This window comes from Maylandia zebra, unplaced genomic scaffold (assembly GCF_041146795.1).
Source record: "Maylandia zebra isolate NMK-2024a unplaced genomic scaffold, Mzebra_GT3a scaffold11, whole genome shotgun sequence".
Lineage (NCBI taxonomy): Eukaryota > Metazoa > Chordata > Actinopteri > Cichliformes > Cichlidae > Maylandia > Maylandia zebra.
This window is the reverse complement of record NW_027490041.1, coordinates 3,265,306-3,316,465: the sequence shown is the minus strand read 5'-3', so window position 1 is coordinate 3,316,465 and position 51,160 is coordinate 3,265,306. Positions and strand designations below refer to the sequence as shown.

The window sequence follows — 51,160 nt, the reverse complement described above, 5'->3', positions numbered from 1 at the left end:
TCAGCAGCTGGACTCATCTGAGGAAGGAACATTGGAAAGGTGCTCAGTGCACAACTGCATCACTAATTTTATGTAAGACCCTGTGTTTTATTGTATTTATATATTTGTAACATTTGACTCAAACACTTTTGGGAAGGATGAAAATGTTTTCAGGAGGAAGTTTTTCCTTCTGTCCGACTGCAGTACACACAACACTGCGTCTCCCCCCATTATCACACTTCCTCAGGCTGGTGATGAGCGCCCCCTGGTGTCAGTGTTGATGACGTCATGCACAGTGAAACATAAACAGTGTCTGTTAATAAAAAATCATGTGTCCATTTTCATGTTTGCATCATGTTTCTGTAAAATCATCAGCTGTTTCTGAACCTTCTTCATTGTTTGACTCATTCCAACAGCTGTGAGCTGTGATGGAGTCAGAGCAGCTTCATCACTGATGTTCAGGTGAAGCTGAACTTAATAAACTGTAGAAATGATCAGGATTCAGGTTGGATGTGTAAAACACTTCTGTGTGAGGTCGCAGTGCTTCATATGTGTGTGTGGGCTGAAGCACACACGTGTGAGTCCTCAGAGGTTTCACACACATCACTGCACACACTTATAATCCTAGTTTAAGCTTGTGGATCATATCGGACACATCAGCAGCTCTTTGGAGACAAAGATTTGAGATTTAAGATGAGTCATAGTCTTTCTATCCATGGTAGCTTCCACTGCTGAGGCTCGGGAAACATGAAGAGGATAATTAAGAGCAAGCATCAGCTCTGTCTCATCTAACTACACAGTATTATGATCATGCACTTATGTCTCAAACTAAGACACAATGAGACAAAACGACTTCTGTGAGTCTTTAGATTATCAGTAAATTCTGGTGACAGTTTGACGCTCAGTGGAGCCACTTTTGGTTTGTGATGAGTGTTTTGTGAGCTTCTGTTTTGTAAACCGCTCTTTGTAATTTAGAAGATGGTGCAGAAATGTGCGCGCCCTTATCTGAGAGGACACGGAGAGAGTGTCGCAGACTCGAGGTGAGGAGATAAACCTCGGAGCTGGATGGCCTGCACGTTACCCATGTGCATCTTTTCAGTGACATCAAGTGAACCCATAATAAGCATTTCTATGTCTTAGACATCATGTCCATTTCTAATGAGAGATTATTTTTAAATGAGGGAAACCTGGTCTAACAACACGCTTACAACAGAGCTAAAGGTTCACCACAGTGAGACGGTGGGACTCTGATAAGAACTGAAACACTGTGTATGAACAGCTCAGACAAAACTATATATAAACACTCATTTATTCCAGTTTAGTTTACAATGATTTTAAAGTAATGTGGAACGATTCATGTTCATGAGCTGTTACAAACACAACTATTGATTTGTCTATATATGGTCGGACTACAAGGCTTGTGTTGAGGCTCTTGGAATAATGTGTGAATTACAGCAAGAAATGATGGTTTTCCATTTTACCAAAGTGGAATAAAATCACCACAGCAAAGAAATCATGTTATTGTCTGCAGCTAAAATATATGGTGAACATGGTTTTATAATAATGTGCAAACACAACCTCACTCTGCTCTATACGAGGAGCCAACCACAGCTGTCCGGGTCTTCATCCACCACCTCCACCATCTTTGCTCATCATCATTCACTTAATTGCTGATTGGTTTAAATCAAACTCCATTACAGGTTCAACTCCATTATATAACAGCATGTTGACTTTGGATCTGGTGTGCAGTTCCACCTTAAAAGATGAGGAAACTAAGAGATTACAAAAAAAGAAGTGGAGGAGTTAAAGAGCTGCAGCAGATTAACAGTTTCTGACAGTCATGTGTTAGAAAGAGGACGATTAGATGAGCTGAGGGATCCATCTACTGCTCAGTGAAGCCTCATCAGAAACAGTCTCAGTGGAAGGATGGCTCTATTGTTAAGGAAGGACACAGGCAGAAAGACTGGCGTCTGTCACACAGGAACTGGACTGAAAATCAGCTGCACATATTCATCAGGATGTGCAAACATATTATAGGTGTGGAATTCAGGACAGTACCATCAGAAGTTGATCCACTGTGCAAATCTCTGATTGGCAGTGGCTTCATTTTTCACTATGAACAAACTGCTAATGCAGCATCACAGGACGTCAGCCATGGATTGGCCTCCCCAGACCTCAACATTACTGAAACATCTTAACAGAGGATGGAAACAAAGGGAACCAACATCCAAGAAAAGAGCTGCTGCTGAAAACTTCCTCACAGAAAACACAAACAAGCTTGACTAAGAGACTCCAGGCTGTGCTGAATTATAAAGGTGGACTGACCTCCAGGGTCCTTAGTATCATATAAGCTCAGTTTGTGTCTTATATACTTTCCATTTATATAACAAAATATATAGAAACGAGGGTGGTTTAAGATGTGTGTAGAGTTTTATTCATTATCTTTAGACAAACAAAGAAAGCACCATCCATTCGTCTCCAGTCTGTATGAAAAACAGGGGAAAGGTCAAATTAAAACTTTGAAATTCCTTTCACAATAAATCCATAAATAAACAAAATAAAACATAGAAAAGTGTTTAAACCCACTTTTCCATAAAGCTGTCAATAGGAAATGTTCCAGTAAACATGTCTGTGTTTCTGCTGTTTTCCTTTCATGCGTCCACAGCTGACAGGTAACCCTATTGGAGTCGCCATAGTGACGGGTGGCGTCTCAGCTTCAGCGTGTTGATGGGCACAGCCATGGTTACCACAGCTGGAGTTGGTGTACGGCGAGCTGTGAGAGGACAGAGATGGAGAACGCACATTTAACTCTTTAACAGGAGATACGTTACGACTAACAGACGACTGCTGTCTACATGATGTCTTTGCAGCCCTTATGCTACATGTTACACAACTTTTCTTCATGCCAACAAGACTGAGGTGCCACATAGTCGACACATACAGCTGATTATGATGCATGTTTTACTATTGCTATGTTCACATCATCTGCTTGGCTTTATCACTGAGAGCCTGGAGATCCTCTGACGTGTGCATGGCTGATGTGAAGTATGATTAGTCCTACATGACATCAACAGCAGAGGCAATGAAAGCTTTGTTGTTAACAGGTTGTAGGTAAAGTCAAATGTCTACTTCTACACTTGTGTTGGGTAAAGTTCTTCTCACTGCAGCAGATTTATATCTGTGCTTTCACAGGGCGTGATGTGGAGCTCAGCGCTGAGGTGCAGGTCTCCTTGGAGACGGCATCCTGGCTGAAAATATTATCATGCTTCCAAAACATTTCAGCTTTTATTTTGAAAGAAACAAGACTTGAAAACGAATCCCCTTCTTCCTCTTTGTCTTTGTTCTTCAGAGGAGTGTCACCTGGACAAACTCAGGGCTGTTCTAGAGCCTTTCTTATTATTTGACTCCATAGAAATAAAACTGAATGGAATCAAACAAAAACTCCCAAACAGCTAAAACACTTTGCTTTATTCTCTTTTTTAACAAATACGTTGAAGTCCATCCATAACAACACAGCTGAGATCTCCTTTGTAATCAAGTGTTTCCATCCTTTGTACAGATCTGCATACAAAACAATCATTTACGTCCCACAGAAGTCTAGTTACACGTAACTATACAAGAACTGGTGAATGACAGAAACATAAGACACATGATCACAGGTGATAACAAAAAGAGAAAGAATTCATGTGTTAGTGATGTTTTTCAGCCCTGATGGCTCATGTTGGAGAAACAAGCTGAGGTACGTGGAAAGTTCACACACACAAGTGGGCGTGAGCGCACACACAGAGAGAAACACAACTGAAGCATCTGTTTGCTGTTTCTGCTTTCATCATCTCTGCTGCTGTGTCAGGCTGGGGTCTCTCAGTGACGTGGTTGAGGTGAAGTATGACGAGTATCCCTGATTCAGTCCATGGAGACAAAGGGCAAAGAAAGCTGTTGTTAACAAACTCTATGGTGATGTGGCATTTAGCTCTGACTCTACGCTCTGCTGAATCCTTTGAACCTGCTGATCAGTAAAGCTCTACGTGCTGCAGCAGATTGACCTCATCTGTGTTCACAGGTGTGGACCTCAGCGCTGAGGTGCAGGAGACTTTCATTCAGTTCTCCCTGCAAACAGCATCCAGCCTGGAAATACTGTCATCTTTCCCACAAATGGTGCTCTTATCTCAGAGAAGAAGTCTGATGTAAATACCTGCAATCAACAGTGATGTTCTGCACAGATCACTTTTCCATTTTGCTCTCTAGATGAGTCCCAGCTGCCTGACCTTGTGTCCAGGTGATCGTCTCACTGAGGAGCTTTTGTTCTGAAAATCTCACGTCCATCACCTGTTTCCTTTTTACTATCTCTGCTCTTTCTTTATTCACAATGCTCATAATATCACACAATTATATTCATCACCTGCATGTTTTTATCCAGCTGCTGTTAGAACCAAACAAATAAAAGGATGAAAAGCCTGAAATCCTTTGATTTATTACATTTGAAACAAATATGAGAGCATCCATAACAGCACAGCTGAGACCTTTGTTTTAATCAGGCCTTTGTATCGACACACTTGTAAAGATTCATATACAAAACATAATAGAATAAATCAATATAAAATACACATAATCACAAAAATGCAGCCATGTTGTGAGTTTGCATGTAAAACATGCATGTTTCCCTTTGTACAGGCAGATTTACAGCAGACAAAGCAACACGCTGATCGACTTTGACCGCTGCAAAAACAAAACACCCACCAAGTCTGAAGTCGATCAGAGGAACTGTTGACAGACTGACAGACAAACAGATGCTTGATTCATTAGTGCGATTAAATGTTCTTCTTTAGCAGCATCACTTCATGTGTTTGTGTTCCAGGAATAAAGGTCTGTTTAAACTGGACGTCTCCTCAGCATCACTCGTGCTGTCGTGGTTTCAAAGCTGTGCAGAAAGAATCTGAGGGATGATACAGAGGTGACCAAAGTTACAAACATCCAGCTGTGCTGCAAATGTTTGCAGAGCTCCAAACTCTTTGGCTTTCTGCAGAGCAAGTATGGAAGAAGCACCTGAGCTAACTTCAGTTTAGACGATATGAGGAAAAATGCTGCTTCCCAAAGTTTCCTACAAGTATCCAGTTTATATTTAGAGAAGCGAAGGCTCTTTATCCTGACAACTACTCCCTGGTGGATCCCTGTCCTGTGACAGCAGCAAAGATTGTGTATCAGTATCATCAAAGCCACTTCAATAACCAGTGTTTAAAGCTCTCTAGCAGATGGACTTCAGTGGCAGCAGCCTCTGTCTGCTGTGTACAGAAGGTTCTCTGATGAAGCACACAGCAGATGCTGCACTACAACAGCAGCAGCAGCTCAGCTTCAGTTTGCTTCGACGCCCTTTTTGACCTGTGAAACAGCAGAAAATGAAACATTTCAACACCCGTTTGTTAGCGTGAGCTATTCTGCTGTTTTTCATCATTTCACAGGTGAAATAAAATCACATTTACTTCCTGTAGGAGTGATCATGTCCAGCCTGACTGAGACCATGTGCTCCATCCTGCACAGGTAATAAACCTCTGACATGAAGGGCTGTCAAGTAGTTTTAGACAAATGGGGGTAAAAGAGACGTTAAAAGCTTAAAGAGAAACTACATTTTCTAAGAACTGTCTGACGTTCACCTCTCACTCAGTGGATACGATTCTGCCACTGCAGGAATAATCTTTGTGGTTATGAAACTGTCCATGTGTTTGCAGAAAATGTCACATGTTCAAAGCCATCCCAGCACCTGGGGTTTGTATAAGTGCAGCTGTTGGTGGGGAGATAGTCTCACTCTTCTATATAAAGAGTCAGCAGGCAGCAGATCTTCATCTGTGATCTCCTCCATCATCACGTCTTCACTCTTCAGCAGCTATGGCTTCACTTCGTGCCCTTCTGGGAGTGGTGCTGTGCTCCTCATGGTTTCTGCTTCTGCCTCAGGCGGACTTTGATTTACAGGGGTAAGAGTCATCCATAATACTTTTTATTTTTTATTTTACCGCCCATCTATTTTCATACAAATGTCACCGTCTTATGGAAAAGGGGTGGAGCTTATCCAACGAGGACAGGCAGGGCCCCCCAGACAGTTTAGCAGTCTATACAGGAGGCTGACCTTTGCAACATGTACTTCTATAATGACTTCACCATTTAGGTTATTTGGTTATGTTTCACCCTGGATTTTGTGTGATAATATTTATTTTGTCCATTGATTTAAAAACAACAAACTATGTGAATATAAGACAGAGTGAACAACAAAACATCAGCTTTGGAAACTTTGATGTAAAATTCTGCAATATTTTTCTCAGATATAGCATAAATCAAACTAACATACATCAGTGTGTTATTAATGTGCACACACACACACACACACACACACACACACACACACACACACACACACACACACACACACACACACACACACACACACACACGTGTTACAATAAACAGCTCTTATGCTTCTGTATGATTCTCAGTGCTTTCCACTTGCGTGTCCACAGGTTGCTGTAAGTGGTGCTTGACTGCAGTTTGCTCTAATTTCAAGTGGTTTGCTGTCACAAAGCCAACAGGAAGTCCGGCCATGGTTGAGCCAACTGAAGATGGTTTGAAGGTGGCGTCCTCGTTTCCTCTGTGAGTGCGAGAGGACAGACAAAGCAAACACCATTTGGACAGCATTAAAATATTTACACTGATGATTAATGTTGTGTCTTTGCACCTGTAGCGATACATGTTGGAAAATGGAGACTTTAGCCACCAAGACTGACGTGCCTGGAAACTTCCCTGTGAGTACGCCCACAAAGACAGGAAACAGTTTAGCCACCGCGGTTAATCCTCCATCATCATCATCCAGTATTTTTCACATCTTTTCTTCTGCTGTTTCCCTTGTTGTCAGTCACGGGGTTTGTGACTGAAATGCGTGTGGTCGATGGGAAGCCTGACGAGTACGGCCTGAATCATTCCATCAACACCGGACGGAGTGAAACCTTTGTTGAAAACAGATTATATGGTAACGTTGCATTTAGCTTCAGTAAACTGTGAAGTTACAGCAGCAGATTTACATCACGTGGCTTCACAGGAAGTAGTCTGGACCTCAGCGCTGAGGTTCAACCAGCTCTGCTTGCAGACGGCATCCTTCCTGAAAATATTCTTCATCTTCCTAAAACCAGAACTTTTACATTGGTGCTGAAGTTCTATATAAAAACACCTGAAATACAAAGTGATGTTGAGCACTGATTACCTCACACTTTCCATGTTTCCTTCTACAGAGGAGTGTCCGCTTGAGTGTTTTGTCTGATCTGTTGTTGATCGTCTCATTGACACTGCATGCAGATCTGACACCAGGGCTGGACTGGGACAAAAAATGGTCCCGGGCATTTTGACTGGAGACCGGCCCACCAGGTATTAAAGGAAAAACCATAAAGCCTTTGAATGAAAACACTGTTGTCACAGTGATGGACGCTGTCTTGTTGGTATACATGCATCAGTCTAATAAACTTAAACCTGCACCATCCTCCCTGTCCTGGTATTCTAAACAGCACCTGGAAGTAGACTGTTGGTCGAGTTAACCTCCTGAACATCTACAACACACGGTGGAAACCTGAAATTAAGACAGAGACTAGAGGTGAGACATGATCATTGCTGATTACTGATGACAGATTTAGATATATTTTCATAAACCTTTCATTTGCCACATCAATAAACAGCACGGCAGGGCAAAATATGTTTTCTAACATGGCAACCTTTAAAAAGTGAAAGGAGACAGAAAGACAGGTGAGAAAGAATCAAACTGACTTTTTGATGGCATTTTACACACAGTACTGGTGTAGTATCTAGAAAATGTGGGAAACACTGGCATCATATGCAGTACTTACTTCTGAAGAAATTATGATGGGACCCTAAAAAATGACTATGTACAATAATGGATTTCTATACATTTTACATCAGATGAAAACGTTTGTTGTAAGATTCAGATAATTATTTATTAAAAGCTCGACATTTTAAATGAGAATAAGAAAGAAAAGTATTTCTTTGTGCCTTCCTCTCCCTGTTAATGCCCTACCTGCCCCCCTGGCAACACTTTGCTAGACCCGCCCCTGCACAGTTACCAGCTGTCAGCTACACAAAAAAGGATCCTGGTGTAATTTGTCTCTCAGAAACAGTTCATAACTTCAACTCATTTTTGTTTTGTCATGTTTTGTTCTTTACATTGTCTTTCTTCTATATAATTGTTAAACATTTAATAAATATGTCTACAAAAAGATTTTAAAAAATCAGACATTTCACACAGACACCCAAATGATTTCTGACTGATGAAGGGGGCTGAAGGTGCCCTGCTCTTGCCCAGCTTCTGCTGCTCTCTCCCTGCTCACTGTCAGCAGCTGGCAGCCTCGGTCATCTATCAGTGCCAAAGAATATGGGAAATAGCAACGCACAACATGCACATTACAAAACAAGCACATGAATCAGCATTACATTCATTAGTGAAGTGCTGACGTTCGTTCCTAAACTTTGGGCCTTAATTAACATCACTGTGAACTAATGTTTGCTTTGCTTCTTAACCAGTGAAGCACCGAGGGGCTTTCTGAGGTTCCTGCTCGTAAATGCCCAAAATGAGTCGAGTATTTCTCTGCAACTACAAACTCTGTTTTCATCAGAGGTGTAAATATTACAGCACTGTGTCAGAGTCACTGAGGCTGCAACACAGAAAAAGGAAGTAGATGTATTTATTTTTAGGCTTTATTGCCTGGAACCACTTTAAAAATACACTTTGGGTCACAATTAACTGCAGAAAACCAGGAATCCACATATGAACATTATCTGTGCAGAGATTTACGCTTCTGAAGGTAAACAGTGAAAACTTGCACAGATAGCCAGGCGTTTCACATTTTGGGACCATCTGCCAGTTTTCATTTCTTAGGTATTGAAGAGCAGAAATGATTGAATTTTATTTACATGCTTCAAAATGTTTGCTTTTGAATATTATTTGAAGAATTACCCACACACTCAGGCACTTTGGGCCTGTTTCCCTTTGCATAACCGAGTGTTGGAAACGGGCCTTTTCTCTTTAAACTCTGAGGGGCTGTAACTTTGGCTTCTATTGGCAGATTTGCATGATTGACCCTCTTTTTAAAATAGTTTTAGCCCAGAGAATCAAGCTAACATCACTGTTTTTACGTCAGCTCACGTCACACGAGCTGTTTCAAGAAAAGTCCTCCTGTCACACAGCAATGCCTACATGAATCACACCACTCTGCTTAAATAATAATAATAATGTTTAGTGAAGCAGGTGAAGCAAAGGGCTGCTTTTAATAGGCTGGGAGACCCAGGTGTGCTGCTTTAGCTGGTGAGCCTCTTATGCTAGCCTCCATCTATAAGCTGGGATCACAGGAGCACTGCAGTCCTGACTAGATCAAGGATTGTTATTCATGCAGGTGACAAAAGTTTACATTCACAGAGTCATAGGATTGAGCCTGGTTTGAAAAGCAGCTGTTTAATGCAGCTGCTTAGAGTTCACACACAGTAGAAGAACCAGACTTGAGTCACATTTCAAACCACTGGAAAAATACTCAGCAAGTAACAATGAAAACACCACAGACTCAGTATATCCTGTTCAGTCCTGTGTTTGATATGAATGTGCTGTTCAGAGAGGATCTCATGTCCTCTTTCACAAAGCCTTTGTTTCATGATGTTTGTGTATAAATGAATGTAGGTGTGTTTCTAAGTGTGAAGGAGCCCTGGGAGAAAAGACTGAAGCTTGTGCCAAAGAACAAACAGGAAAGAAAGATCAGCATTAATGAAGACGAGCACAGAAGGAGCCCAAGCACGTGTTGCTTTTTCAGATTTCTCTACAAGTGTGTGTTCATTTGTTCCATCCTTCACAATAAACAACAGCTGACAGACACACATGCACTCTGTGTCACTTCACAGGGGCTGATGAAAGTGGACACAGTAAAGGCAGAGCTGGACCTGCTCTACACATCCTGCACTCTGTTAACAGACTTTATTCTGCAGCATCAACAGATAAAAATATATGAAGATATAGAAACGTTTAACATTGTGACTGTTCACATTAGTGAAGCTGTTACTTTGCTGCCAGGTGGGAAAAGAAGCCTAAAGCTGAGTCTTATTAAACATCTGCTGCACCAGAGAGTTTCATGGCCCTGCTTTATCCTGTGCTTGCTGACCACCTCGTCCTGAAACCTCTTCATCATCCTCACAGTTGTGTGAAGAAAGAGGGAAGCAGGTGGAAACCATCTGTGCTGCTGTGTTCACTTGTATGTGTGCGTCTATGGTCATATCTAATGTGTACCTACAGACAAACACAAACACAAACACCTGGCATTGCACAAGAGTCTCTATGGAGCAACCTGCAGATGTCAGAGATGTGATTAGAGGGTAAAGTGGACTAGTGAGAGCATCTATGTTGTTGTTGTCTGCTGGGGGACAGCATCAGCTCCAGAGATGCATCAGGATCAGCAAACTAATCTGCAAGGCTGCAAGTGTCACTGAAGGAGTTTGAGTCAGTGAGGGACTCAAACTCACACAGCTGGTCAAGAAGGCTCAGCAGCTGCTGTATTTCCTGAGGAGGCTGAGGAAATTTGGTATGTTGGCCAAGATCCTCAGCAGGTTCTACAGCTGCACTGTGGAGAGCAGCCTGACAGCTGCATCACTGCATGGTACGGCAGCACTACTGCAAACCGCAAACGCCTGCAGAGAGTGATAACAACTGTGGAGAAGATCATCAGGACCCTGCTGCCCTCTCTGCAGAGCAGCTACCATCACAGAGTCCAGAGGAGAGACACACCTCTGCCCTCGAGACGAAGGTTCAGAAGTGTGAAATGTAGAACATCCAGACTCAACAACTCCATCTTCCCCACTGCTATCAGACTCCTGAACAACTGACCGACCTCAAACTGCAGTTTGCACATCAGGTCACTTTGCACACTAAGTTCATTTTGCACATTAAACTCCATGTACATCCATGTACATCGATATCTGCAGACCACACGTGTCTTCAGTTACTTATTTGTACTTATTTGCAGTTATTTATCTTTTTATTTTATTTTTTAAGTTATTTTTTATCCTTATTTTATCTTTTTATTTATTCTTATCTTGTTCTTTTAACCCTTATCTAACTTGGCATTGTGCACGGTGTGTTTAGATTCAGTTTAGATTCAGGGACATGGAGCCCCTGTTGATCCTCTACCTAATCACATGAGCCAAGGTGTGAAAACTGGTGTGGGTCACAATCAGCCAAGGTTTTGGGTGAACCCATTGTGAGATCTAGCCCCACCCTATCATGTGATTTCCTGTGATCAAATGTCCCAGGATGTGAGTGGGCGTCAAGGCGTCCATGTCCCTCTTCAAGCAACTTAAAGAAGTCCAGACGCTTTTCTTTCCAAGCTCCTTCAACAACATCATTCATAGAACAACTTCCAGCTTCTTTTGCTCGGCTACAGTTTGGATGGATTTGCATTTAAAGATGCAACAAGACGAAAATGGTTAGGGTCAGGAGGTCAAAGGTCAGAGCTCCTGTGGGTCTGAGGGCGGCCTCACGCTGGAGAAGGATGAAGGAGTCTGACCTGAGCCAGTGTTTGACATGAACACATCAGCACTGCTGTCAGTGAGCCTAACGACAGCCGTTAGCATCATTTCAGTGTTTCAGTCATAAAAACACTTCCTGTCACTGTGGTGGTTACAGTGACATCATGCAGTTTGTGCTTTGACCTCCAGAGGGCGACAAATCAGCACAGACAGAGAGCTCCATTCAAACTTTGCTGCCATCAGGAATAATTCTTCAAATATAATCATCAGTGTTTGAGCAGTTATGATATCAGGGACAATCTAGACATGTGTGACAATACTGAACATGTCACATGACACACCTCAAACATCATGTGATCCACTCTCAGTCTGCACTTTCATTCATGACTTCAACAGGTTGAAATGAGCTTTGAAGAAACATTCAGTGAAATAAATCTTTCATGGATTCATGTGAGCAGCAGATGAACTTTGTACCAACAACATCTTCAATAACAGAGTCTGAATGAAGCTCAGGTGTTGATGCTGCTCACTGATTGGACGCTTGCTTTCAGCTCTGCTCTCAGTCTTTACTGCACAGGTGAAGGTAGAAAGTGTGACTGGATCTATAGACTGGAAACAGAGAAACATGCTGAACATTTGAAGCTTTGCAGCAGAAATGTTAATGTTACAAATACAGCAGAGCTGATCTGGGATCAGTGTGTTCACACCTGCAGCTACAACAAGGTTTCATGTCTCCACACGTCAGCATGTGAACTTTACTCTGACTCAGTCTGAGCAGTCAGACGGCATATTTTTAAAGTTAACACATCAGCACACACAGAGCTGAGCCCCTCCCACCTGTGCTGAGTTTCAGGTGGAGTCCCGCCTCCTTCCAGGAAGCAGCTCACCTGTGTGTCCGTGTTTAGTGTCCAGGTGTGGAGTGGAGCTTGTTGTTGGTGTGTGAAGAAACTGTAAGTTTGCTTTGTTTCCTCCTTTAACAGTTTGTCTTTAGGAACTATACTGTTTGTTCAGCTCGTGTTTGATTTCTTCACACAAGAAACTCTGTGTGTTTGTATTTCCGGTCTCTCCATTAAAGTCAGTGGTCGTGTCCAAATTCATGGGCTGCATCCTCCTGAGGACCCGGCCTTCGCAGTCTACGTGGGCTGGGTCCTCAGAAGGTCAGGTAGGCTGGAAGTAAACGGCCGTGAAATTGGACGGTCCTTCAGATTAGCGTCACCGCTGTCTCGGTGGAGTTTAATAAACTCGGCCGTCTGCTCCTTGCTATCTAAAGTATAACAGGACACTGGCGTAAATTCTCGACGGTCTCACACTTCTATTTAATCAGTTTTCTGTTTAATGTTTAGTCAGCTGTGTGAAAACCAAGGAGGAACCCACCCGGGGGATTAATAAAGTTTTATTTTATCTAATCTAATCTAATAACTTTAATCTCAGCCAAACCGATTTACTCACGAACAAACAAAACACTGAAAAAAGCCCAACAATAACATTTTTAGGTTGTCTAAGTGACTTACATATCACGTTTAACCCGAGCAGCGAAACTCCGTGGTGATCTGAAAATGATGTGCCGGGAGTTGTGCCGTTCTCTCGGCCGCTTCAGTGACCCTCGAGCTTCCGGCTAGCTATCGAGCTGGTGGGTAGCAGACGTCTCCGAAAACGTCGAAGCACTTTTGCAAATATGGGATATCTTGATAAACCGAGCAGATATTTGATGTTTACACAACTACTTTCTCGCCTGAAAATATGTTAAAAGTTTATTTTGTGACCCAGAAAGATTAGTGTGATTAATTTTAAAACTTAGTAGCGGCCGCCATTGTTGGAAACTGGAGTTTGGCTGGGCCGCGCTATGAATTCTGGGATATGGTGGGCCACGAAGGACACACCCGACCCATCCTTCAAATTCGGAGAAAAGGAGGATGCATTTGTCGGCTGCATTCGGAGGAGTCTACGAATTTGGACAGCCTTCGGCGCGTCGCTGTGACGTAATCGGTCTACAAATGCGGCCTCAGGAGGATGCAGCCCATGAATTTGGACACGACCAGTGTGTAATGTTTCCTGGCTAACATCAGCTGTGTGCAGCTTAGTTCAGCACAAATCTGCCGCTCCGTAGTTCACGGTAACGGACTCACAGCTGGACCAACGAGGCCGAGTGTGTCCGCCACTCTGAGCTACGTTCGTGTTTGTGTACTTGTAGTTTGTACTTTGTGAGTTCACTCAGAGCCCACAGAGGACGCAGCGTACGTGATGACGTCACAGCCCTTTACCTCCTTTACTGTCACTGTGATTAATATTTACACACGAGACACCTGCAGAGCTCTGACGCTAAGCTAGCCACACAGCATGCTAACGCTAAGCTAACACTAAGCTAACGCTAAGGGTTCTTACAGACACGAGTTAAAAAGCTGCTTTTAGTGTGTGATCAGAGTCCAGGACTGAGAGCAGCAGCAGAGCTGATGGATGATGAATTACTGGATGGAAGAAGCTTCTCATTAGCAGTGAATCAGTGTGTGTGCAGTTCTCTGCAATCTCAGCAGGAAGAATTAGTGTGAAGCTTTAATTCTGCTGATCCTCTTTGAATCCTGGATCAGCTGAAATGTTTAAAATGTTGTTCACACGTGTTGGACTGACTGAAGCTTCCAGTCACAGTGAATCAGTGTGTGTCAGTGAATGCATCGTGTGTGCTTCAGGCTCCATCTAGTGGACTGATAGCAGAGCAGCTGATGGCAGCTTCCTCTGCCTCACACTGCTGTCTGACTGCATTCAGCTGACACTGAGATGAAGCAGGAAAGAAGCAGCTGATATTTGGACAGCACACATGATGAAAGGAGGATTTCAGCTGATGTGCACATGAATGATTTGTGTTTCCTCTGCAGGTAGAAAGTGTGTGTGAGCTGAATTGAGCAGCATGGATCAGTGTGAGGACAGAGAGGAGGGAGTCCCTCCCTCTAAAAGCACTCTGTGTGGGGAACATGAGAGCCAGACCAAAGCTCAGAGGTGAGATGACCATCTCTAACTGTCCATGACTCTTCTCCATGTCACAGCTCAGCACTCACATCACTGCTCCATCATTATTCACAGGAACCAGCCTGGACCTCCACCCAGCTCTGTGTCCTGTGAAAGTAACTCAGTCAAAGATGTCATTAAGAGATTTGAGCAAAGACAGTCAGCTGAGAAAAGGTAAGCTAACACCAATAATATCAGCTTATATGTGATGAGAATTTTACTGAAGATTTATAACTTTTTCAGGATCCATCAGAGACTCAAAGCTGGACCTCCACCCACCTCTGTGTCCTTACAGAGTGACCGGTCTAAAGGTCTTCCCATTAATTTTAAAGTCCAGCCTGTGTCTGCTGCAGAGAGGTGAGCTGTTAGTAATATGAACTCTCTGATTTAAATGATTTGATGTTTCCTGGTTTCTAAAATGCATCTCTGTAGGAGAGCAGTGTCTCAAAGGACACACAGGCTCAGCTGTAACTGTCATTTCATCTGGTTTAAGACACATTTGGACCCTCACAGTCACGTCTCCATCCCGCTTTTATTAATTAACTTCCTGTTGCTTGCAGATGACAGGAACACAAAGTGTTTGTGCCACGTGATGCTGCAGGAATTGTTTAAATGTCCATGATGGTTTTTCACAGGAACCAGCCTGGACCTCCACCCAGCTCTGTGTCCTTACAGAGTGACTGGTCTAAAGATCTTCCCATTGATTTTAAAGTCCAGCCTGTGTCTGCTGCAGAGAGGTGAGCTGTTAGTAACAGGAACTCTTTGATTAAACTGCTTGATGTTGTTGGATATAAACTACAAACACGTCGTTCCTTCAGTCCCATTTAAACTGTCTTTTAAAACAAGCCTTTGGTTTCTAAACAACTGAAAACCCACTTCAGCAAACAGGAAGTGATCAGAGCGTCCGTCCACTTCCTGTCAGGCCCTGCAAACATTTCATATTGAAGAAAAGTAGTTGACATCTCACATTTTTACTCCACCACATTCAACCATTTTGACATTTTACAGCATGAAACTCTTGTCACATGACTCCTGTTATGTTATAGAGTCATGTGACCACCAGGGAGGGATTTGTATGGATGTGTGTGAAACACATTCAAATCAATCTGATTAATCAATGGAAACATTTTTGGTGTAAATGCAGCAACACTGAAAACGCTGAAGATAAAAACACAACAGATGAAATATGAACAAATCGAGGCTTTGAATACACGTGTGTGTGTTTGAGACACAGAGATAAATGGATTGTGTGTCTGTCCTATTGCTGCATGAGGATTTTATTGTATTTTTTTTTTTTTTGCCTGTCCCGTTTGGCTCTTTTGCCATCAGAATTGTTGTCTAAAGGCAAAGAAAGATGCCCAACGGATTTACTTTACCAAATTGACCATCCCAGCCTTGCCATAATGGTCCATTTGATTCACCTTTTATTGTTTATTTTATTTTCACTTACTGAATATGGGACAGACTTTACTGGGGGAAAGAAGGGGAGAAAGAAAGAGGGAAAGAGAAACAGCTGAGAAGAGGGACGGGGGAGAAGGGCAAAAACCAAAAACCAACAGAGTGAGCAGAAAAAGAAAAGGGAAAAAAAATGCATATATCAGTCACCTGGGTCACCTGCTGAGAAAGAAAAAAGAAAACAAGCAGAAGAGAACAAGAGTAATAGAATAAACAACATCACAATGATATATGGGAATATGACAGTAAATACTAAATATTACACATTATTGTGCAGCACATAAGATCAACACAACACAGTGTGCTTTGAGGTAGGAGCCAAAAAGGGTGTAGTTTGTGGGTGTGATCACCCGTGTGTACACCTGTGAGCATGGACGCGCTTGTTTTTTGTTTTTTAAAAGGTTCCTTCATGTAATGATCTGCTAGAGGGTGTGGGGGTGCCACAGCCCCGTCCTCCAGGGCATGAAGCAGGTATGGAGGAGATCAAAACTCCAGACATCCAGAGGCCCCCAGAACACAAGAGACCAAGGAAGACCAACAGAGGGGCAGCCGCGCCACTGTCCCAGAAAGAGCTGAGGAGAGTCCCAGATGAGGGCTCACTCAGCAGCCGCGGAGCAGAAACCAGGGGGAGTTGCAGTGACTCGCCCGTGAGCTCCGCCGGCAGCCAGCTGTGCCTGAGTGACCGAGCCCCAGGCCGAGAGGCCGGGGGCACCCCACCTCCGAAGTGGCCCGGGCAAGCCCCAGGCTCCAGGCCCTGATAAGCGGCCGCCAAGGAGTGAGCCGGTGTGTACCTGGACGCCCACCCCCGGACACAAAGAACCACCAACGCACCGATGTCTGAGGGAGTCCGCCACTGGCAGGGGAAGTGGTGGTAGGGGGAGATAGGCCTCCATACCTTGGAGGGCCTAAGATGTCCCCAGAGAGGTGGCCCCTGACACCCAACCTGACATATAGACACAGACATACAGGCACACACAGACACAAACATCCATTCCCACCCTCATGCTCTCATATGCACTTACTCCACACTCAACCAACGTGGAGACAGACATAAAGAGACGCTGTACACACGATCACACTCCCCAAGCGTACTCTAAGCCCTGGGTCTAGGTACCCTTGCCCCTGGATGGGGGGAACTGCACCCAGACCCAGGTGGTGTTACCCTTTTCCCTGCGGTGGGGAGAGGCAGACCGCCCCGACTCCGCAGCAGCAGGGAGGCCCCACACTCCAGACCGCAGTCGGACGGCCAACTCCTCCTCCTAGCCCCCCCCCCCCCCCCCCCCCCCCCCGCTACAGCAGGTCGCAGAGAATGGGGGTGAGAGAAGACTCCAAACCTCCCTCCACCCGCTCATTGTAGTGTTGATGCATGTGTGTTCTAAGGTGCATTTAAAACCCAGGAGGGCATGGAGCTACCTGCCAGAGAGCAGCAGGTAAGCGCATGGTCCCTCCTGTTGGCCCTCAATGTCTACGTGTATTTAACATTGAGAGGTGGGCAACGACGCCAGGGGTGGGGTGTACACCCTGATGGTACTTTGGGTTCCGTGTATCGTGCCCACCCCCAAGATCCTATATGTATGTGTAATGAGAGTGTGAGTAATGTGAATGTCTAAGTTGTGGGATAAAATTGAGGCAGAGGCAGCCAGAAGGGGACGGGGACGGGGGTGGCCTCCTCTGCACCCTGGTGACATACCCCTACTCCAAGGTCCTGCATGTGTGGGTGGTTGTGGTGGAGCGGGAAGAGGGAGGCAGCTGGAGATGGGGAGGGAAGGAAGGGAGGGGCAAGTGACCCCTCCCTGGGGCCAGCTCCCCCGCTGACCCCAGTAGGCAGCCCCATACTCCGCGACCCGCCAGGGAAAGGGGGCCCAGGCCCATCCAGACCGGGGCCCAGCGCAGCAGCGCCTCCCGGCCCCACAGAGCCCAGGACAGTCCACCCAACCCCACCACAGAGAAAACTGCACCCACCCCACCATCCACTCTTCTTCCAGACTACATAAGACAATAAACACCCAGGCTGAGATCTTCCTCCACCTCTCCTGTGTCTCCCCCTCCTGCAGAGAGAGCCCCTGAGGAGAGGAAAGCTCCTGCAAGATGTGACAATCTTCCCCACCAGTTGAAGAGCCCCCCAGGTGGCTCGATGCACCGGCGGCACCCTGCTCCAGGGCTGGGCCCCCATGCACCCACCCGCCCACAACCCCGGCAACACACCAACCAGGACCCAAGCCCCCGAGGCCCGGCCCGGGCCCCAGCCCAGAGACGGAGCGCCCCCAGAACCTCACGCCCATCCCGGACCCACCCAGGGGCAGCCAGGCTACCAGGTCAGTAACCCACGTCCGTCAGCACAGACCCTCCCCTAGTCCCGCTGCACGCAGCCACGAGGAAACAGTCACCTGAGAGCCCACAGAGCAAGCGAGAGGATTTTATTGTAGATTTTGTGTGTGTACACTTTTGACCACGAAGGTGTCTTGACAACTTGACAGACTTGATTCAGATGAAGTTATTTGAGCAGAAACTCCTGGATCTTTATCCTGTGTTGATCTAATCCTTCATGGTTCCTCCACAGAGTGGACCAGCAGAGCTCAGAGGTTCCCAGTGGTCAGTCTGCCCAGCAGCATCAAACACAGCTGGACTCCATATTTATGGTCTGTACATGTACAACAACTACTGTTACATCTGTTCTGTTCACAGTCGTCTCCATGATGCTCTTTGTAGACCAGTGGATCGTCAGTGTGTCCAACATGGATCTGATGTTTGGCTCCATGATTTCAGTCTGATTGGCTCATTCATAAATATTCTGTTCCAGCTGCTGGAGGACAACATCATCACTTTTGTGAAGAACGAGCTGAAGAAGCTCCAGAAGGTTCTGAGTCCAGATTACCCAGAATCCTTAGAGAGGAGCAGCAGCAGAGAGGCATTTGTGAAGATCACAGTGGACTTCCTGAGGAGAATGAAGCAGGAGGAGCTGGCTGACCGTCTGCAGAGACGTAAAAGGATTTATCTAAAGATTTAAGCTGCTGGATAAATGAGAAATTTTCTGATGTCTTATGAGATGGAGCAACGTGTTTTTAAGATTCATTCTTTTGGAATTAAGTGTTTGTTTCCACTTTCAAAAGATATTCTACATGTTTCTTCTCATTCAGAACTTCAAGCTGCAGTTTGTCACCGTAACCTTAAATCCGCCCTGAAGAAGAAGTTCCAGTGTGTGTTTGAGGGGATCGCTAAAGCAGGAAGCCCAACCCTTCTGAATCAGATCTACACAGAGCTCTACATCACAGAGGGAGGGACTGCAGAGGTCAATGATGAACATGAGGTCAGACAGATTGAAACAGCATCCAGGAAACCAGACAGACCAGAAACAACAATCAGACAAGAAGACATCTTTAAAGCCTCACCTGGAAGAGATGAACCAATCAGAACAGTGCTGACAAAGGGAGTGGCTGGCATTGGGAAAACAGTCTTAACACAGAAATACAGCCTGGACTGGGCTGAAGACAAAGCCAACCAGGACATCCAGTTCATATTTCCATTCACTTTCAGAGAGCTGAATGTGCTGAAAGAGGAAAAGTTCAGCTTGGTGGGACTTGTTCATCACTTCTTTACTGAAACCAAAGAAGCAGGAATCTGCAGCTTTGAAGACTTCCAGGTTGTGTTCATCTTTGATGGTCTGGATGAGTGTCGACTTCCTCTGGACTTCCACAAAACTACAATCCTAACTGACCCTAGAAAGTCCACCTCAGTGGATGTGCTGCTGATAAACCTCATCAGGGGGAAACTGCTTCCCTCTGCTCACCTCTGGATAACCACACGACCTGCAGCAGCCAATCAGATCACTCCAGACTGTGTTGGCATGGTTACAGAGGTCAGAGGGTTCACTGACCCACAGAAGGAGGAGTACTTCAGGAAGAGATTCAGAGATAAGAAGCAGGCCAGCAGGATCATCTCCCACATCAAGACATCACGAAGCCTCCACATCATGTGCCACATCCCAGTCTTCTGCTGGATCACTGCTACAGTTCTGGAGGATGTGCTGGAAACCAGAGAGGGGGGACAGCTGCCCAACACCCTGACTGAGATGTACATCCACTTCCTGGTGGTTCAGGCCAAAGTGAAGAAGGTCAAGTATGATGGAGGAGCTGAGACAGATCCACACTGGAGTCCAGAGAGCAGGAAAATGATGGAGTCTCTGGGAAAACTGGCTTTTGATCAGCTGCAGAAAGGAAACCTGATCTTCTATGAATCAGACCTGACAGAGTGTGGCATCGATATCAGAGCAGCCTCAGTGTACTCAGGAGTGTTCACACAGATCTTTAAAGAGGAGAGAGGACTGTACCAGGACAAGGTGTTCTGCTTCATCCATCTGAGTGTTCAGGAGTTTCTGGCTGCTCTTCATGTCCATCTGACCTTCAGCAACTCTGGACTCAATCTGATGGAACAACAACAAACAACCTCTAAGAAATCTAAATTATTTAACAAACTAAACCTACAATCTCTCCACCAGAGTGCTGTGAACAAGGCCTTACAGAGTCCAAATGGCCACCTGGACTTATTCCTCCGCTTCCTCCTGGGTCTTTCACTGCAGACCAATCAGACTCTCCTACGAGGTCTGCTGACACAGACAGGAAGTAGCTGGCAGACCAATCAGGAAACAGTCCTGTACGTCAAGGAGAAGCTCAGTGAGAATCTGTCTGCTGAGAAAAGCATCAATCTGTTCCACTGTCTGAATGAACTGAATGATCGTTCTCTAGTGGAGGAGATCCAACAGTCCCTGAGATCAGGACGTCTCTCCACAGGCAAACTGTCTCCTGCTCAGTGCTCAGCTCTGGTCTTCATCTTACTGTCATCAGAAGAAGATCTGGATGTGTTTGACCTGAAGAAATACTCTGCTTCAGAGGAGGCTCTTCTGAGGCTGCTGCCAGTGGTCAAAGCCTCCAACAAAGCTCTGTGAATACATTTGTACTCATGTCTTTACTTTTAACATAAACAGTGTAATGTGTGATGGACCCTTAAAAACTTAAACATATTTATTTGAATGGTCATCAGCACTAAATACAGTATATTATAGTTAATGTTTGATAGCAGCAGTAAATGTCAGTGTCTTAGACATATATGGACTTAAGCTTTAATCAAAGTCATATCAGGAATCATCCTGTAAGTAAACTTTATTTATACAGCAGCTTTCACAGGTGAAAAACCACAAAGTGCTTTACAATAGAAACAGGCAATAAAAACACAGAAGATAAAAACATTAAACAGCAAACACTGAACATCATACAGCCTAAAACTAGTTAAAGGCCACTCTGAATACTAGAGTCTGAATAAATGAGTTAGTGGGAGCAGTAACAGCCTTTAACTGGAAGATCTCAGATGTGAGAAGAGCTGTAGGATTGTAGAAAGTCAGAAATATAGACTGGGACTTAAAGTAAGGACTAAAACTTTAAATAAAGCCTAAAATGAACTGGTTACCAGTGTGAAGAGATTAAACTGGAGTAATGTCCAGTCTGTTTCATGTGCTGGTTAAAAGCCTCGCAGCATCATTCTGTACTGACTGAAGACGTTCAAAGACTGTGATGGAGCCATAGGTGATCAACTCCCTCATTCCTCCTCTGGTCTTATTGCTCAGCTGAAGAGGAGTTCACTTCTATATGTTACAATTAGCATCACCAGTACAGCTCCAAGGATCTGCAGCTGCTGGCAGATTCAGTCATGCATGCTTGATTGTTTTTCAGTCTCTCAGGTCAGATGAAGTCATATTCTTTATGAATCAGCATAAGAAGTCAATAAAAATTCAAAGCAAATCAAGATAAGCGTTTATTCTTGTTTTAATAAATATATGAGCGAGAGGGACCTTTTTGGTCTAAAGTTATAATCATCTGCCACATTTCGAATCTCTTTACCACGTGGACTTTTAAAATATTTTCTGTTCCCCCAGACTGAGTCTCTGTAACTGGTCAGAGAGTTCATTTAACTTGTCATTTGATAGCAGTTTGTTATCAAATTACAGTTTTTCAAATTGTGTTTTTATTTTGTTTTTTAGCCTGAGTGTCCCTGATCTCTCAGATAGAGGCTGTGAAGCTCTGTCCTCAGTTCTCAGCTCCCAGTCCTCTAGTCTGAGACAGCTGGACTTAAGTAACAACAACCTGCAGGATCCAGCAGTGAGGTATCTTTCTGCAGGACTGAGAAGTCCACACTGTAAACTGAATACTCTGAGGTGAGATCAAGTTACCTTGTGCTTTTCATCAATTGACAGAATTAACCAATAAGAATCCACTAAATGGGAAAAAAGTCAGTTAAACTTCTGTAATAGTTTTATGATAATTTAATGAGCAGAGTTATTGATCAATATGTCAGCTACTTTGGTGCTAATGCACTGCCCGGCACATGGAGCCCAATTGGCATTTGCAATAGAATACCAGAATTGATTGACCATTGTCAGTTAACAAATGTCAGCGTCATCCATTTGTTGACTCTCAGTAAAAAAAACAGAATTAATTGCTAAATCTAATAACTCTTTAGTGCACCCTCATTGCAACTTAACAACAGTGTTTGTTTAATGTTTATCTGTCACTTTTCAGACTGAGTCACTGTAAGCTCTTGGAGAGAGGCTATGAAGCTCTGTCCTCAGCTCTCAGCTCCCAGTCCTCTAGTCTGAGACAGCTGGACCTGAGTAACTCTGACCTGCAGGATTCAGGAGTGAAGCTTCTGTCTGCTGGAGTGAAGAGTCCACACTGTAAAATGGAAACTCTCAGGTCAGAATTAAAAATTTTCCATTGATGATCACGTTAAACCTGATTTCTATTACTGCATAAACAGGAAATTGATTTTTTTAAAAAGTCTTAATGTAGAAATTAATGTCTGGGGTTTTTAGTGATATTTGTTCACTTTCTGTCTTTCATTTGCAATGAAATGTCCCATCTGCTCCTGAGTCCAATATCTTTATTTTAGCAGTGCTTCATCCACCAAACCTTCGAGTTCGATTCCTGTATTCTGAAGGTTTTTACAGAGCTGTTTGTTCAGATATCAGAATTTGATTTTCAGAAACATTTAGTAATAAAAATATGATCAATTGATTATTTCTGACTGAAAAGATGAAATATATATTTGGTCATAGTGATATGACTCATTGCCTCACTTAAACATAAAATGTAAACAAAAATTCAAAAAAATAGATTAATACAAAACAGAATTTGACTGTTGAGCTTAAAGTGAGCTTGAATGTTATTCACTTCCTGTTTTATTTTGGTAGTTATCATCTATGGTTTTTACTTTTAATTCCTCCCCCAACATTATCTACATTAGTCTCAGCTGTAGAAGGTTTTATTGACTGTTTGTTTTGTCACTTTTTTTTAACTAAAATTGTTGACTTATAAACTATTGCTTAAAATATATTTTCATTAAAATACCAAATAATTTATTACTTTATCATCTAATTAGATTATAATTCTGTAAATAAGAGTGATAGTGTGGCCTGTGTGGGTTGTCTTCAGGTTCTCTGCTTCCTCCCACAGTCCACAAACATGCATGCTGGGTTAACTGGAGATGTGTGATTGTGAGCATAAATGTTTGTCTCTCTCTGTCTAGCTCTGTTTCTACCTGGCTACATCACCGTGGTTACTGATGCTGAACCAATAACCTGGTCTGGATCAGGTTATGTTCAGAGTTTTTGTTTAAAATCAGCTGAAGCGCCTCATTTTCACTGATTCTTTCATTTAGAGAAAGCTTTAAGTGAGATATAGATTCAGTCATATGTTACTAATATTACTTTTAACCTGAGTAGCGAAAGTCCACGGTGATCTGAAAATGATGTGCCGGGAGTTGTGCCGTTCTCTGCGGCTTCAGTGACCCTCGAGCTCTTGACTAGCTATCGAGTTGGTGGGTAACAGACGTCTCCGAAAACGTCGAAGCACTTTTGCAAATATGCGATATCTTCATAAACCGAGCAGATATTTGAAGTTTACACACCCACATTCTCGCCTGAAAATATGTTAAAAGTTTATTTTGTGACCCAGGAAGATTAATAAGAGTAATTTTAAAACTTAGTAGCGGTCGCCATTACTGGAAGCTGGAGTTTGGCTGGGCCGCACTATGAATTCTGGGATATGGTGGGCCACGAAGGACACACCCGACCCATCCTTCAAATTCGGGGAAAAGGAGGACGCATTTGTCGGCTGCATTCGGAGGAATTTGGACAGCCTTCGGTGCGTCGCTGTGACGTAATCGGTCTACAAATGTGTCCTCAGGAGGACGCAGCCCATGAATTTGTACACACCGAGCCTGCGTGCTGGTAGCACCTTAGCCACAGCTCGGGTGTGGAGGAGAAGCTGAAAAAGAAGGTTTTCTAGTTTGTAAGGAGGAAAAAACTGAGAGGACTAAGTGAAAGAGAGGCTGGAGAGTAACACAGAGCAGCAATGAATGCTGCTCACACAGTTTAGACAGTTTAGCATCAAATGTTCGAGTGAGTTAGCTCCCAGCTAACTAGCATAGCAGCTAACTAGCAGAGCAGCTAACTAGCAAACCAGCTAACTGCACCCACAAGCTGCGACTGCATCTTTCTAACAAGAACGTCAGACACTCAGACTGGTTTTCTTTGTGGATGATGATGTGTTCTCACACTGATCCTTCATGATGATGCTGCCATCCACCCACTGCTGCTAGTGTTGCCAACTCCTCATTAAGGAAAATTGCTATTAGCTGTCCTAAAAGTCGCTGGAAGTCGCTAAATGATGTCATCGCCTAATTTGGATAAATGGTCATGTAACTGTAATTGTAACGTACGTTGTAGGAGAGAAAAATAACATCGTGGAAGAGACACAACGTGAGTAAAAAAATGTCCTTGAATGCATTTAAATAAATAAATCATAGTTCTGTCTGTAACTATTACAACACTCTCACCACATTTGTTAACAATTCTCTCAACAAATGTGTTTTTCCTCGTTCTTTGTTATCCAGCTGAGACTTTGGGTATAAATGTGTCATAAACAGGATAAAGCAGTGCAGGTTCAGTGTAATCAAACCTCAGACTGAGTTCAAAATCATCACCTGTCCCTGATACCACATCAGCACCAAAACCATGATGTGTTTACTCACATTTAAAAAGGTGGAGGGCAGTGTGAATGGACTGTTGTCATTGGTCTGAATGTGCCTCTATAAACATGTGCTCTTCATTATTGATGTTTTCCTAATGAACAGAAATTGAGACTTTACAAAATCCTTCTGACTGTTGTTGGAGCAGGTTGGGTCCTGGGTTTGAGTCCCCCACTGTACCACAGTGGCTTCTAGCTTTGTTTCACAGTGTATAGAACAACAAATAAAACCAAATCACAAAAAAAACCACATCAAACTTTGAGGGTTGAACCAAGGATGAGGAAGCAGACTTGGCCCCAAACATCTGGATATATGGATGGTTACCAGAGCAACCACAGCAGTGTGCTCTCAGTATATTTAGTTGTATAAAGGTGTTTGTGGTGTGTTGCAGCTGAAGCAGCCTCATGTATGTTGACACAGGGAGAAAATAGTGTGAGGACACTGTTCACAGCAGTCACAGCTCGCTGCCTTCAACAGTCTCTTCCTTCCTTGTTTGGATGTCACTGATATCATCTTCTGCTCTCACACTGACCACCTGTTGGAGCTAACATGCTAACATGGAAGCAGCAGGTATGCCACCTGTGGCAGCTGAGGTCACGTGACCTGAGTGTTTGAACCACACGTTGGAGCAGCGTTTCCAAACATCTGCACTTCAGAAGCTCCAAAGTGTAGAAACGTCACTGTGGAGCGTCTCATCACTATCTAAGAGATTTTCTTGCCTCTGCAAAGCGAAGCTTGCAAACAGCATCAAAGTTTGTCAATCCCAACCAAATCAGAGCGCTCCTTATGTCAGGTCACATGACTCGTGTGTTTTCCTCTTTGCTTAGCACCCAATTAACTAAAGAAAGGCTAAAAGGACGTTCAGCCAATCAAATCCCTCCTAGCAACAGGAAGTCTAGAGAGGAAATGGAGCAGAGAAGGAGAATCACCAGTTTAAATGTCTGAGTTTTAAACTGGTGACCCTCTAAAGAGGCTTTTATTGACTCTTTCTGTTTTCTTTACAGCTTTTTTCACCATTTAAATTGTTTAATATCAGATTTAGAAATAACTTTTGGACAGTTTTTCTACATTTGCACTAAAATGTGACATAAGTAATGACTTTCTGAGTTTCGTTGGACTAATCTAACGACTCAGCCTGGCTATGTTGGACTGGGTGTGGAAGCAGCTCCCAGTTTAAGTTCAGGAGACAGACACCCTCTCTACTTTGAAGATCAGTTGCAAACTTTCCTTTTTGATAAAGCTTATAGTTCGAGCTGGATCAGGTGAACCATCCCTTAGTTATGCTGCTATAGGCTCAGGCTGTTGGTGGACTTCCCATGATGCTCTGCTTTCTTCTCCCCTCTTTTCACTCCTGATGCTTTTATATGTCACTAATGCATGTCTTGAGGTAATAGTCTTTGGCGCCAAAGAAAAACGATTACAGGTCACCAAAGAACTTCAATCTATACATCTAAAAACCACAAACCAGGCGAGAAATTTGGGTGTAGTGATGGATGCAGACCTAAACTTAGAAAAACACATTAAGACAATAACAAAGTCAGCTTACTATCACCTCAAGAATATATCAAGGATAAAAGATCTGATGTCTCAACAGGACCTGGAAAAACTAGTCCATGCATTCATCTTTAGTAGGCTTGATTACTGTAACAGCATCTTTACAGGTCTACCTAAAAAATCAGTCAGACAACTACAGCTCATTCAGAACTCTGCTGCTCGAGTCCTCACTAAGACCAAAAAAGTGGACCACATCAGTCCAGCTCTGAGGTCCTTACACTGGCTTCCTGTACGTCAGAGGATAGACTTTAAAGTTCTGATGCTGGCCTATAAAGCTCTGAATGGTTTAGGACCAAAATACATCAATGACCTCCTGACCCAGTATGAACCATCCAGATCCCTCAGGTCATCTGGATCCGGTCTTTTATCAGTTCCCAGAGTCAGAACCAGACACGGAGAAGCTGCATTCAGCTTTTATGCTCCTTATATCTGGAACAAACTCCCAGAAAGCCTCAGATCAGCTGAAACACTCAGTTTATTTAAATCCAGGTTGAAGACTCACCTGTTCTCAGCTGCATTTGAATAAAGCACCAAATCCACACTTTTAAGCTTAAATTTCAAAACTTACATTTAACTACTGATTTTATCTACTGCTCTGATTTTATCTGTTTTGATTTTATATACTGTTTTGTTTGTTTGTTTGTTTGTTTGTTAATTAGTTAGTTAGTTTATTTGCTTGTTTTAATCAATTTTAAATCATGCTTTTTATTTGTTCTTGTTTCTAATGTCTCTGTAAAGCACTTTGAATCACCTTGTTGTTGAATTGTGCTATACAAATAAACTTGCCTTGCCTTGCCTTGCCTTGCCTTTTGTCTTCTCTCTCCTTAGTTTGTGTTTTGTTCTTGTCTCTCTGAGCTCATCTCTTCTCTTTCCCCTCACCCTGCAACCAGTCATGGTAGATGCTCCTCCTGCAGCCTGTTTTCACTGGGAGGATCTTTGTGTCAAAGGGAGTTCTTCTTCCCACCATCACCAAGTGCTGCTCACAGTGGATTGTGTCGCGAAATCGATCAATGTAGAGCAGTGAGACAAACCACGGAGGCCCCAGAGAAGTGCAATCAAACGATGAGTTTATTAACACACAGGAGAAAACATCAGCCTATGTCTTCTGCCAAAAATACATGTTGTGGACACTTACAAAGCAGTGGGGTATACGCCCCCCCCCCCCCCCCCCCCCCCCCACCTTGGCGTCAATAAAAATAGTCAGAGTAAAATATGTTCCAGACATTAGTCACAGTTAATGGTACATCTTGTACATCTTTAGTGGCTATAAACAGACATAGAACTTCTCTTTTCTATAACACCTTCCATACAAGGTAATAAACTTCAAGCCCTCAGGGTCTCTGGGGCTAATTATTTACTCTGGTCATCTGTTGCCAAGTAGAGTAAAATATAGTGAGACACCAAATGAGTTAAGGCCTCAGGCCTGACACATTCCTAGATTATATGTGTTGTAAGCATGCATGCAATCATCCTGTTCTAGTTTCCCTCAGCATGTATCACCTGGACAGTCACGCCAGTGAAGCTTAAGACCCTTAATGAACCTGACATCAACTCGAAATAAGCACAAATATGCAATGTGTATGAAATACTTCTGACCGTACTTGTAATAAAAGTTAACATAATGGAAGGATCCTCAAATGAACATCTTCAATAGACAACTTTAATGCAATATCAATACTGTGAGAAATATTATTAGATGGAATAATGCTGTAAAGAATGTTATTAATGCAGTTATAATGATGCAGATTATATGGCAGCAATAAAAGAATTTCTGTATCTCCACAATTGTCTGATGGTTGGTGTAGTGGCGGCACTCCGTCTCTATTTCACTCTTCTGTACCACCTTTAGGAGTCAGTCCGGCAACATGCATTTGAAACGTGAGCAAGTCCAGGTACTTTTTTTTGCAAAAAAGATGTTTATTGAAACTTTTAATTTACATGGCAAGACTCGGTCAAAAAACTGTGTTGCTTCCAGCTTATCCGACTCCCCAACTACGTAATTACAGTGTGCCAGAAGCCCAAAATACTAAAAAGTGCATTAGAATGTCGCACTTCTATATTCTATACCTTTAACAAACAGTATTTTGAAATCAACTAGAAATTATATTCTTAACATCAAACATGTATATTTCTCCTCTAATTATTTTACCAGTACCAATAAAATTAACCTTTAATTGGCTCTTACAGTTGGGGCTTTCTCTCTAATATTGGAGGCTGTTACCTTACACATTTAAACAGCTTCAGATGACTGTTGTTGTCTGTTGGGAATTGTCACTTTTAAATAAAGTTACTATCACTCCCTCCAGTTAATACACGACACCACGGTTATTCATTCACAGATGGATTTATTCTTCCGTCACACTTCTCCTCAGAAACACCATAAAATCCACCGTCAAACTGTTATTACATAAAAGTACAGAATGACCAAACATAAATATTACAAATAAACATTTAAACCCAAGTTAACAAATACACGATAAACAAACAGTTAACATACCTTGCTGCTGCACATAACCGTGAGGGAATGAGTCTGCTTCAGGAACAAAAACTTAACAAAAATAATTCTCAATTTCTTCTTCTTCGCAGCTTTCTTTTACTTTAAACTGCTTATTTATTCCTTCTTCTGACTTAGTTAACTTATTAACTTTGCTTCTTTGCACATGCTTTTGACTTCCCTTTACGTCACTTAAAGGGGCCTGTGCGCAACACAGAATGAACCTTAGTTCCTACCCCAAAAGGAACAACAATAAATAAAGGAAATAAACATACATGAACACAATAAATTAAACAAACTGACATAATTTACATTTATGGCAGTTAAAAGTTACATTGAATGGATGTAAATGGATAGATGTTACTGTGACAAAGAGAAAACGTTGTTGACAGACTGATTGTTGTTTTGTGTTTCTGCAGTCTGTCAGGCTGTCTGATCACAGAGGAAGGCTGTACTTCTCTGGCCTCAGTTCTGAGCTCCAACCCCTCCCATCTGAGAGAGCTGGACCTGAGCTACAATCATCCAGGTGACTCAGGAATGGCGCTGCTGTCGGCTGGACTGAAGGATCCAGGCTGGAGACTGGACACTCTCAGGTATGGAGAGAAAATCTGATAGAGGAGGAAGAGCTGGAAACATTTCCTGTGTCCTTCACTCACTTCCTGTTTGTTTCCTGCAGATGACACATGAACAATCACACATGCAGGAATATTTTCAGGGACAGACACACTAGTCTAGCTGGATAGTATGTGGATATTTATGTAGGGGTCTCCAAGGAGTCTGTATGCAGGAACATTAATGATAGCTGATAAGTCATGTTGAGTTTCATTAAAAGTAGACCTATAGTTAGGTCCATAAATATTTGTGTAATAGAGTGAATTGTTGCCCCCCAGTGGTAAAATACAGAAGTGCCTGTTACAGGGCTAGTTCTTGGTTGACCAATATATAACAACAAAAAAGGGTAGTTTCTGCACGCTAAGAAAACAACAAGTTAGTGTGTGATGTCCTGCTGTTCAATAAAGGCACCTATCCATGTCCTTCTGTCCTGATCTTTTCAAAGAGCCTAATCCAGAATATCACAACTGGCGACGAGGATTCTAAAGATTTCCACAGTGTGACAGAGGCTGTAGAAGGGCTGTGTTCACATGTAAAGAAAAAGACAAACCAAGACGTTTTCTTCACGGCTGCAGCGGAACAGCTTTTGGTGAGCTACCATGGCGATGCATGTGGGTCGTGTTGAAGAGTATAATGAATCGAAGGAAGATTTTGAGTCATATTTGGAGCGGCTGGAGCAATGGATGTTGGCAAATGATGTTTCCGATGAGAAGAAAGTGTGCATGTTTCTCTCTGTGATCGGAGCAGATACATACAGGCTGCTAAAGAATCTTGTGTCTCCGAGGGTACCGAGTACCATGGGATATGCAGCGCTGACTGGAGCGTTAAGTGCGCATTATAAGCCGACTCCAGTGGTGATAGCTGAGCATTTTTGTTTTCAGAAACGTAACCAGAAAGAAGGGGAGGCAGTTTCTGACTATGTTGTCGCCCTGAGGCAGTTGTCAGCCACATGTGATTTTGGACAATATTTGGATGAGGCATTGGTATTGATGAGGTCCGCCCCGAGTTCCTGAATGCTCTGGACGTTGTAGGGCTGTCCTGGTTTACACGCCTCTGCAATGTTGCGTGGAGATCAGGGGCAGTACCTGTTGACTGGCAGACTGGGGTGGTGGTCCCCATCTTTAAAAAGGGGGACCGGAGGGTGTGTTCCAACTACAGGGGGATCACACTCCTCAGCCTCCCTGGGAAAGTCTATGCCAGGGTGCTGGAAAGGAGAGTTCGTCCGCTAGTCGAACCTCGGATACAGGAGGAACAATGCGGTTTTCGTCCTGGTCGCGGAACACTGGACCAGCTCTTTATCCTCTCGAGGATACTTGAGGGTGCATGGGAGTTTGCCCAACCAGTCTACATGTGTTTTGTGGACTTGGAGAAGGCATTCGACCGTGTCCCTCGGGGTGTCCTGTGGGAGGTGTTGCGGGAGTATGGGGTGTCTGGCCCATTGCTACGGGCCATTCGATCCCTATACAACCGTTGCAAGAGCTTGGTTCGCATTGCCGGCAATAAGTCGGACTCGTTCCCGGTGGGTGATGGGCTCCGCCAGGGCTGCCCTTTGTCCCCGGTTCTGTTCATAATTTTTATGGACAGGATTTCTAGGCGCAGCCAAGTGGCGGAGGGCTTTCGCTTTGGTGGCCTCAGAATCTCATCTCTGATTTTTGCAGATGATGTGGTTCTGTTGGCTTCATCGGGTGAGGGCCTCCAGCTCGCACTGGAACGGTTCGCAGCCGATTGTGAAGCAGCGGGAATGAGGATCAGCACCTCCAAATCTGAGGCCATGGTGCTCAGCCGGAAAAGGGTGGAGTGCCCACTCCGCGTCAGGGATGAGTTCCTGCCCCAAGTGCAGGAGTTCAAGTATCTTGGGGTCTTGTTCGCGAGTGATGGGAGAAGGGAGCCGGAGATCGACAGACGGATTGGGGCTGCAGCTGCAGTAATGCAGATGCTGCACCGGTCAGTCGTGGTGAAGAGGGAGCTGAGTGTAAAAGTGAAGCTCTCAATTTACCGGTCGATCTACGTCCCTACCCTCACCTATGGCCACGAGCTGTGGGTAGTGACCGAAAGAACGAGATCGCGGATACAAGCGGCAGAAATGAGCTTCCTCCGAAGGGTGGCTGGCCTCTCCCTTAGAGATAGCGTGAGAAGTTCGGCCATCAGGGAGGGGCTCAGAGTAGAGCAGCTGCTGCTCCACATCGAAAGGAGCCAGCTGAGGTGGTTCGGGCATCTGACAAGGATGCCCCCTGGGCGCCTCCTGGGCGAGGTGTTCCAGGCATGTCCCACCGGGAGGAGGCCCCGGGGCAGACCCAGGACACGCTGGAGAGATTATATCTCTCGGCTGGCCTGGGAACGCCTTGGTATTCCCCCGGATAAGCTGGAGGAGGTGGCTGGGGAGAGGGAGGTCTGGGCCTCTTTGCTTAGGCTGCTGCCTCCGCGACCCGGCCTCGGATAAAGCGGATGAAGATGGATGGATGGATGGATTTGGATGAGGCCCTGAGGGATCGTTTTGTTAGTGGGCTGCGTTCTGATGCTATGCAGTGCAAGCTACTATCGGAAAAAGATCTTACATTTCCACATGCATGTGAGATTGCCGTATCTATGGAACTCGCTTCGAAAAATACGATGGAGTTCTCAGGACGCCAGGACCCTCACCACGTAAATGCCTTGACAAATGCTCCAAATTTTTTCAACAAAGGATGGAAAGTACAGAACAGGCAAGAGGGCAATAACAAGTAAAAGAACTGGAAGGGACCTAAAAAACACACAGGAATGAAGCAACCATGTTATTGTTGTGGTGGAAAGAATTCAGCACGTGAGTGCAAATTTAAGAGTGAAAAGTGTCATGTTTGTGCAAAAATAGGACACATTGCACGTGCTTGCAGGAATAAAAAATTCAGTCAGCAAACTCAGTATTTGGAAACTGAGGATGAATGCTCAAGTAGGAATGATGAAGCTGAACTTTTTGGAGTATATTCAATGTACTCCATCACCTCCAGTGAGAAGGATTACACAGTGGATGTTGCGCTTGGGAGCAAGAACACCACCATGCTGCTGGATACAGGATCAGCAGTGTCGGTGGTATCAGACAAGTATTATCAGATGCATCTCACTCATTTCCCTATAAAACAAGCCAGTGGGCTTAAGCTCAAGTCCTACTCAGGCCAACACATTGCTGTGCGTGGATATATTATGTTACCAGTACAGTATGGGACTCAAAACATCACCCTACCACTGATTGTTGTTCAGGGAGACAGACCAGCTCTGATTGGACGAAACTGGTTAAAGAAACTACAGCTGAACTGGAAACAGATTTTCACAGTACACAAGGTACTGGTGCAGAAAGAAGCAAAGCCAGGAGTACTAGAAGTGATTCAGCGCCATCAGGCAGTGTTTTCGGATGACCAAGGCTGCATAAAGGGATTTAAAGCTAGAATCCACACTAAACCAAACACTGCACCAATTTTCTTTAAAGCTCGCCCAGTTCCTTATGCACTAAAAGAAGCTGTGGAAAAGGAGCTGGACATATTGGAAAAGGTGAAGGTTATTTCAAAGGTTGAGAAAAGTGAGTGGGCATCCCCTATTGTTACTGTGCCAAAAGCAGACAAAACAATTAGGATATAGAATAGAATAGAATACTTTTATTTGTCAATTTCTTCAAATGTACTTGCCATACAAAGGAATTGAAATTACGTTTCACACTGTCCCAAAAAAATGCGTAGGCATTGACAACAATAAGGTGCAGATGCACAACAAAAACAAAAACAGCCCTAACAATAAGATAATAAATAGTAATATAATAATATAAATAGTGCTAAAAGAATACTAAAAATATATATATAGCAGCAGGTGTGTGCAATTGCAATGCAAGTCAGGAATGTTTTCAGTTCTTGGTTCAGAGAGTGTTTCCTTGTTGGAGAGTGTGGGGGGGTAGAGTCCAATCTGTCTACTATACTTCTGCCAATCTGGTGATTCTGCTGGCTGGGAGCCGGGAGGGAAGAGAGTTCAGCAGTCTCACAGCCTGGTGGATGAAGCTGTTGGTGAGCCTGGTAGTGCGGGAGCGGAGACTTCTGTATCTCTTTCCAGAGGGCAGGAGGCTGAACAGACAGTGCGCGGGGTGGGTTGCATCGTTGACAATTGTGATGGCTTTGCGGGTGAGGCGAGTGGTGTAAATGTCTTGCAGGGAGGGGAGTGGTACACCAACTATCCTCTCAGCTGTTCTCACAATGCGTTGTAGAGCTTTTCTGTTATAGTCAGTGCAGCTACCGCCCCACACAGTGATGCAGCTGGAGAGGATACTTTCAATAGTTCCTCTGTAGAATGTAGTCAGGATGGGTGGTGGAGCACTTGCACGCTTGAGTTTGCGCAGGAAGTAGAGGCGCTGTTGTGTTTTCTTGGCCAGTGATGCTGTGTTGGTGGTCCAAGAGAGGTCCTCACTGATGTGCACCCCCAGGAACTTGGTGCTGCTCACCCTCTCCACCGCAGCGCCGTCGATGGTCAATGGGGGGTGACAGGTGTGGCCTCTCTGGAAGTTGACAATAATCTCCTTGGTCTTACTGACATTTAGCAGGAGGTTGTTGTCTCTGCACCACGTGGTCAGGAGCTCAACCTCTTTCCTGTAGTGGGTCTCATCGCCCTTGGTGATGAGCCCCACCAGCGTTGTGTCGTCCGCAAACTTCAAAAGGTGGTTGGAGCTGTAGGTTGGTGTGCAGTCATGTGTCAGCAGGGTGAAGAGCAGAGGACTGAGCACACAGCCTTGTGGAGCCCCCGTGCTCAGGGTGATGCTGTTTGAGACCTTGTTGCCTACATGCACCGCTTGAGGCCTCTGGCTGAGGAAATCCAGCAGCCAGTTGCAGAGGGAGGTGCTGAAGCCCAGTCTGTCCAGTTTACAGATGAGTTGTTGTGGTATTATGGTGTTGAATGCTGAGCTAAAGTCTATGAACAGCATTCTCACATATGAGTCTTTCTTGTCCAGATGAGTTAGGGCTGGGTGGAGGGCAGAGCAGATTGCATCCTCTGTGGATCGTTTCGCTCTGTATGCGAACTGGTGTGGGTCCAGGGTGGGAGGTAGGGTGGATTTGATGTGTGACATGACTAGTCGTTCAAAGCACTTCATAATAATGGGTGTCAGTGCCACGGGGCGGTAGTCATTGAAACAGGCTGGGGATGGTTTCTTTGGCACAGGTATGATGGTGGCAGTCTTGAAGCTTGATGGGACAGTGGCTTGCCTCAGGGAGGTGTTAAAGATGTCTGTGAAGACATTCTTCAGCTCCTCTGCGCAGTCTTTCAGCACACTACCAGGGATGTTATCTGGACCCGCTGCTTTCCGGGCGTTGATGGTGATGAGTGTCCTCTTCACGCTGGCAGCAGACAGGCACAGAGGCTGGTCGTGTGAAGGTGGTGGTGTTTTCTGTGGGCGTGTGTTGTTCTGTGCTTCAAATCGTGCAAAGAAGCTGTTCAGGTTGTTGAGCAGAGTGGTGTCGCTCTCACAGCTACGCGCTACAGGCTTGTAGTCTGTAATAGCCTGGATGCCTTGCCATAGGCTTCTTGCATCCTTGCTATCATTGAAGTGGGAGGTTATCTTGTGTGTGTAGTCCTGTTTCGCTTTCCTGATGCCACGGGACAGGTTGGCTCTCGCTGTTCTCAGGCCTATTTCATCCCCAGCTCTGAAGGCCTTGTCTCTGGCCTTCAGCAGCCTGTGGACATCTCCTGTTAGCCATGGCTTCCGGTTGGCTCGAGTTGTGATACTTTTCACCTGTGTTACATCATCAATGCATTTGGTGATGTATGAGCTCACCGTGTCTGTGTACTCCTCGATGTCTATGATGTTATTGTAGGTGGCTGCTTCCTTGAATATGTCCCAATCAGTTGACCCGAAGCAGTCTTGAAGAGCAGAGGTGGCCTCCTGTGGCCACACTCTTACCTCTTTCATAACAGGTTTGATGACCTTCACTCTCTGTCTGTATGCTGGCATTAGCATAACAGTGAGGTGATCAGATATGTGGTGACTACAACGTCAGTGTCAACCAGTGTGTTGAAGAGGAAAGATATCCACTTCCTAATACGGAAGATTTGTTTTCTACTTTAGCTGGAGGAACATCCTTCAGTAAACTTGACCTTCCTCATGCCTATCAGCAGCTACAGTTAGATGAAGAATCAGAGAAGTATCTGGTCATCAACACACACAATAAGGCAAGTCTCTATAAGGCAAGGCAAATTTATTTGTATAGCACAATTCAACAACAAGGTGATTCAAAGTGCTTTACAGAGACATTAGAAACAAAAACAGATAAAAAGCATGATTTAAAATTGATTAAAACAAGCAAACAAACAAACTAACTAAACACACACTGTAGTGTTCTGTTGCAGAGTGTAGCAACTCTGATCAAACACCAAGCTAAACCTCTGTCAATGAATACACGAGTCCGAGTAGAGTTGACTTTTTACTCAGAATCTTCATTTGACAAGCGGTGAAAACTGTAGTTGAAAAGAAATACAGAATAGAAAAAATGATCGTTTACATAAATATTGCATCACGAAATAACTCAAAATGTGACCTTACACCTTCGTGTTAGCTTTAGCAACCGTAATGATAATCAAAACTGCCTTTTTTAACATGTACAAATCAACCTCCATGAATCACAAATAAAATAAAATTTTTCACAAATACCACTATTTATGCCTTTTTAACACCTTCATCGTGAAATATATACACTTATGGTGTTGCCTGAACAATGTTCCCAAGTGGATGGCTGTGGATAAGCCTCAGAGCAAGACCACATGTCACTCTCCCTCTTAGAGAACCAGGAAGAGGAATTAAACAGGAAATGAGGCAATATAGGTAATCAACCAGGAAGTGAGGTTATTTGCAAGTTCACCTTCAAAATTAAAGCTTGTTAACATTTTAAACTCTTTTTACTGTTCTTTTTAACTTAAATACATACAAAAGAATTATTTTAAAGCAAACATTAAAGATAAATGACATAAATGCCTTTGAGGCATCACACACACATTCACATTCACACCTGTTCGCGCGATCTGAACACTTATCGTAAGGGGAGCTACCAGTCCTTCTGTGGACGAGCTACTTTCTATTTTAAATTCCCTGAATTTAAAATACTCTCTAGACCCAGTCTAGACCCAGCTGGGGAGCTACCCAGAGCTCTAAACCCACACCTGTTCGCGCGATCTGAACCCTTATCGTAAGGGGAGCTACCAGTCCTTCTGTGGACGAGCTACTTTCTATTTTAAATTCCCTGAATTTAAAATACTCTCTAGATTTAAAATACTCCCTATAAGTACAATCGCCTCAGCTATGGTGTTTCCAGTGCTCTGGCTCTTTTCCAGTCTGTGATGGATCAAATCCTTCAGGGGATGGAGCATGTGACCTGCTTTTTGGATGACATCCTCATCACTGCTTCATCTGAAAGGGATCATTTGAAGAGGTTGGAGGAAGTACTCACACGTCTGGAGAAGCATGGTGTCAGAGTGAAGCTTTCCAAGTGCCACTTTCTTCAGAGCAGTGTGGAGTACCTGGGGCATCGTATTGACAGGGATGGTCTGCATCCTTTAGAGGAAAAGGTAGCAGCCATGGCAAATGCACCAGAACCAACAAACGTCACTGAACTGAAGTCCTTTCTTGGTCTTCTAAATTACTACAGTCGATTTTTGGAAAATCCATCCACCATTCTTCAGCCTTTGCATAACCTGTTGAGAAAAGCTGCTAAATGGATTTGGACCATGGAATGTGCAAAAGCATTCAGGGATGCAAAAAGTCTACTGCTGCAGAACAAAGTGTTGGTGCACTACAGCACAAATCTGCCATTGAAGTTAGCCTGCGATGCATCACCTTATGGACTGGGCACAGTCATCTCTCATGTCATGGAAAATGGAGAGGAAAGGCCTGTGGCTTTCGCATCAAGAACATTAACTGAAGCTGAGCGAAAGTATGCCCAGATAGAAAAAGAGGCCCTTGCCATAATTTTTGGAGTAAAGAAATTCCATAAATATCTGTATGGAAGGAAATTCACCCTCATAACAGATCATAAGCCACTGCTGGCTATACTAGGGCCAAAGTCAGCTGTCCCAACACTCGCTGCACTAAGAATGCAACGCTGGGCTCTTATTCTAATGGCATACAACTATGACATTGAATATAGAAGATCAGCTGAACATGCTAATGCAGATGCATTGTCACGTCTACCTCGGAATACGCCAGACAACATTGCAGAGGAGGGAAGTATCTTCTATTTCTCACATGTGGAAGAGCTACCAATAGTAGCTAAAGACATTGAGAGAGCAACCATGAAGGATCCAATCCTCAGCAAGGTCTGGAGCTACACCATGAATGGGTGGCCGAGTTATATGCAAGACGAATCACTTAAGCCTTACTTTACACGCAGACACGAGGTGTCAGCAGAACAAGGATGTGTTCTTTGGGGACAATGGGTCATCATTCCACCAGTTTACCAACAGAAAGTGCTGGAAGACCTGCATCATGAACATCCAGGTATCTGTCGCATGAAAGCACTCGCTCGCAGTTACCTGTGGTGGCCAGGCTGTGGTGGTGATATACAAGAACTGGTTCAAAGCTGCTCAGTCTGTCAGGCTGTACAGAAGTCGCCACCCGTTGCACCACTCCATCCGTGGAAGTGGCCTGAGAGAGTTTGGCAACGGATTCACATTGATTTCGCTGAAAAAGGCAAGCAGTACTTTTTAGTTGTCATTGACAGTCATTCAAAATGGTTGGAAGTGTTCCCTATGCCATCCATTACCTCACACAACACCATTGAGGTCTTGAGAGGGTTATTTGCTTCATATGGACTTCCAGAAGAGCTTGTTTCAGACAATGGACCTCAACTTGAGTCAAAGGAATTCAATCAGTTTTTGGAGTTAAATGGAATCAGACACACAGCTGTTCCTGCCTATCATCCTGCATCAAACGGGGCAGCAGAGAGGTCAGTACAAATCCTGAAACGATCCCTGATGAAGAATGTGCTGGAAGCAGATGGTAAGGCCAGATTGCCACTCAGTCATCGTTTGGCAAACTTCCTTATCATGTATCGCAGTACACCGCACACTGTGACGGGTCGCACACCAGCAGAGTTGTTCCTGAAACGTCAGATCCGGACTCGCTTCAGCCTGCTGAAACCTGAACTAAGCAGACACATTGAACAGAAACAGTCTGAGCAGAAGCGACACCATGATTACAAAACCCAACCTGTTCGTGTTTTTTTGGAGGGAGACGCTGTGCGTATCCGAAACTTCAGGGGGGGGAAGAAAATGGACTCAGGGAACAGTTCTGAAGAAAATGGGAAGTAGGGCTGGGCGATATATCAAAAATTTATCGTTACCGAAATTTATGACTCTCATCGACGTCATTTTGCCCATGTCGGTAAATTCGGTATTTAAAAAAAAAAAAGGAAAGGCATGTGCAGGTTGGCGATGTTCATGTCCCTTTAAGACGCTGTGTTACGTTACAGACTTGACGGGGTGGAGTCACATGACTCTACTACCTGTAACAAGACGAGACACGGGTGAACAAATGGAGGACGATTTAAATGTTGAAGCAGCAGCGACGGAGGTAGAGCTGGTGGAGGAGGAAGAGGAGACACTTGTTAACAAAAAAAATGCATCATCAATCGTTTGGCAACATTTTGGATTCAACAAGGATGATATTGATCAAAAAATTGTTAAATGTAAACTCTGCAAAAAGACTGTTGCGTCAAGTCAAGGTAACACAACCAACCTCTTAATAAATAATATTTATTATTAAACTATTTTGTTTACAAGGGATATACATTTTTTAGAGAGCATGGTTACATATTGTATCCTACACTTTTTATTTTGTTCAGTTAATAAATCTTAACCACGAAAAGTACTTACTACTATTGTCTTCATTTATTTTCAGTGACATTTTACAGTCCTTTAAAGTGGTAATAATATAATTGCAATGAATAGGTCTAGGGGGAATAATATTATCAAAATAACTGGAGGAACTATGCTGCCTGCCACAGCCCCATCAAATGAAAAAAAAAAAAAAAACGTTTGTTTTTTTGGCACTTGGGGTGGTTATCGTCCATTTATCGTTATCGAGGTTAACTGCTCAATTTATCCTGATATTGATTTTAGGCCATATCGCCCAGCCCTAATGGGAAGTGTTACTTACCTGATACAAGAGGGAAAGAGAACACGCACAATACATGTGGACCACCTGTTACCATGGAGACAGACTGTGGAGAAACCCCCAGTTATATTTTCACCGGTTTCGGAGGGACGGCCAGAAGTGATTATGGACGGTGTTGTTCCAGAGTTACCACCAAGTCCACCTGGAATTTTAACATCACACCCCTTACCTCCTGAACCACCTAAACAGACAACCGATGAACCACCAGTATCCACCCCAGAAACCACCCAAAGCCCATCTGTGGAACGCAGATACCCAGAGAGACGCAGAGTTCCCCCAAAGAGACTGAATCTTTGAAAATGTAGAGTTATGTTTTAGCTATTTACTGCCAGTTATTTTAGAAGTGAACAGTTTAATAATAAAAGTAATGGCTACATTTGTTCATTGTTCGTAAGGGTCACAGAATATTTCTTTTGGTGGGGGCAGTGAAATACATTCTTTAAAGGGTTGCTTATTTCAATTACAAATCTAAAAGGGGAGGAATGTAATAGAGTGAATTGTTGCCCCCCAGTGGTAAAATACAGAAGTGCCTGTTACAGGGCTAGTTCTTGGTTGACCAATATATAACAACAAAAAAGGGTAGTTTCTGCACGCTAAGAAAACAACAAGTTAGTGTGTGATGTCCTGCTGTTCAATAAAGGCACCTATCCATGTCCTTCTGTCCTGATCTTTTCAAAGAGCCTAATCCAGAATATCACAATTTGGAAAGAGACAACATTTTGTAACTTTAGATACACTTTATTAGGTCACAGGTGTACCTGAGATAGTGGCCACTGTGTACCTAATAAAGTGTCAGCCATGTGTATGTTTCCCATGCTGTATGTCCACAGTGACAGAAGGATGAAACAAGGCTGTGAATCGTTTCAGTCTGTGTGTGTGACAAAGAGGCAGACAGGAGCAGCTAACATTTGGAAATGGAAGCTTAAATAATGACAAACTCTACATTCACGGCTGAATTCACAATAAATTTGTTCTCAAGTGCACATTTAGCAGCTAATGCTAGTACTGTTTTCCCTTGCTTTCTACAACTTGAGCAGCTATTGCTAAGTAGGCCACTTTGCTCTGCTAAGGATTAGTGTGACCATGATGGAAACTCTGATAAGCTAATGCTGCTAAGCTAATGCTGTTTATGGGCCCTGTTAGAATCAATATTTCATTCTTGGATAATGCTAACTCACATTAAATTAGCATTAGCTATTTACAACAGCGTACTTATAATTAGCCGCTCACATTGGTCATGTCCAAATTCATGCGCTGCATCCTCCTGAGGACCCGGCCTTCGCGGTCTACGTGGGCCAGGTCCTCAGAAGGTCGGGTAGGCCGGAAGTAAATGGCTGGGGAAATTGGATGGTCTAGCCTTCTGATTAGCGTCACCGCTGTCTCGGTGGAGTTTAATAAATTCGGCCGTCTGCTCCTTGCTATCTAAAATATAACAGAACACTGGCGTAAATTCTCAACCGTCTCATTATTGTTTAATTAGTTTTCTGTTTGACGTTTAGTCAGCTGTGTAAAAACCAAGGAGGAACTCACCCGGGGGATTAATAAAGTTTTATTTTATCTAATCGACTAACTTTAATCTCAGCCACACTCACGAACAAACAAAACACTGAAAAAAGCCCAACAATAACATTTTTATATATTACGTTTAACCCGAGTAGCAAAAGTCCGCGGTGATCTGAAAATGATGTGCCGGGAGTTGTGCCTGTCTCAGGGGTTTCAGTGACCCTCGATCTCTCGGCTAGCTATCGAGCTGGTGGGTAACAGACGTCTCCGAAAACGTCGAAGCACTTTTGCAAATATGCGATATCTTGATAAACCGAGCAGATATTTGATGTTTACACAGCTACTTTCTCGCCTGAAAATATGTTAAAACTTTATTTTGTGACCCAGAAGGGTTAGTATGAGTAATTTTAAAACTTAGTAGCTGCAGCCATTGTTGGAAACTGGAGTTTGGCTGGGCGTCATATGTTAATGAACTTATGCATATTCATTTAACCTCAATAAAGAGCAGTGTTACGAGGGAGCAGACGAGAGCGACTGAGGTCAAGTGAAGGAACGGCGCTGTCACAGTTCTCTCCCTCATCAATTGTCTGGTTCCAGCGGTGGGTCTGTGCTAGACGACCCATCACCAGCTTTTTCCAGCTTTTTCCACTGGTTACCAGTACGTGGTAGAATCCACTTCCAGATCTGGTTGTTTGTCTTTAAATCTGTGAATGGATTGGCTCCATCTTATCTCTCTTTAACAAAAGAATCCAAGTGGAGCCCTCAGGTCTGCAGATAAGCAGCTTCTGACCAGAACTAGACTTAAAAACAGAGGTGAGCTTTATCGATGGCTGCAGCCAAACTCTGGAACAGTCGCCCTTCACATCAGGTCGTCACCAACACTGGACATTTTTAAAAGCCGGTTGGAAACACATTTGTACTCTGTAGCTTTCAATCCTGACCAGTCTTTATAGTCATTACTGTGGATGTTTCCTATTTTCTCTCTACTCTGTGCAGCACTTTGGCTCAAGCTGTTTTTAAATGTGCTGATAAATAAATGTAGATTTCTTTGAATAAAACAGTGGAGCCGAGCTTTGAGCTCAGTGTGTAACAGTGTGTGTGAGAGCCATGTAATGTCCATGTGTGCATGCTGACTGTGCTGCTCTGACCCCCCTCCTCCTTTCAGGGTGGAGCCTGCTGGAGTCCGATGGTTGAGACCAGGTCTGAGGAAGTGTAAGTGTGTTTTTAATGGGATTCATGAAAACAAAGCAGCACACATTCAACCATCTTCATCATGTCAGGAGTCATCATCAAAGTGTCAATCAATGAACAGATGATGGATCAATAACTGCAGCTGGATTGTGTTTGTTCTCTCCATCAGATTCCTGTCAACTCACAATCGACACAAACACAGTGAACACAAAGCTCCAACTGTCTGACAACAACAGGAAGGTGACACATGTGGAGGAGGTTCAGTCATATCCTAATCATCCAGACAGATTTGATGTTTTTTATCAGCTGCTGTGTAGAAATGGTCTGACTGGTCGCTGTTACTGGGAGGTCGAGTGGAGACGAGACGTTTATATATCAGTGAGTTACAGAAGCATCAGAAGGAAAGGAGACAGTGATGACTGTGTGTTTGGATTCAATGATCAGTCCTGGAGTCTGAGCTGCTCTGATGATGGTCCTCGTTATGTCAGGCACAATAAAATAAAAACATCCATCTCCTCCTCCTCCTCCTCCTCCTCCTCCTCCTCCTCCTCTGTCTCTAACAGAGCAGCAGTGTATGTGGACTGTCCTGCTAGCACTCTGTCCTTCTACAGAGTCTCCTCTGACACTCTGATCCACCTCCACACCTTCAACACCACATTCACTCAAACTCTTTATCCTGGGTTTAGTGTCTGGTCTCCTGGTTCCTCAGTGTCCCTGTGCTGAGTGGAGTGTAAAGAGTGTCTCCTGTTACAGAAACACTCTGACTGTTGAACAGATAGTTCAGTCTGTACATGTCTGTCTCTTTCACTCACAAACACGTTTTCAGATTCATGGATTCAATCAGTTGATGTTTGAAACTCTTCTAAATGATTCCTTGTAAACTTCTTCCTCTTCAGTCACAAAGTCAAAGTCAAAGTCAACTTTATTGTCAATTCTGCCACATGTACAGGACATACAGAGAATAGAAACTTCGTTACTCTCAATCCCTAGATAAATAGAAAATGAACATTTAAATATAAGAGTGATTAAAAATGCAAGTAAAATATTTTAAAGTAAAAAAAATTAAATTAAATAAAATTAAATAATATAATACAATTTTACATATAACAAGAAATCTATACAATATACAATATAAGGATAAATGACATTGAGTGCAAACCAGGCAGAGTAGTGCAAATAGGCAAATAGTGCAAATGGAGATTTAGTAATGTACGGTAAGAGATAGTGTAACAACAAAGTCTTATGAGGTAGTGGCAGTCCAATGCTCCACAAAGTGACTGGTAACTGGTGCAGGCCAGTGAGTGAGTCAGAGAGTGTGTGTGTGTGAGTGTGTGTGACAGAGTTCAGTGAGACCGTGGAGGAGAGAGGGGAGAGGGGGCAGAATCGGGAGGGAGTTTAGCTTCCTGACAGCCTGATGGATGAAGCTGTCCTTCAGCCTGCTGGTCCTGGCCTGGAGACTCCGCAGTCTCCTCCCCGACGGCAGCAGCTTGAAGAAGCTTTGCATTGGGTGTGTGGGATCAAACAGGAAGTGATGTCACATGTGTTCCTGTCCACACAGCAGAATGAGTCTATTGCTGACAGTGATGTACAAACAGAGTGAGCATTTCTGAGGCCCAAAATAAACTGAGTAGTTCACTGAATGAACAATGGACTGTGAGCTCAGTTCCTTCATCATTAGTATGGATTATATATGTATATGTATTATATTAGTATCATATATATCAGGTGCTGCTGCTTTCAGTCATTGTGCAAATGTGCTGTTTGTAAGCTTGTAAAGCTGCAGTCAGCTGAGACTGAAGAAGTCACCTGATCAGTGAGCAAACGTTTCTGAAAACATCCAGATGAACAGAATCAACCTTTTGGGATCAGCCAGCAATGCAGCATCATTGTTGTTCAGCTTCAGAGGTTTGCAGGAATGAACTGATGACCAGAAACAGCTGCAAAGTCCAAGAAAATACCAGCTGGAGTTCAGCTGCATTTGAAGAAGTCAAAGAAAAGTAAGGATGGCAAAGGGCGACGTTTTCTTCCAAAGAGCTGCAAACATGGTCGACGCCTCATTAGAAGAATCATCTGGACGTTTGTGAGGAACTCTAACCAAGAAAGCAACGTCACACAGATCCAACAGACAGTTTCCATGACTGCAAGTGTTGAGTGGAAAAATGCTACATTGCATTATTGCATCCTCTCACCACAGGAGGCGCTGTTGGCACCACTGATTGCTGATCAGCTGTTCTCTGATGATCTGATTGATACTGTGAATAACGGGACTCACTGAACTCTGTGACACAGTGAAGATTACAGAGTTTAACTTCACCCTTTAAGACTGACCACAGAACCAAGTCCGCCAGAGCTTTTGTTATATTTTTACCTGCTGTGGAGCCATTTGTGGGAGCATTTCAAGTTGCTATACATCAATACAACTGTTATTGCCCTAATTTTAATAATATGTCTGCATTAAGTCCATAGTAACTACATAAACTGCAAAAAAAACCTCCGCTCATCCATCTCTGTGTGTATCAGGATACATTTGGTTCATAATACACAGAAAAATCAGAGTTATTACCTGTAATAAATGTGAAAGTAAAGATTCCTGCAGTGATAACCAGGCAGGACTGAAACACATCCAAGCTGTCACCACGGTAACAGCACCGTCCATCCACAGGTGAGGGGAGGAGCAAAAAGAGGGACTTTCACCATTTTATACTAAAAACACTCAACTAATGTTTCTAATATGAAACAAATAAGCCCACATTAATGTGAGCGTTTATTAAATAATAATAATGATGATTTCCTCCTGATCTCATTTCCACAGCAGAGAAAACTGTGGTGTATATTGAGGTGGAGGGTGTGGTCTGTGGCTCAGGTGTAGAGTGAGGGTGGGGTGCACCACAGCAGCATGCTGGGACTGCTGAGGGTGGAGGAGGGAGTGATGATGACATCAGAGCTGCAGCACAGAGACCAGTGAACACACAGTCTGTTCATCTTTGCATAGATACAATATACAGCACAATATTGAATGACAGACACGCTGTGGGAGCTTCCACAGATACACTGACGTCAGCATCCAGAGTCCTCCTGCTGCTCCCCCCTCAGAGCCCCGTGATCAGCACCAAGACATTCAGTTAGATGACAGAGTCCAGCTGCAGCTAGAATCAGCTCCCCTCTGTGAACAACAGCACAGCGTCAGTGTTTCACACTCAGTGAAAGGAGGAAACAGCAGAAGAACACCATGTGTGCTACGTTTCCCAGGACACACTACAAACTGCACAAATACAGAGCAGCACGTGGAAGGACCTGGAGCTGCATTTACAGAGCTGCAGACAGCGTGATGTCCTGTATGGACAGGTGGAAGGAACCAAGTCCTCAGCTGGAACACTCGTGTTTGTCCACAGACAGGAAACACAGCAGGAAACTTCCTCACAGAAGTGCAGCTCATGGATAACACACTTCCTGTCAGTCAGAATGAGGCTGCAGCCAAACACAGAAAGGTGTTTTTGTCCAGATGAGCCCAGAGAAGAAACACGAGTGTTCACAGACATCAGAAGCTCAGAGAGGTGAAACATGAGGTTGGAGTCCTCGTCAGCATCCAGAAGAGCTGCTGTGAAACCCTGAGTACTCATGACAGACTCTGATGGCACAAACACATCATGATTCAAACAGAAAGACAAACATGGAGCTCCTGATCCTCCTGCATGAGAACAAGCTGACATGAGCGCTGTGTCTGAGAGTGTCTCCCTGTCACAGTGACAATAACACAGCTGCTGCTCACAGTCATTAAACTGACCTGAGGTCAGCTGTGCTCCTTACATATGAACCATGTGACCTCACATCAGTGCTGTGGATGACTGTAGTCATAGAAGAGTAGAGCTGTAGCAGGTGGTGTGAGGAGGAGGTGGTGTATTCTAGTTAACGCAGTACTGAAACACTCCAGCAGAGGGCGCTGTTAAGTCCTTATTGTAACACAGTTACTGTGTGCAGTTAGACTTCATACATAATCTGCACTTATTTCCATCAGACATGCTGTCAGTAAATGATTGGTTTCTATTGATTCTACTTCCTGTTGACTCGTTTGATGACAGTGAAACAATCACAGCTGATTGTGTGATGATGTAAACTGTCACTGTTACATTCAGTGTGTGTGACATCATGTTAGTGCAGGCTGATAACAGCCTGGTTCTGTTAGAAACACATGAACGTGTCCATAGATCAGTGTGTGTTTAACATGAGAGCTTCAGCCCTGCTGATGTGTTAAATAAAGACCTGCAGGAAAACTGATGAGACTCTGAAATAACTCTTTATATTTATAATGTAACTCTGCATCAAAAGAACAACAAAGGATCCCAGACAGGTTTCTGTGAACAAAGACCATTCTGATGTTTCTGTGTTTCTAACACTTTGACATTATTAGTAAACAGACTGCAGTGAGCAGCATTTATAAAGAGCTTCTATATAAAGATATGACAGCTGTTTGACAAGTTTATCACTCTGTGTTTGGACCTGATCAGTCCAGCTGTTTACTTGAAACATGTTCATTTACCTGTTCTGTTATATTCATGTTCTTGTCTCTGTTGAAAACACATTTTAATGTCCCTCAGATTTTTCTCCCAGATGAATAAATATAAAAATGACACAAACTGACTGCAGCTACTTTTTGTCCTTTCTGTCAAAAACCTTCATGTGACTCATGAGAGACACGTTTCAGCTGTTTGTGACAGATCAGAGGCCAACAAGTCATTTATAACACTTTCCATCATTGTTTAGCACAAACACATGTTGACACAGCAGCGGGGCCGCAGTGAGAGTCAGAGCGAGGAGATCAAAACTCCTGTTTGACCACAGCCTCAGTTTGTTCCTGCACTTCAAACACTTCCTGTTGTTGACTGGGTGGAGTCAGGAAGCCAGCGAGGCCCTGCAGGACTGAGACTGCAGACTGGGACGTGCTCTGTGATGGAGATCAACAGCATCACTGACTGTTTCTGTGAGGACACCATCATCCCAGCAGGGCTGTTTCCCAACAACAAGCCCTGGACCATCAGAGACCTGAAGCTGCTGCTGAATGAAAGAAGAGGATCTTCAGGTCTGGAACAAGGACCAGCTGAGAGTGTTAATAACGTTACTAATGTTCAGCTACACTTTACTAGGTCACATCTGTGACACACGTCACTTAAATAAAGAAGGAAATATTGGCTCTGTTTTATCTGCTGGGCCCAAAAGTGACTCCTGTATTTAAACTGCTATGAAGAACTTGTTGGTCTATAATATGTGAAACATGTGTCAAATGTATCATCATGAAAGATATCAGGTCATCTTGAGCCACAAAAACATTCCTATCATGAGGTAGAAGCTGGAGTCAGTTTGTTGCAGACGTTTATATATCCGATATTTATCCAGTTAAAAGCTGAAATTCAAAAACGTCTTTTCCAGAGTCGTCTGTCCAAGAGGAGCAGAAGCTGCAACAAATATAACAACAGTTATTTAAGGCTGTTTTAAACGGCCACAAAGGAGCAGATTGGTTATAATGCAGCTGCTTCAGAGGAACAAACACTGTTTTTATTTCATGTGTAACACCTTTCAATCATGTGTTGACTAAAGTCTATTGACCAGTATAAGTAAAGACATCACACACACACATGGAAACACTGAAACCTGTTTGTGGTGCAGCAGTGGTCCCAGCTGCTCGCCTTTATCTAGACTGGGTCGGCTGCTGATCTCAATGTAATCACTGTTTAAAGTTCTCAGTGTTTCTGTGTTGCTGCGTATAGGATCTCCCAGCATCATCACTGTGCTGTCCAATCATTGTGTGCTAGGTTACCGTTATAGTGCGATGTGTGTTTGCACAAAGAGAAGCATGTGTGTCAAATATAAATAAGCACAGAACAGAAACAGCTGCTCGTTTCTTCTGTTTAGAGTCAAGTTAGTGTTTTGTGTCTTTGTTTGAGGCCTAATGTCAAGCAGAGGTGTGTGTAACTGCACTGGTCTGTTATATGTGTGAAGTGTGTGCTTCTCTTCAGCATCATCTTTGTCACTGCTGATTCCTTTGTGTCATCATGTGTTGAGAAGAGAGAACAGTTATAACGGAGGAGCAAAAGGAAGCCCTGAAATCTGCATCAACAAGGAAGTGTTGGTCACCAGTGATCCCAGCAGAGCCACTGGTTTGGCTCCAGTTGTTATAGATTCAATGATGTTGTTCCTACAGATACATGTCAGCATCTTTATTGAATTTTATATGAAGCAGAAATGGTGTCATTAGGAGAAGAAGAGGAGAACAAGTCCGGCGAGGAGGCAGCAGCTCTTAAAGATGAAACAGCAGCTCAGCCCTGAGCTCAGAGAGCTGCACATGAAAAAGCTCCTCAAGCAGATCCTGTCAGAGGTTTGTCATCAACAGGAGGAACTGTTCACATCATAGGATGAAGATGCTGTCAGCTGGATGAAGAAGGTTATTTAATGCAAACGTTCACACTGAAGTCAAATTGTTGTCGTGTTGAACAGATTCATGTACTGATCGTCTCCAGAATGTTAGAAGAGCTTCAATGAATCATTAGAAACAACTTACAGCTGCACAGCTGTGTCAAACACATCTGTGTGTCATTGTGGGATTGTTGTGTTTCTACATGTGACACACGTCTAAAACATGCACACAATCTGAACACAAACAGGGACTCATGTGTTCCCACAGCCAGATGCTGAGAGCCATTTCCTTGTAGTGCTGTGTCTACATACATGAACCATTAGATGTTATTGGAATGATTGTCAGCTCTGATAGTTTCATGTGTGTTTAGCTGGACGCTGTTTGATCCTCGACATGTTTAAAGGTGTCCAGTCCTGAGACACTGGGGCTGGAAACAGCTGTGATGTCATTGGACTGTCACACAGACAGAAGTGCATGAAGTGAGCAGCCGAGGAGCCGCTGATGTTTTGGATTCAACAGCATTTGAAAGGTCGACACAGACACGTTTGCACACAGAAAGCTGAATCTGTCATATGCCACAGTGAACTCACTGTTCAGTGTTTTTCAGGAAGCTTCTTAACTGCCTCTGCTGCCAAACAAGCAGCTGATGTCCTTGAGAAGAAGCTGAAGAAGTCTCCAACAACAAATACAGGAAGTGGACTTTCAAATACTAGATTCACTTTAGACTCACAGAGAAATGACTCAACCAGCTGTGTTTGATTGACTCCTTTGACTATATGAAAGGTCAGTGTGTGTCTGCACACAGACTGTTGTGTTGGACTGTTATTCAGTTGTCTGCTGAATGTTTTCAAATGTCTGCATCTCAGCTGTGATGAGGCTGGGGTCATGGGAGGCCACCGTAGCAGCCTCTTCAACATCATGACATCATCATAAATGCTGCTGGACTGTCTGATGGGCTGACGGTGAAAAAGCCGTCGGGAAGGAAACAGAAGACGTTTCAGAGGCTGCAGCAGATTTCTTTGATTCGGGGCCTTTTTCAGCTTTATTGGACAGAGCAGTGAAGATAAGTGACAGCAAAGCAGAGAGAAAGGGGGCGTGGCCCGGGTCAAAGCCAGGCCAGCTGCTCTCCACCTCGTGGCACATGGTCACCTGCTCATCCTAGTGAGCTCCACCAGCAGCCCTTTCACACACTTTACACTGTCAAACACTGTGTGTGGACCTCAGCTAACAACAGGCTACATTTAAGTCTGGACTACATGCTTTTATATTGTTTTTATTCCATCAGCAGCTCAACATCATGAGCAGCTTTGACATAAAGACATCAAACTCAAGCTGACTTTAAACTACTTTTAATACAGGGGCTCAAAAACAACAACATCTTTATTATATATCAGGACAGAAAGTCATTTCATCTCAAAGGGAAACAGCTTTATTTGGAATAACCAGCACTATCAACTGGTTTGGGATCTCTACCAGTTTCATGTCTTTGCAGCTTCTCCAACAAAGTTCCTGTAAAATCAGCATGTTTGTCTTTATTGGTTTGATAGTGATTGATTATTCAGTCCCAATCTGCTGTCATCTAAAGAACAAAATGATGTTTCTATGAGTCACAAAGCTCCAGATGTTGTCGGCTTCACAAAGAAAACAAAGAACTTAAACACAAAGTGTTTGGAGCCAAAATGTTCCCAAGCTGCTCTTTTTGAAATGGCAGAGGTACAGTGGTGTCTAACAGCACACTGTGGAAGGCAAACATGTTATTGTTGGATGAAACTTCATGAATCCTTTGTAGATTTGAGCTGTTGGAGCCTTTCTTTTCTCTTCAGGTGTACAGATGCTGAGGAGGCAGGTGACGCAGGTGGAGCTGTTGTGATGCTGCAGAGGGTGTGTCTTAGTAACTCTGTGAGGCAGAACTGGATCCAACATTGTGGATGTGTTGATGTTGGAGCCATTAAGAGTCTCTGGCCACACTGTAGGATTTCCCTTTGATCCACTGTGGGGGCATTTTGGAGTCTGTCAGTGAAACTCTTCATGTTTGTGTTTGACTCCAGTTTATAGAAACAGAGAAATGTGTCATGCTTTTGTTCGGCCTCCACAAATACACACATTTGTTCATTGGTTGGACTTTTTGGAAGGAGACACATTGAAAACCATGTTAATAAGATCT

General features: G+C 43.7%; 3 protein-coding genes across 3 annotated transcripts; all 3 read left to right on the top strand.

Annotated features, from left to right (window-relative positions):
• Positions 1-14,368: 14,368 nt before the first annotated feature.
• LOC143416054 (uncharacterized) lies at positions 14,369-19,166 on the top strand. Its single transcript, XM_076881422.1, has 5 exons — positions 14,369-14,520; positions 15,165-15,266; positions 18,545-18,623; positions 18,785-18,910; positions 19,122-19,166. The coding sequence occupies exons 1-5, from the start codon at positions 14,432-14,434 to the stop codon at positions 19,164-19,166; spliced, it is 441 nt and encodes a 146-aa protein (XP_076737537.1). The 5' UTR covers positions 14,369-14,431.
• LOC143416053 (protein NLRC3-like) lies at positions 18,678-20,658 on the top strand. The gene is made up of 4 exons (XM_076881421.1): positions 18,678-18,704; positions 18,818-18,965; positions 19,122-20,480; positions 20,645-20,658. Exons 1-4 carry the CDS (start codon positions 18,678-18,680, stop codon positions 20,656-20,658), a joined length of 1,548 nt encoding a protein of 515 aa, XP_076737536.1.
• A 1,594-nt stretch (positions 20,659-22,252) lies between these two features.
• Positions 22,253-43,484, top strand: LOC143416052 (stonustoxin subunit alpha-like). The gene is made up of 5 exons (XM_076881420.1): positions 22,253-22,263; positions 22,554-22,727; positions 29,530-29,703; positions 42,562-42,608; positions 42,757-43,484. Exons 1-5 carry the CDS (start codon positions 22,253-22,255, stop codon positions 43,308-43,310), a joined length of 960 nt encoding a protein of 319 aa, XP_076737535.1. The 3' UTR covers positions 43,311-43,484.
• The last annotated feature ends 7,676 nt before the right edge of the window (positions 43,485-51,160 follow it).

Excerpts from the sequence above, each read along its gene's own strand:
- LOC143416054 (XM_076881422.1), top strand. The coding sequence starts at position 14,432 with ATGGATCAGTGTGAGGACAGAGAGGAGGGAGTCCCTCCCTCTAAAAGC. Across the intron at positions 15,267-18,544 it reads CCTGTGTCTGCTGCAGAGAG|AGTGGACCAGCAGAGCTCAG; the intron begins GTGAGCTGTTAG and ends GTTCCTCCACAG. Across the intron at positions 18,624-18,784 it reads AGCTGGACTCCATATTTATG|CTGCTGGAGGACAACATCAT; the intron begins GTCTGTACATGT and ends ATTCTGTTCCAG.
- LOC143416053 (XM_076881421.1), top strand. The coding sequence starts at position 18,678 with ATGATGCTCTTTGTAGACCAGTGGATC. Across the intron at positions 18,705-18,817 it reads TCTTTGTAGACCAGTGGATC|AACGAGCTGAAGAAGCTCCA; the intron begins GTCAGTGTGTCC and ends ACTTTTGTGAAG. Across the intron at positions 18,966-19,121 it reads GGCTGACCGTCTGCAGAGAC|AACTTCAAGCTGCAGTTTGT; the intron begins GTAAAAGGATTT and ends CTTCTCATTCAG.
- LOC143416052 (XM_076881420.1), top strand. Across the intron at positions 22,728-29,529 it reads TGTAAAATGGAAACTCTCAG|TCTGTCAGGCTGTCTGATCA; the intron begins GTCAGAATTAAA and ends GTGTTTCTGCAG. Across the intron at positions 29,704-42,561 it reads TGGAGACTGGACACTCTCAG|GGTGGAGCCTGCTGGAGTCC; the intron begins GTATGGAGAGAA and ends TCCTCCTTTCAG.